This window comes from Camellia sinensis, chromosome 6 (assembly GCF_055761805.1).
Source record: "Camellia sinensis isolate YWXY chromosome 6, ASM5576180v1, whole genome shotgun sequence".
NCBI lineage: Eukaryota > Viridiplantae > Streptophyta > Magnoliopsida > Ericales > Theaceae > Camellia > Camellia sinensis.
Window position 1 is genome coordinate 195,938,139 of NC_138966.1, and position 72,089 is coordinate 196,010,227.

The following is a 72,089-nucleotide window of genomic DNA, read 5'->3' on the forward strand; positions in this document are numbered from 1 at the left end:
ATCGAGAAGGAAAGAGGATGGAAAAAGTGATTGATTGAAAAATTTAATCAACATGTGCAACATATATAATTTTATATACTTATTGTGTGTCATATGTGTCAGATATATGAGGATAAATAAATTTAAGTCAAAGCTAATAATTTTTAAAGTCTAAAGGTGAAAAATAGGCATAAATTTAAGTTGTTTTCAATATATTATTGAATTTCAAGTTATTTTATTCAAACTTGTAATGTATTTCATGTGTCTCTAAGTGTTGGGAAGTATCTGATGAGTGTAATGTTGTGTTGGACATTGACATGGCACATTACCTTCTTAGAAGTGTCCTTTGTTCTTACATGACACATTGAGATGTAACCATAGTAAGAGCAAGAATTTGAGAAATGTAGAAGACTAGTGTTATTCTCTGCAATACTATTACATAAGTTACGGCGTACAAATATTAAATAGATAGAAATAGCCATAGTTGTTTCTAATTTTGTTTGCAAGGATTCAATATGGAACAATTGAGAATGATGCCGAATCTAGTTATAAAATCAAAACAGAACATGAATGGTCATGATCTATACAATTTGTGATACCATTACAAGTTATTCCAAACTTGGTATTGGAATGTGATTTGATCCACATGTGTTTACATATTATTTCTTGTAATTATGATATTCATCGTCTGGTTTATTCAAGAAATGGGACAATTAGTTTGGATGGTGTTTTTTTTTTTTTAAATTTTTTTAGGCATTAATAGAATCTTAGTTTATGTTCAATTATTAGCTCAGTGGTTTCATATTTGCTTATTTTGATTGGGTTAGTAGTTCTTGGGGAAATGACTGCCCATTAAACTCATACGTTAATGTCATCTCTGCTTGTTCATGAATGAGTTGGGTTGATCTATTTGTTTTGCCAATAAAGGAATGTACATAATACATATAGCTTGAAATCAGAAAAAAGGGTTCTCATGATCCAAGACAAGTGAATTGACCTCTTGAGAGCCTTTAGTAATGTTGCACCTGAAACAATGCTTATAATTGTGGAGTTTTGAGGATTAAGTTTCACTCGTGTTCAACTATTTTTATATACTCAATCCTAAAACAGGGATGCTGCTCTAATTGTGTCTAAACGAGAAAAGGCTCACCGAGCAGTTAATCGAGATATTTATGGTAAAAACGTTCCAGAAAAAGAAGATATAGCAAGGGTATTGGTTCATTGTAGAGTGTTGAATATATTCCCTGTATGAGAATTTCATCTTCTCTCACTCTCTCCCTCCATCCCTCTCTTTCTCTCTTGGTGTCTCTGACGTTTTTTAGGTGATGTCACTTGAAGAATGTCAGATCCTTCTTGGAAAGCGAAAGGACAATGAAATATCAAAGACTGAATGGAGAGACAGTATAACTAGACAGGTCTATCTGTTGTTGCAACCTTATCGGAAAAAGGAAGAAGATAGCCATTTGATTGACTTGGTTTGTAAATTATTCATTTTTCCATTAGTTTCTTATTAATAGTTTCGCTGCAACCAAACTTTCATTAGGTGCTTTTGACTTCTTCTATTGCTATTTTAGAGTTTTAGGAAGGGCAGGCCTAAGGATTATTACTGTGACAGAGAAAGGGAAGCCTATGAGGTATTAGAATCTTTCATCCCCTGAGCAAGCTATTGCAAGAGTAGATTGATTGCGATTGTTATGCATGCAATATACTTTCGTTTTGATTATAAGATAGAAATATTGTATTTATTTTGAATTCTAATTTATGATCATGGGGGAATATTGTGGTTTTGTTTCATTTTCTCTTTAGTTTTGACATTTTGAAGTTCTAGATCATGATGTAATTTGATAATCACTTCTGGTAACTTATTTCTTTTCAAAAAAACATAATCAAACCAAACCTAACCAAGCCTTGTGTCACAATTATGTGGAGCAGGCCATGCAAATCCCTTTTTTTGCCATTCCCCGCCCTATCATGGTGTATATGCTCAATTAATTAAATAAATTCACATCCCTTCTTTACTTCCTAGTTTCATGTTAGTTGAGGTCATCCTCTCTCTCATACATTTTCATTTATGGTGATCTGATTAATATTCCTTATCGTTGCATTTAAAAATATTTGTTGTATATAACCAAACTATTTTAATTTGTTCTCTTTCAACTTATCTTTTATTAGTGCTTATTCTTGCTTTTCACGAATACATTATTTCTAAGTCTATCTTTTTTTGTCTTTGTCACGCCCTCAAAATAAACCCATTATATACATATACAATTGACATGCATTATTTAAAGAAAACAATTTATTAATTCATTCATCAGAGTATTATAAAATAAAAGCATTACATGTAACATCGAATAAAATGCCCTACAGGCTTACATCTTTCCAAGCCAACCCTTGGATACAAAAAGATGAGTTATAACTCAATACAAGAAAAGCCCTAGGCTTGGATGTTTACATGTACTAATAAATATAGACAATTAACTAAAGATAGTCTTCAAAATCCAAGTCCCTTCCAAGCTATGTCCTTGGAGGTAGCTTATCACCTGAACCTGAAAATGATGTTCCCATATAGTGTAACGCCTCAAAATTAACCCATTATATATCATTGACATGCATTATTTGTAACACCCTCAAAATAATAACATTAAACTAACCACATTCCTTTATTTCATTGAGTTTCATTACATAAGTATTACATGTTAACATCAAAACAAAATGCCCTACGGGCTTACAGCTTTCCAAGTTAACACTTGGTTTCAACAAAAGAGTACTACTCGTTTACACATTAAGCCCTTGGCTTGAAGTTACATGTAATACATCAAAAGTAAAACAACTACACTATGTCCGCCTCTAGCCTCCTAAGCTATGTCCTTGGAGGTGGCATGCTTCCTGTACCTGAAAATGATATTCCCATATAGGGTGAGCCACAGCCCAGTAGAAATACACTAAACCAACCATGGACAATGACTAAAACATTAGCAATTGATAGTTGGTCAACACTGATACAATCACATAAATAACATATTTATGTCAACGACTTACAAGTCCCAATTACTTTTCATTTTCCCTTTAACAACAGATAAGCATACTAGCTCTATCATCATTTCCACAGATATGTATAAAAACTATATCTCACATTCAGATAAGCATAAAAACTATATCCACATTCTCAACAGATATGTATAACAACAATATCCTCAGATAAGCATATAAGCTGTATCCACATTCTACAACAGATATGTATATCAACAATATCCACAGATAAGCATACAAGCTGTATCCACACTTCACAAAGATAAGCATATGAGCTCTATCTTCACTTCTCTAGACAAGCATATGAGCTGTGTCTACGGAGTTCATCCCCTATCTCCTCCCAATACCTATCCGGTTTAGAGGTACATCCCCTATCTTCCCCTAAACCGCGGAGTACATCCCCTATCTCCTCCTCTACACATAACGTATATAAACACATTGGTTCTATATACAATCACACAATACACACAATTAATGTATTCTATCAACCGTCAAGTTCCATGACACATTCCATTGATTAGTTTCCGTTTACCTAATCATCATGCATTGTCTACAACAATCACGACTATCCTCCACCGATAGCCCAAAGCAGTTATTTCTAAAACAGAAAATAAATGCACAAATGGATATTCAATCAACATTTCATTTCCTCATTTCTCACCAATTAATTATCCCAATTAATTAAACAATGCAATTAGGCCATTTTTCATAATTACTATTTCAACCCTTAGGTCCCATTTTCATCAATGATTCAACAATCATTCCATTCTTTTCATGCCAAACATGCATCTAGGTTTATTATGAATAAAACCCCAACTTTCGTAAAATTACACAAAAGTCCCAAACGTTCACAAATTCCCTAACCAAGCCCAACATCTCAAAATACCAAAATTTAAAGACAAAACCCATAGAGAGGAGTAGGATATCCCTACCTCAAATTCGGAGTCCCAAAGGAGAAGACGATAAAACCCAACGTGCTCCAAAACCCGAGATTTTCAGATTAAAATGAAGCCCTCGACGATCAACAACTTTTTTGTAAAGGCCAAAGGTGAGTAAATCACTCCTACTAGATCAAAACCTAGAGAGAAGGTAGAGTCTAGAGTGAGAGGCTCAACAATGGTGATTTTGGAAAAGTAAGAGAGAGAAGAGAAAGTGAAAAAGTGATTTGAAAAGTCACAATTTCGGGACTTTAACCCAGGTCTCCGCTCGAGCGTAAAACACCCCGCTCGAGCGTCCACTCACAGACTTCCGCTCGAGCGGCCAACCTCCCGCTCGAGCGCAGAATGCACTCGCCCAGCACTTTTGCAGAACCAGACCTCCGCTCGAGCTCCCAACCCTACGCTCGAGCGGCACTCAGACAACCCCGCTCGAGCGGCCAATACCACGCTCGAGCGTACAACGCTGCACAGGAAAATACTGAATGGGTGTAATCTCCGCTCGAGCGCCAACACCTCCGCTCGAGCGTACAGGCCAAAAATCTGGGCAACTAGTTTTGGTTTCTAAACTCAACCAACCTGAAACAAATCCGCCCAACACATCCTATAACTCAAATACGAAGTAAAAGGATGTAAACAAAATAATAAACAACTACCAACATCCACGGACACATGTCCGGATCACGGTATAACAAGGGTAAACCCGGGATCGCTATATTATTTAAAGAAGACAATTTATTAATTCATTCATCAGAGTATTACTAAATAAAGCATTACATGTAACATCGAATAAAATGCCCTACATGCTTACATCTTTCCAAGCCAACACTTGGATTCAAAAATATGAGTTCTAATCTCAATACAAGAAAAGCCCTAGGCTTGAATGTTTACATGTACTAATAAATAAAAACTATTAACTAAAGGTAGTCTTCTTCAATCCAGAAGCCAAACCCTCCCAAGCTAAGTCCTTGGAGGTAGTTTATCACCTGAACCTGAAAATGATGTTCCCATAAAGGGTGAGCCACAGCCCAGTAGAAATATACTAAACCACATATAAGCAATGAATAGAGCAATAGCATTCAACAGATGGTTAACCAAAATAATCAATTACTTCATTTTACAGTCTCATGACACTATTGCCAAAGATACGTTTTACTTTCCAATTTAATCAACATGGCTCAGAACCTGGCCAAACTTATAACAGTGAATCACATATATCATATTCACATCCTTCCAATATCAACAAACAAATGAGACTCAAGCTCAAATCAAACACTTCATACTTCCAGATTGATACACATTTTAGTGCTGTATCAATAAAACACTTCTATATAAATAAGCACACATAAAAGTGATGCTAATGGAGTCCATCCCCTATCTCCTCCCAAACAAAATCCGGTTTAGAGGTCCATCCCCTATCTTCCCCTAAACCGTGGAGTACATCCCCTATCTCCTCCCACACACAAAACAATGTATGCAAATGCAATGCTCAATCAATACACGTATTTTCTGTATCAATGCCATAGTCAAAATTAATGACTTAACCAATGTGACTAGTTTCAGTTATTCCTAATCCACATGCAATGTCTACAACAATCACGACTATCCTCCACCGATAGCCCAAAACAGTTATTTCTAAACTGAAAATAACTATGTCAACAATTCAATAGACAAATGATTCCAATTACCCAATTACGCTATTTAACCAATGAATTCCCCAATTCCATGAATTTAACCATCTTTTCCCAATTCCATGAATTACTTATACAAATTAATTCAATAATACAACTAGGGTTTTTCCCAAAATTTACCAAAGTATCCCCAAGATATCAAATTACCAAAGCTTAGAACAAAACCTATAAAATGGAGTAGGAAATCCCTACCTCGAAGAAAACAACACAAATGGTGAAGACAAAGATGAGTGCCCAAATACCAAAGTGCTCCAAATCGCCAAAAGTTCAGATTAAATGAAAGCCCTCGACTCCCTCTATCTTTTTAATGAAGGATCTAGGGTAGAAACACACCCTAAGTGGATCAAATCTAAGAAAGAAGGTGAGTAGGGAGAGAGAGAAGTCGGACCTAGGGTTTGGAATCAAAAGAAAATGAAAAAGACTGATCAAAACCCGCTGCTGTGTATATAAACTGGACAGGCTCGCTCGAGCGAAGACATGGTCGCTCGAGCGACAAGACACAGAAAAGCAACGCTCGAGCCAAGGAAGCCTTGCTCGAGCCAACAACCCAAAAGCTCGCTCGAGCGAAAGAAAACTCGATCGAGCGAAGAACTCAAACCCACAGGTCTGTAACCTGACACACGCTCGAGCGAAGGAACTACTGCTCGAGCGAAGAACAAACTAACTCGCTCGAGCGAAGAAAAGCTCGCTCGAGCCAAGAATGCACAGCTACAGGTCCAAATCAAACGCAACCTCTCGCTCGAGCGAACAACTCCTCGCTCGAGCGAAGAACCAAAAACCTGGACAGCAACACTTGGTTTCTAAACCCAACCAACCTGAAACAAACCTGCCCAACACATCCTATAATTCCAAATGAGAAAATAAGGGACAACAACAACAATTATACAATGACAGAATCTACGGAACCTAAGTCCGGATACAATAATCAAATGGGAAAAGACCGGGGTCGCTATAACTAGGGTGAGCCACAGCCCAGTAGAAGTATACTAAACCACATATAAGCAATGAATAAAGCAATAGCATTCAACAGGTGGTTAACCAAGGTAACCAATTACTTCATTTTACAGTCTCATGACACTATTGTCTAAGACACGTTTTACTTTCCAATTTTATCAACATGGCTCAGAACCTGGCCAAACTTACAACAGTGAATTACATATATCATATTCACATCCTTCCAATATCAACAAACAAATGAGACTCAAGCTCAAATCAAAACACTTCATACTTCCAGATTGATACACATTTTAGTGCTGTATCAATAAAACACTTCTATATAAATAAGCACACATAAAAGTGATGCTAATGGAGTCCATCCCCTATCTCCTCCCAAACAAAATCTGGTTTAGAGGTCCATCCCCTATCTTCCCCTAAACCGTGGAGTACATCCCCTATCTCCTCCCACACAAAACAATGTATGCAAATGCAATGCTCAATCAACACCCATATTTTCTGTATCAATGCAATAGACAAAATTAATGACTTAACCAATGTGATTAGTTTCAGTTATTCCTAATCCACATGCAATGTCTACAACAATCATGACTATCCTCCACCGATAGCCCAAAATAGTTATTTCTAAACTGAAAGTAACTATGTCAACAATTCAATAGACAAATGTTTCAAATTATCCAACTACGCCATTTAATCCATAAATTCCCCAATTCCATGAATTTAACCATACAAATTAATTTAATAATACAGCCAGGGTTTTTTCCAAAATTTTCCAAAGTATCCCCAACATATCAAAATACCAAAACTTAGAACAAAGCCTATAAAATGGAGTAGGAAATCCCTACCTCGAAGAAATAGCCCCAAAAGAGAAGATGGAGATGAAAGCCCAAACTCCAAAGTGCTCCAAACTACCAACAATTCAGATTAAATGGAAGCCCTCGACCCACTCTATCTTTTTAATAAAGGATCTAAGGTAGAAACTCACTCTAAGTAGATCAATCCTAAGAGAGAAGGTGTGTAGAGGGAGAGAGAACTCGTACCTAGGGTTTTGGAATCTGAAAGGGAATGAAAAACTGATCTGAAACACGTTGCTGCCTAATTAAACCTGACCGGCTCGCTCGAGCGAAGACTTGGTCGCTCGAGCGACCAGACACAGAAAAGCTACGCTCGAGCCAAGAAAACCTTGCTCGAGCCAACAACCCAAAAGCTCGCTCGAGAGAAAGAAAACTCGATCGAGCGAAGAACTCAAACCCTCAGGTCTGTAACCAGACACACGCTCGAGCGAAGGAACTATTGCTCGAGCGAAGAACAAACTAACTCGCTCGAGCGAAGAAACGCTCGCTCGAGCCAAGAATGCACAGCTACAGGTCCAAATCAGACGCAACCTCTCGCTCGAGCTACCAAACCCCGGCTCGAGCGAAGAACCAAAAATAACAGCTCGCTCGAGCGACAAACTCCTAGCTCGAGCGAAGATCCAAAATTCTGGACAGCAACACTTGGTTTCTAAACCCAACCAACCTGAAACAAACCTGCCCAACACATCCTATAAGTCCAAATGAGCAAATAAGGGACAATAACAACAATTATACAATGACAGAATCTACGGAACCTAAGTCCGGATACAATAATCAAATGGGAAAAGACCGGGGTCGCTATAGTCTTACCACACATCAATCTAAACATCCTCATCTACGTTCATTTTATGAATGTGTTGTTTCTTAATTTTGTCCCATGAAACATTGCTTGTTTTATAGATGTTTTATAAAGTTTCTTTTTAATTTGTTGGTATTCATTGATCACATAACAAGTCGGTAGCACTCTCGAACCAACGTACTTTGATTCTCTGGTTTAAATCATCTCTAACCATTCCGTCTTTATTAATAAATTGATCCTAGCTTATGAAAATGTTCACTCTTTCTTTTTGCCTGTATTTTACTTCTATCGCTATCAAAGTTGCATTCCATATATTCGGTTTTAGATGTATTAATTTCAACCTTTTGACTTGAGTGTTGCTCTCAAGATTTCTATGTAGGTTTAATTCCTTCCTTAAGTTTGATCCACTAAAAAAATATCATCTGGAACAATATACACCATGGGACATCGTTTTTAATGTGTTTAAAAATTCATCCATGATTTAGGCAAATAGGTGAAGACTCAAATTGACCCTTAATGCAATCCTATAGTGCTTTAGAATCCACTGGTTATCTGGCAGGTGATCTAATTGTAATTGTAACCCTATGTCTTTTATCGCAGTAAAATACCCTTTGACAGTGAACTTTTTATCATTTACATAAATACGTGGACTGGATTGTTGTTTAGTTGGCTAGTAAAGTTGGCCCCCCAACCTGAAATTCGTTGTCACAACATCACTTAAAATTTTGAATTTTAAATTTTTAAAAAGGTTAGTCTCTTTAGTCACATGTTACATGATTCTGAACTTCACTTGTTTATTGACAACTATATTCATTGCCTCGTAGTATTAAATAACATCATAAATAAATTATTATTATTATTTTGATAAATAACATCATAAAAAATTTTAACTTCACTTTGTTTAGGGTAATTTTGTAACAAGGCAATTCAAAATCCCATGTCAGAAATTGTTTAACTTCTTTCACACTCAAAGTCTCTTGGCTTTTGTACTTTGCTTGGTCTACTAGCTAATTCTCTCCAATAGAATACTCACTCACCTAGTTTCTTCTTCATCTTTACTTGGTATACTCTCTCTCCACTTTCTCTCTCTCTGCATTGTTTCTCCTCACCTATGTAGCATAGACACGGATATGGCATGACAAAAGCACATCGATACAGAAAATTTGTAAAACTAGTTTGGGTCACACCACAAATAATTATATCTTGATATTATATTGTCTAGGAATATATTATATAGTTATCTATAAATGTGCATAATATATGTTAAAAGTTAAATAATTATTTTATAAGAAATAATCATGTATCTAGTTCTCTTGCATGATTTTTGGACTATAGCAAACATATATATGATATATAATTACGACATTTGCCTTATCCACCTTAGCCATCTACTAATACTTTTACGTATCTTTTTCAATTTAATTTTAGGGAAGTTTTTTTATTCTTAATAATTATCAAAGTTTTAAAAGGCTTTACTAAGCCTTGCCTCGATACTCACCTCTCCTCTCCTTGAGAGGCTAAGGTAAAATAAAATGCATCAAGGCTTTGATTTTTAGGTTATACTCTCCAAAGTCTTTCACATCATAGTATGAGGCATGTGTATGTGCATAAGCATATGAGGATTACAAGCTTCAAAAGGTTGCCTTAGGCTCTTGTCAAACATAGTCTAGTAGATGGTTTAAGCATATAAAGGAAAAAAAAAAAAAAAAAAGATTCCTTTTTGCAACTGTCTTCTATAGTAGGAGTAAATGATCAATTAAGAAAAAATACAAAGTTAATGCTCAAGTGAGAAGTTCAATCACTAGAGTCAATAATGTCAATTTCAGTTTCAACGAAAGCAAGCTTCCTTCTGTGCATTGAAATGTTCAATAACTTGAGGAGAAAAGTATTTACATTCATATTTAATTTTTATTTATTTATTTACTATTTTAAAATATTTAATTTATTGACAAAATTTTTGAAATTTAAAATTCGAAATGCTTATGCCTCAACGCTTTAAGGCTTGTGCCTCGCCTTGTGAGAGGTCAAACACCTTGAGTTTCGCAATTTATTTTATATACTTTGATAATTATAATTGTTTTAAGGATATAAGACATTTATGTTAAATTTTCTGACTTTGAAAATTATATGTTAGCAAATGTCCAAAAGGTGACAAGCATGTCACAAAATGAGTGTCACACGTCCAATATTTAGGTTTGTATTTTTAATTAAGGACAGGGAGAAAGGAGTATCAGACACTTGTTTGAGAGTGTTGGTGTTTGACATGGACATGTCACCTTTTTACATGTGTCCGAGCTTCTTGGCTTCCCACTATATATTTTTTTCTTCAATTCATTAGTGGATATACAAGATTAAAGAAACACCATTGTTTTATTTTTTTTAATCATTTAAAAAAAAGTTATGAAATTTGATATATTGATATTATTTATTGGATTAGCATTCATGTGCTTAAATGTGTAGTACAACCGTAGTTGTTAAAATCGCGATCTGGATTGTACGTTCCTGCGATCCTTCATTGCTAAAACGTTCTAGATCGTTGTAGTATCGGTGTTATAATAGGATCGCAAGTAGGATTATATGGGATCGTGCAGGATCGTAGGTAGGATCGTTGATTTTGTGATTTTTCACCTTATTTTTAATATATATAATTCTAATTTGTATTGTTACCTTATTTTAATAGAAAGTAAGATTTTACGATCCTCGAGACCCTCTCACCGAACCTAACTAGGATCTCGATTTTAAAAACCTTGAGTACAGCACATTGAATAATGTTAGTTATTATTAAAAAAATTAAAATTTATTGCAAAGTCAACATGACCCATTATGTAACGCCCTCAAAATAATAACATTAAACCCATCAGATAAGACAAGCATTTACATATAAACTAACCACATTCCTTTATTTCATTGAGTTTCATTACATAAGTATTACATGTTAACATCAAAACAAAATGCCCTACGGGCTTACAGTTCTCCAAGTTAACACTTGGTTTCAACAAAAGAGTACTAACTCGTTTACACATTAAGCCCTTGGCTTGAAGTTACATGTAATACATCAAAAGTAAAACAACTACACTATGTCCGCCTCTAGCCTCCCAAGCTATGTCCTTGGAGGTGGCATGCTTCCTGCACCTGAAAATGATATTCCCATAAAGGGTGAGCCACAGCCCAGTAGAAATACACTAAACCAACCATGGACAATGACTAAAACATTAGCAATTGATAGTTGGTCAACACTGATACAATCACATAAATTACATATTTATGTCAACGACTTACAAGTCCCAATTACTTTTCATTTTCCCATTTTCAACAGATAAGCATGCTAGCTCTATCATCATTTCCACAGATATGTATAAAAACTATATCTCACATTCAGATAAGCATAAAAGCTATATCCACATTCTCAACAGATATGTATATCAACAATATCCACAGATAAGCATACAAGCTGTATCCACATTCTACAACAGATATGTATATCAACAATATCCACAGATAAGCATACAAGCTGTATCCACACTTCACAAAGATAAGCATATGAGCTCTATCTTCACTTCTCTAGACAAGCATATGAGCTGTGTCTACGGAGTTCATCCCCTATCTCCTCCCAATACCTATCCGGTTTAGAGGTACATCCCCTATCTTCCCCTAAACCGCGGAGTACATCCCCTATCTCCTCCTCTACACATAACGTATATAAACACATTGGTTCTATATACAATCACACAATACACACAATTAATGTATTCTATCAACCGTCAAGTTCCATGACACACTCCATTGATTAGTTTCCGTTTACCTAATCATCATGCATTGTCTACAACAATCTCGGCTATCCTCCACCGATAGCCCAAAGCAGTTATTTCTAAAGCAGAAAATAAATGCACAAATGGATATTCAATCAACATTTCATTTCCTCATTTCTCACCAATTAATTATCCCAATTAATTAAACAATGTAATTAGGCCATTTTCCATAATTACTATTTCAACCCTTAGGTTCCATTTTCATCAATGATTCAACAATCATTCCATTTTTCTATGCCAAACATGCAATCTAGGTTTATTATGAATAAAACCCCAACTTTTGTAAAATTACACAAAAGCCCCAAACTTTCACAAAATTACCAAACCAAGCCCAACATCTCAAAATACCAAAATTTAAAGACAAAACCCATAGAGAGGAGTAGGATATCCCTACCTTGAAGTTTTAGCCCAAAAGGAGATGAAGACTCCAAGATCAACTTGCTCCAAATCCAAACTTTTTCAGATTAAATCGAAGCTCTCAACACCCTCTACCTTTTTAACAAAGGCCCTAGGCTAGATTCACACCCTAGAGAGATCAAACCTTAGAGAGAGTGCAAGTTTAGAGAGAGAGAGTGTCGGATTAAGGGTTTGCTCAAAGAAAAGAAGTGAAAAAGTGATGTTTTAGACGCTGCTGTGCGTTGATATAAAACACGCTCGCTCGAGCGAAGGATTGGTCGCTCGAGCGACCAGACACAGAAAACTCTCGCTCGAGCCAAGAAGTTCTCGATCGAGCGAAGAAAAACCCAGACCGCTCGAGCCACGAAAATCTCGCTCGAGCCAGGAAATGCAACTCTCAGGTCCAGAACCAGACGCAACACCACTCTCGCTCGAGCGACAAACTCCTCGCTCGAGCGAAGGACCAAAAATCTGGGCAGCAACACTAGGCTCCCAAACACAACCAACCTGTAACAAACCTGCCCAACACATCCCATAACTCACTATACAAGGTACAAAGGATGCAAACATGATAATAAACAACAACCAACATCCACGGACACATGTCCGGATCACTGTACAACAAGGGTAAACCTGAGATCGCTATAACCTCCCCCCCTTAAAGAATTTCGCCCCCGAAATTAAGCACAAGTTTTCAAAAACAAGTTTTCCTTCATTTTAAACAACAATGTTACATCTGAACATTCAACAATTCGACCCATTACCGGTCATCCCATCCCTTTAACAAGAGACATATCACAATATGTAAACAACATATGTAGTATTAACATGCACCAACATTATGCACTAAGTTTCCAATGTCAACAATATATTCAACATATATAGTGTTACATCCAACTACCATATAAGGCAAGTTCCAAAACATACTCCCAATAACCAAAACATTTTCAATGTTTCACAACTTAAGACATATATAAAAGCTCTTAAGTTCAACAAAATGTAAAATTTTAAATACAAGATTACATATCAACAAACAAGTCCGGATATTTCTCTCGGACTTCCAACTCACGTTCCCAAGTGGCTTCCTCCACTCCGTGATGTTTCCACAAGACTTTCACCAAAGGAATGGTCTTGCCACGCAGGACCTGATCCCGCCTATCCAAGACCCGAACCGGTCTCTCCTCATACGAGGCATCCTCATCTACCTCTAAATCGGTCCAATCCAGCACATGTGATGGATCTGGCTCATACTTCCGAAGCATACTCACATGAAACACGTCATGCACTCTGGACAACTGCGGCGGTAAGGCTAACAGATAAGCAACCTCACCTATCTTCTCAAGGATCTCAAAAGGACCAATAAACCGAGGGGATAACTTCCCACTCTTCCCAAACCTCATCAGGCCTCGCCTAGGTGATATTTTCAGAAAGACATGATCACCTACCTCAAACGCCAAAGGCCTCCTCCTACGGTCGGCATAACTCTTTTGTCGACTCTGGGCTGTAACAAGCCTCCTACGGATAAGCTCAACTTTCTCCGTCGTCTCCCTAACCAACTCCGGACCCAACAAAGGTGCATCACCCACCTCGGCCCAACAAACTGGAGACCTACACGGTCGGCCATACAAGGCCTCAAACGGTGCCATACCGATGCTAGACTGAAAACTGTTGTTGTAGGCAAACTCTACCAATGACAAGTGCCTCTCCCACGTCCCACTGAAGTCCAGGACACAACCCCGAAGCATATCCTCGAGGATCTGAATAGTACGCTCGGACTGCCCGTCAGTCTGAGGATGATAAGCCGTACTAAAGGTCAACTTAGTGCCCAAGGCACTCTGCAAACTCTGCCACAACCTAGCAGTAAAACGAGGATCTCTATCTGAGACGATCGTCACTGGGACCCCGTGCAATCTCACTACATCCCGAATATACAAATCGGCAAGATGATCTACCGAATCTCTCACGCGCATAGGAATAAAGTGCGCCGACTTAGTCAACCGGTCTACAACCACCCAAATAGCATCACTACCCCGCTGAGTCCTCGGAAGACCTACAACGAAGTCCATAGTGACATGCTCCCACTTCCACTCGGCAATAGGCAAGGGTTGCAACAAACCCGCTGGCCTCTGATGCTCGGCCTTCACCTGCTGGCAAGTAAGGCATTTCGATACGAAAACAGCCACATCTCTCTTCATACCCCGCCACCAAAACTGGCGACCCAAATCCTGATACATCTTAGTACCTCCCGGATGCACCGCAAGGCGCGAATGGTGAAACTCTCGAAGTACTTCCTCACGGCAAGCCTCCGGTACAAACAAACGGTCTCGGTATCTCACACTCAGGTCGGGATACACCGTCAAACCCTTCTCAACTTTCCCACTGGAGATCTTCTCTCGGAGGGATTCTACCTCAAGGTCACCTCTCTGTGCCTCTAACACTCTAGTCACAAGTGTAGGCTGCGCAACAACAGAAAACAAGGCCGCAGCCTCAACAGATTCGCCCAATAGCAAATCAAACTCGCCCAGTGCTCCCAACATCTCCCATTCCCGGATGGCTATACAAGCTACATCACTAATGGTTTTCCTACTAAGGGCATCGGCCACAACATTGGCCTTTCCCGGATGATAATGCAACTCAAAATCATAATCCTCGATGAACTCCATCCATCTCCTCTGCCTCAAATTCAAGTCTCTCTGTGTAAACAGATACTTCAAACTCTTATGATCCGAGAATACCTCGAACTTCTCACCATAAAGGTAGTGCCTCCAGACTTTCAAGGCAAAGATCACAGCTGCTAACTCTAGGTCGTGTGTGGGGTAATTCTTCTCGTGTATTTTCAACTGACGTGAGCCATAAGCTACCACTTTTCCCTCTTACATCAACACACAACCCAAACCCTCTCGTGAAGCATCACAATAAACCGCATAACCCAACCCTCTCTCCGGAATAATCAATACCGGAGCGGTGGTCAATCTAACTTTCAACTCTTGGAACGACTTTTCACAAGTCTCACTCCACACAAACTTGACTCCCTTTCGAGTCAGTCTAGTCAACGGTGACGCTAACCTGGAGAAATCTTTCACAAACCGATGGTAATACCCAGCCAATCCCAGAAAACTGCGGATCTCAAACACACTCTTAGGCTGTGCCCAATCTTGCACTGCCTCAACCTTGGATGTATCAACAGACACCCCTTCCCCGGATACCACGTGGCCTAAGAATTTGACTTCCCCCAGCCAGAACTCACACTTCCCAAACTTGGCATACAGCCTATGGGCTCTAAGTAACTCAAGTACCACTCTCAAGTGTGCCTCATGCTCCTCCTCAGAAGACGAATAGATAAGGATGTCGTCCACGAAGACAACCACAAATCGGTCTAAGAACTCCCGGAAAATCCGGTTCATCAAGTCCATAAAGACTGCCGGTGCATTGGTAAGCCCGAATGGCATCACCAAAAACTCATAATGGCCATACCGCGTACGGAATGCCGTCTTAGGAATATCTTCCTCCCTGACCCTCAACTGATGGTAACCCGATCTCAAGTCTATCTTAGAGAAACAACGGGAACCCTTCAACTGGTCAAACAAATCATCTATACGGGGCATAGGATACTTATTTTTAACCGTAGCCCGATTCAACTTCCGGTAGTCTATACACAATCTCAAGGCACCATCTTTCTTTTTAACAAAGAGGGCCGGTGCTCCCCACGGTGAAACACTAGGGCGAACAAAGCCCTTATCGAGCAATTCCTGGAGCTGAACTTTCAACTCAACCAACTCTGCTGGAGCAAAACGGTAAGGTGCCATAGAAATCGGCGCCGTACCAGGCACTAAATCAATAGAGAACTCTATCTCTCGGTGAGGTGGCAAACTAACAAGATCTTCGGGAAAGACATCCGAATACTCACAAACCACCCTCGGTAACACAACCTGGGTCTCACCACACTCACCACTCTCAAAGCTAGCAAGTAGACTACTAAGCTCACTTCGCCCTCGCGAATCATACCCCGGTGGCAAAACACTACCAACCCGGTCTCCCAAGAAATGGAACCACTCCCCGCTCAAGGTACATAACGTGACCCTCTGGCGGTAGCAATCAATAACAGCCCGGTATGACGATAACCAGTCCATACCCAAAATAACATCAAAACCCTTCATGGGCATGACAACAAACGGAAAAGGAAGCCTATAATCGGCGACCTCTATATCACATCCTCTAACACCCTGTTTCAGGATTAACTCACCACCCAAAGGCGATACCACACAAATAGGAGATGCTAACTGTGCTAACTCCAATTCCAAAACCGATGCAAATGCAGCAGATACAAAAGAATGAGATGCACCCGTGTCTATCAACACACTAGCAACTGAGTTGCAAAACAGAAAGGTACCTCTCACTACTGATGGAGCCGGTACTAAATCCTGCGCGGTAACAGCATACACGCGCCCCGTAGGCCCCTGGTCTACCTGCTCACCTCTCGGAGCAAAAGACTGCTGCACAGACTGGGATGACGAAGCTCCCGGATTGGCCCTCGAGGCCTACACAGACTGAGCTGGCTGAAAACCCTACGTCTGCCTAGAACCAGACACTCCCGAAGTGGCACTCAACTGTGGGCAAAACCTCTTCATGTGCCCAGGTTGTCCACACTGATAACAAGTCAAGAGCTGCCCCCTGCCCAAACTCTGACTCTGCGGTCTAGCTGAAGAAGAAGCAGCTTTCTGACCCCCACCCTTCTGCGGGCAAACAAATACCTTGTGACCCAGCTGGCCACACTTGTAACAGGTGAAATCCCCCTGACCACCTCTCCAGGAGCCTGCACTCGGCACTGGGAAGGTCGATCTAGCAACACCACCCTGCGACTGCTGAGGGTTATAACCCTTCTGTCTCCTGCCATCACTCTGACTATCCTGGATCCTCTTGGAGCCTCTCTGGCCCTCATCCTCCTCCTGCATCATAAGCTCCATATGAGCTGCAGCGTCCACTAGGTGTCTATACTCTCGAATATAAGACCCACCAATTCTCAACTTGAGGCCCCGCCTCAACTTCCGCTCAAACTCATAGCAACGGCGTTCCTCAGACGCCACCAGTTCAGGTGCAAACCTAGACAGACTGGTAAAAGTAGCCTCAAACTCGGCCACTGACAAGCCCTGCTGATTAAGCCGGCTAAACTGATCCCTCAGCTTCTCCCTAGCTGCTGCTGATAAAAACCTCTCCTGAACAGCATTCACAAACGCCTCCCAAGTACCACCAACACGAGCTTTCTCGTACTTCCACCATTGACCCGCATCTCCCTTCAGTTGGAAGGATGCCAAGGTCACTTTCAGTGCTCCGTCCTCGATGCCAAGCATCTCAAACGTCTTCGTTGTCTGTTCGAGCCATTCATCTGCCTTAAGCGGCTCTTTAGGATCCCCGATAAACTCGTCCGGATTACACCGGAAGAACTCCCTCTTCAAGAAGGAAGGCCCTGTCTCAGCTGCCTGATTTCCAGCTCTAAGAATACCCAAAGCTCCTGCTATCTCTCTGGCCAAGGCACCCATAGCCTGCTGACCTACTGGCTCGACCACATTGGCCTGCCCAACTCCCTCCTGTACTGCCGGAATCTCACCCGGTAACGGTACTTCCTGCCTCGCAGGTCTACCACGCCTAGCACCTCTTCCTCGTCCTGACATCCTAATAAATGCAACACAGAACGTTAGCACATTCATAAATGTGCCGAAACTAAACACTCACGTCCTAATGCATGGACAACTGTAATTCACTCCACATAAGCACATAAACACATAAGCACTTACGAATTTCATTTCCGGATAATAATAGTCCCGAGGCGTTACTAGAGTTCCGGTTAGAAACAGCATTGATCAAGTGCTTTTCCAACAAGACTCCCAGAAACTCAAGGATCCAATCAATATCCTAGAAATTAAATCCCATACCCACATAGTCACATAAGCATGTTATCAAATAAACACATAGCATATGGTACTACATCTACGTCTCTATCAAGCGAGACAAACCCAGTGTGATCCAAATCACTTCCCACGTACCCAAAGTATTCGAACCCGGTACGCTCTGATACCAAGTTGTAACGCCCTCAAAATAATAACATTAAACCCATCAGATAAGACAAGCATTTACATATAAACTAACCACATTCCTTTATTTCATTGAGTTTCATTACATAAGTATTACATGTTAACATCAAAACAAAATGCCCTACGGGCTTACAGTTCTCCAAGTTAACACTTGGTTTCAACAAAAGAGTACTAACTCGTTTACACATTAAGCCCTTGGCTTGAAGTTACATGTAATACATCAAAAGTAAAACAACTACACTATGTCCGCCTCTAGCCTCCCAAGCTATGTCCTTGGAGGTGGCATGCTTCCTGCACCTGAAAATGATATTCCCATAAAGGGTGAGCCACAGCCCAGTAGAAATACACTAAACCAACCATGGACAATGACTAAAACATTAGCAATTGATAGTTGGTCAACACTGATACAATCACATAAATTACATATTTATGTCAACGACTTACAAGTCCCAATTACTTTTCATTTTCCCTTTTTCAACAGATAAGCATGCTAGCTCTATCATCATTTCCACAGATATGTATAAAAACTATATCTCACATTCAGATAAGCATAAAAGCTATATCCACATTCTCAACAGATATGTATATCAACAATATCCACAGATAAGCATACAAGCTGTATCCACATTCTACAACAGATATGTATATCAACAATATCCACAGATAAGCATACAAGCTGTATCCACACTTCACAAAGATAAGCATATGAGCTCTATCTTCACTTCTCTAGACAAGCATATGAGCTGTGTCTACGGAGTTCATCCCCTATCTCCTCCCAATACCTATCCGGTTTAGAGGTACATCCCCTATCTTCCCCTAAACCGCGGAGTACATCCCCTATCTCCTCCTCTACACATAACGTATATAAACACATTGGTTCTATATACAATCACACAATACACACAATTAATGTATTCTATCAACCGTCAAGTTCCATGACACACTCCATTGATTAGTTTCCGTTTACCTAATCATCATGCATTGTCTACAACAATCTCGGCTATCCTCCACCGATAGCCCAAAGCAGTTATTTCTAAAGCAGAAAATAAATGCACAAATGGATATTCAATCAACATTTCATTTCCTCATTTCTCACCAATTAATTATCCCAATTAATTAAACAATGTAATTAGGCCATTTTCCATAATTACTATTTCAACCCTTAGGTTCCATTTTCATCAATGATTCAACAATCATTCCATTTTTCTATGCCAAACATGCAATCTAGGTTTATTATGAATAAAACCCCAACTTTTGTAAAATTACACAAAAGCCCCAAACTTTCACAAAATTACCAAACCAAGCCCAACATCTCAAAATACCAAAATTTAAAGACAAAACCCATAGAGAGGAGTAGGATATCCCTACCTTGAAGTTTTAGCCCAAAAGGAGATGAAGACTCCAAGATCAACTTGCTCCAAATCCAAACTTTTTCAGATTAAATCGAAGCTCTCAACACCCTCTACCTTTTTAACAAAGGCCCTAGGCTAGATTCACACCCTAGGGAGATCAAACCTTAGAGAGAGTGCAAGTTTAGAGAGAGAGAGTGTCGGATTAAGGGTTTGCTCAAAGAAAAGAAGTGAAAAAGTGATGTTTTAGACGCTGCTGTGCACTGATATAAAACACGCTCGCTCGAGCGAAGGATTGGTCGCTCGAGCGACCAGACACAGAAAACTCTCGCTCGAGCCAAGAAGTTCTCGATCGAGCGAAGAAAAACCCAGACCGCTCGAGCCACGAAAATCTCGCTCGAGCCAGGAAATGCAACTCTCAGGTCCAGAACCAGACGCAACACCACTCTCGCTCGAGCGACAAACTCCTCGCTCGAGCGAAGGACCAAAAATCTGGGCAGCAACACTAGGCTCCCAAACACAACCAACCTGTAACAAACCTGCCCAACACATCCCATAACTCACTATACAAGGTACAAAGGATGCAAACATGATAATAAACAACAACCAACATCCACGGACACATGTCCGGATCACTGTACAACAAGGGTAAACCTGAGATCGCTATACATTAAAACCCCACTTTGCCCTAGCATGGCATTCAATATTGTAGGTTTTGGCCCCTCCAATGTTGAACTCATGGCTCTGCCCATGCCCTTTGATACCATTTCGTAAACTTTTGCTAAATCTATCTAGAACTTACGAAAATCACTCTTTTTTTCTGTGTTCTTCTCTATTGAATTTCTTAGTAAATATGTTGCTTCCATTGTTGATCTACAGGGCATAAATCCAAACTAATAATTTGACACTTTTATTGTAACTCTTAGGTGATGCTTATCACTCTCACAATTTCATTGTATGACTCATCAACTTAATACCTCTATAGTTATTTCAATTTTAGACATCTTTTATTTTCATATATAGGTTCTAAAATATTTTTTAATAATTTGGTTAACGAAACCACCTCCTTCCCTAACATTTTCAAGTCTCAATAGGTATATAATCTAGTCCCAATGCCTTTCTTGATTTTATATTCTTTAGTGCAAAATCCACATCAAACTCCCTTAGTTGATGATAGAACTTATATTTTTTAGTTCCATCAATGCGAACACCCTCAAATCTCGCTCCAGCTCCAGCTCTCGCTCTTGCTCTCGCTCCCGCTTGGCAATTTGGTGACTTAGGTCAGACCCATCAATAGGGAATTTTATAAATTGGTTTTCTATGTAATATACAATGTCAAAGGGACATTTTATTAATTTTATAGCGATCCCGGGTTTACCCTTGTTATACCGTGATCCGGACATGTGTCCGTGGATGTTGGTAGTTGATTATTATCTTGTTTACATCCTTTCTTCTACGTATTTGAGTTATAGGATGTGTTGGGCGGATTTGTTTCAAGTTGGTTGAGTTTAGAAACCAAAACTAGTTGCCCAGATTTTGGCCTGTACGCTCGAGCGGAGGTGTTGGCGCTCGAGCGGAGATTACACCCTTTCAGTATTTTTTCCTGTGCAGCGTTGTACGCTCGAGCGTGGGATTGGCCGCTCGAGCGGAGGCCTGGTTCTGCAAAAGTGCTGGGCGAGTGCATTCTGCGCTCGAGCGGGAGGTTGGCCGCTCGAGCGGAAGTCTGTGAGTGGCCGCTCGAGCGGAGTGTTTTACGCTCGAGCGGGAGACTGGGTTTAAGTCCCGAAATTGTGACTTTTCAAATCACTTTTTACTTTCTCTTCTCTCTCTTACTTTTTGCAAAACACCATTGTTGAGCCTCTCACTCTAGACTCTACCTTCTCTCTAGGTTTTGATCTAGTAGGAGTGATTTGTTCACCTTTGGCCTTTACAAAAAAGTTGTTGATCGTCGAGGGCTACATTTTAATCTGAAAATCACGGGTTTTGGAGCACGTTGGGTTTTGTCGTCTTCTCCTTTGGGACTCCGAATTTGAGGTAGGGATAACCTACTCCTCTCTATGGGTTTTGTCTTTAAATTTTGGTATTTTGAGATGTTGGGCTTGGTTTGGTAAATTTGTGAAAGTTTGGGGCTTTTGTGTAATTTTACAAAGGTTGGGGTTTTATTCATAATAAACCTAGATGCATGTTTGACATGAAAAAAATGGAATGATTGTTGAATCATTGATGAAAATGGGACCTAAGGGTTGAAATGGTAATTATGGGAATTGACCTAATTACATTGTTTAATTAATTGGGACAATTAATTGAGAAGAATGAAGAAATGAAATGTTGATTTAATATCCATTGTGCATTTATTTTCTATTTAGAAATAACTGCTTTGGGCTATCGGTGGAGGATAGTCGGAATTGTTGTAGACAATGCATGATGATTAAGTAAACGGAAACTAATCAATGGAATGTGTCATGGAACTTGACAGTTGATAGAATACATTAATTGTATGTATTGTGTGATTGTATATAGAACCAATGTGTTTATATACGTTATGTGTAGAGGAGGAGATAGGGGATGTACTCCGCGGTTTAGGGGAAGATAGGGGATGTACCTCTAAACCGGATAGGTATTGGGAGGAGATAGGGGATGAACTCCGTAGACAGAGCTCATATGCTTGTCTAGAGAAGTGAAGATAGAGCTCATATGCTTATCTTTGTGAAGTGTGGATACAGCTTGTATGCTTATCTGTGGATATTGTTGATATACATATCTGTTGTGAAGTGTGGATACAGCTTGTATGCTTATCTGTGGATATTGTTGATATACATATCTGTTGTAGAGTGTAGATACAGCTTGTATGCTCATCTGTGGATATTGTTGATATACATATCTGTTGAGATTGTGGATATAGCTTTTATGCTTATCTGAATGTGAGATATAGTTTTTATACTTATCTGTGGAAATGATGATAGAGCTAGCATGCTTATCTGTTGAAAAAGGGAAAATGAAAAGTAATTGGGACTTGTAAGTCGTTGACATAAATATGTAATTTATGTGATTGTATCAGTGTTGACCAACTATCAATTGCTAATGTTTAGTCATTGTCCATGGTTGGTTTAGTGTATTTCTACTGGGCTGTGGCTCACCCTATATGGGAATATCATTTTCAGGTACAGGAAGCATGCCACCTCCAAGGACATAGCTGGGAGGCTAGTGGCGGGCATAGTTTTGTCGTTTTACTTTTGATGTATTATATGTAATTTCAAGCCAAGGGCTTAATGTGTAACGAGTTAGAACTCTTTGTTGTAACCAAGTGTTAACTTGGAAAGCTGTAAGCCCGTAGGGCATTTTGTTATGAGGTTAACATGTAATACTTATGTCTTGGAATTCTAATGAACGAAAGGAATGAGGTTAGTTTATATGTAAATGCGTGTCTTATCTGATGGGTTTAATGTTATTATTTTGAGGGCGTTACAACTTGGTATCAGAGCGTACCGGGTTCGAATACTTTGGGTACGTGGGAAGTGATTAGGATCACAATGGGTTTGTCTCGCTTGATAGAGACGTAGATGTAGTACCATATGCTATGTGTTTATTTGATAACATGCTTATGTGACTATGTGGGTATGGGATTTAATTTCTAGGATGTTGATTGGATCCTTGAGTTTCTGGGAGTCTTGTTGGAAAAGCACTTGATCAATGCTGTTTCTAACCGGAACTCTAGTAACGTCTCGGGACTATCATTATCCGGAAATGAAATTCGTAAGTGCTTATGTGTTTATGTGCTTATATGGAGTGAATTACAGTTGTCCATGCATTAGGACGTGAGTGTTCAGTTTCGGCACACCTATGAATGTGCTAACGTTCTGTGATACCTTTATTAGGATGTCAGGACGAGGAAGAGGTGCTAGGCGTGGTAGACCTGCAAGGCAGGAAGCGCCGTTACCGGGTGAGATTCCGGCAGTGCAGGAGGGAGTTGGGCAGGCCAATGTGGCCGAGCCAGTGGGTCAGCAGGCTATGGGTGCCTTGGCCAGAGAGATAGCAGGAGCTTTGGGTATTCTTAGAGCTGGGAATCAGGCAGCTGAGGCAGGACCTTCCTTCTTGAAGAGGGAGTTCTTCCGGTGTAATCCGGACGAGTTTATCGGGGATCCTAAAGAGCCGCTTAAGGCAGATGAATGGCTCGAACAGACAACGAAGACGTTTGAGATGCTTGGCATCGAGGACGGAGCACTGAAAGTGACCTTGGCATCCTTTCAACTGAAGGGAGATGCGGGTCAATGGTGGAAGTACGAGAAAGCTCGTGTTGGTGGTACTTGGGAGGCGTTTGTGAATGCTTTTCAGGAAAGGTTTTTATCTGCAGTAGCAAGGGAGAAGCTGAGAGATCAGTTTAGCCGGCTTAATCAGCAGGGCTTGTCAGTGGCCGAGTTTGAGGCTACTTTTACCAGTCTGTCTAGGTTTGCACCTGAACTGGTGGCGTCTGAGGAACGCCGTTGCTATGAGTTTGAGCGGAAGTTGAGGCGGGGCCTCAAGTTGAGAGTTGGTGGGTCTTATATTCGAGAGTATAGACACCTAGTGGATGCTGCAGCTCATATGGAGCTTATGATGCAGGAGGAGGATGAGGGTCAGAGAGGCTCCAAGAGGAGCCAGGATAGTCAGAGTGATGGCAGGAGGCAGAGGGGTTCTAACCCTCAGCAGTCGCAGGGTGGTGTTGTTAGATCGACCTTCCCAGTGCCGAGTGCAGGCTCCGGGAGAGGTAGTCAGGGGGAATTCACTTGTTACAAGTGTGGCCAGTTGGGTCACAAGGTTTCGGTTTGCCCGCAGAAGGGCGGGGGTCAGAGAGCTGCTTCTTCTTCAGCTAGATCGCCGAGTCAGAGTTTGGGCAGGGGGCAGCTCTTGACTTGTTATCAGTGTGGACAACCTGGGCACATGAAGAGGTTTTGCCCACAGTTGAGTGCCACTTCGGGAGCGTCTGGTTCTAGGCAGACGCAGGGTTTTCAGCCAGCTCAGTCTGTGCAGGCCTCGAGGGCCAATCCGGGAGCTTCGTCATCCCAGTCTGTGCAGCAGTCTTTTGCTCCGAGAGGTGAGCAGGTAGACCAGGGGCCTACGGGGCGCGTGTATGCTGTTACCGCGCAGGATTTAGTACCGGCTCCATCAGTAGTGAGAGGTACTTTTCTGTTTTGCAACTCAGTTGCTAATGTGTTGATAGACACGGGTGCATCTCATTCTTTTGTATCTGCTGCATTTGCATCTGTTTTGGAATTGGAGTTAGCACAGTTAGCATCTCCTATTTGTGTGGTATCGCCTTTGGGTGGTGAGTTGATTCTGAAACAGGGTGTTAGAGGATGTGATATAGAGGTCGCCGACTATAGGCTTCCTTTTCCGTTTGTTGTCATGCCCATGAAGGGTTTTGATGTTATTTTGGGTATGGACTGGTTATCGTCATACCGGGCTGTTATTGATTGCTACCGCCAGAGGGTTACATTAAGTACCTTGAGCGGGGAGTGGTTCCATTTCTTGGGAGACCGGGTTGGTAGTGTTTTGCCACCGGGGTATGATTCGCGAGGGCGAAGTGAGCTTAGTAGTCTACTTGCTATCTTTGAGAGTGGTGAGAGTGGTGAGACCCAGCATGTATTGCCGAGGGTGGTTTGTGAGTATTCGGATGTTTTTCCCGAAGATCTTGTTAGTTTGCCACCTCACCGAGAGATAGAGTTCTCTATTGATTTAGTGCCTGGTACGGCGCCGATTTCTATGGCACCTTACCGTTTTGCTCCAGCAGAGTTGGTTGAGTTGAAAGTTCAGCTCCAGGAATTGCTCGATAAGGGCTTTGTTCGCCCTAGTGTTTCACCGTGGGGAGCACCGGCCCTCTTTGTTAAAAAGAAAGATGGTGCCTTGAGATTGTGTATAGACTACCGGAAGTTGAATCGGGCTACGGTTAAAAATAAGTACCCTATGCCCCGTATAGATGATTTGTTTGACCAGTTGAAGGGTTCCCGTTGTTTCTCTAAGATAGACTTGAGATCGGGTTACCATCAGTTGAGGGTCAGGGAGGAAGACATTCCTAAGACGGCATTCCGTACGCGGTATGGCCATTATGAGTTTCTGGTGATGCCATTCGGGCTTACCAATGCACCGGCAGTCTTTATGGACTTGATGAACCGGATTTTCCGGGAGTTCTTAGACCGATTTGTGGTTGTCTTCGTGGACGACATCCTTATCTATTCGTCTTCTGAGGAGGAGCACGAGGCACACTTGAGAGTGGTGCTTGAGTTACTTAGAGCCCATAGGCTGTATGCCAAGTTTGGGAAGTGTGAGTTCTGGCTGAGGGAAGTCAAATTCTTAGGCCACGTGGTATCCGGGGAAGGGGTGTCTGTTGATACATCCAAGGTTGATGCAGTGCAAGATTGGGCACAGCCTAAGAGTGTGTTTGAGATCCGCAGTTTTCTGGGATTAGCTGGGTATTACCGTCGGTTTGTGAAAGATTTCTCCAGGTTAGCGTCACCGTTGACTAGACTGACTCGGAAGGGAATCAAGTTTGTGTGGAGTGAGACTTGTGAAAAGTCGTTCCAAGAGTTGAAAGTTAGATTGACCACCGCTCCGGTATTGATTATTCCGGAGAGAGGGTTGGGTTATGCGGTTTATTGTGATGCCTCACGAGAGGGTTTGGGTTGTGTGTTGATGCAAGAGGGGAAAGTGGTAGCTTATGGCTCACGTCAGTTGAAAATACACGAGAAGAATTACCCCACACACGACCTAGAGTTAGCAGCAGTGATTTTTGCCTTGAAAATCTGGAGGCACTACCTTTATGGTGAGAGGTTCGAGGTATTCTCGGATCACAAAAGTTTGAAGTATCTGTTTACACAGAGAGACTTGAATCTGAGGCAGAGAAGATGGATGGAGTTCATCGAAGACTATGATTTTGAGTTACATTATCATCCGGGAAAGGCCAATGTTGTGGCCGATGCCCTTAGTAGGAAAACCATTAGTGATGTAGCTTGTATAGCCATCCGGGAATGGGTGATGTTGGGAGCACTTGGCGAGTTTGATTTGCTACTGGGCGAATCTGTTGAGGCTGCGGCCTTGTTTTCTGTTGTTGCGCAGCCTACACTTGTGACTAGAGTGTTAGAGGCACAGAGAGGTGACCTTGAGGTAGAATCCCTCCGAGAGAAGATCTCCAGTGGGAAAGTTGAGAGGGGTTTGACGGTGTATCCCGACCTGAGTGTGAGATACCGAGACCGTTTGTTTGTACCGGAGTCTTGCCGAGAGGAAGTACTCCGAGAATTTCACCATTCGCGCCTTGCGGTGCATCCTGGAGGTACTAAGATGTATCAGGATTTGGGTCGCCAGTTTTGGTGGCGGGGTATGAAAAGAGATGTGGCTGTTTTCGTATCGAAGTGCCTTACTTGCCAGCAAGTGAAGGCCGAGCATCAGAGGCCAGCGGGTTTGTTGCAACCCTTGCCTATTGCCGAGTGGAAGTGGGAGCATGTCACTATGGACTTCGTTGTAGGTCTTCCGAGGACTCAGCGGGGTAGTGATGCTATTTGGGTGGTTGTAGACCGGTTGACTAAGTCGGCGCACTTTATTTCTATGCGCGTGAGAGATTCGGTAGATCATCTTGCCGATTTGTATATTCGGGATGTAGTGAGATTGCACGGGGTCCCAGTGACGATCGTCTCAGATAGAGATCCTCGTTTTACTGCTAGGTTGTGGCAGAGTTTGCAGAGTGCACTGGGCACTGAGCTGACCTTTAGTACGGCTTATCATCCTCAGACTGACGGGCAGTCCGAGCGTACTATTCAGATCCTCGAGGATATGCTTCGGGGTTGTGTCCTGGACTTCAGCGGGACGTGGGAGAGGCACTTGCCATTGGTAGAGTTTGCCTACAACAACAGTTTTCAGTCTAGCATCGGTATGGCACCGTTTGAGGCCTTGTATGGCCGACCGTGTAGGTCTCCAGTTTGTTGGGCCGAGGTGGGTGATGCACCTTTGTTGGGTCCGGAGTTGGTTAGGGAGACGACGGAGAAAGTTGAGCTTATCCGTAGGAGGCTTGTTACAGCCCAGAGTCGACAAAAGAGTTATGCCGACCGTAGGAGGAGGCCTTTGGCGTTTGAGGTAGGTGATCATGTCTTTCTGAAGATATCACCTAGACGAGGCCTGATGAGGTTTGGGAAGAGTGGGAAGTTATCCCCTCGGTTTATAGGTCCTTTTGAGATCCTTGAGAGGATAGGTGAGGTTGCTTATCGGTTAGCCTTACCGCCGCAGTTGTCCGGAGTGCATGACGTGTTTCATGTGAGTATGCTTCGGAAGTATGAGCCAGATCCATCACATGTGCTGGATTGGACCGATTTAGAGGTAGATGAGGATGCCTCGTATGAGGAGAGACCGGTTCGGGTCTTGGATAGGCGGGATCAGGTCCTGCGTGGCAAGACCATTCCTTTGGTGAAAGTCTTGTGGAAACATCACGGAGTGGAGGAAGCCACTTGGGAACGTGAGTTAGAAGTCCGAGAGAAATATCCGGACTTGTTTGTTGATATGTAATCTTATGTTTAAATTTTACATTTTGTTGAACTTAAGAGCTTGGATATATGTCTTAAGTTGTGAAACACTGAAAATGTTTTGGTTATTGGAAGTATGTTTTGGAACTTGCCTCATATGGAAGTTGAAAGTGACATTATATGTGTTAAATATATTGTTGAAATTGGAAGGATAGTGCCTAATGTTGATGCATGTTGAAAATACATATGTTGTTTACATATTGTGATATGTCTCTTGTTAAAGGGATGGGATGACCGGTAATGGGTCGAATTGTTGAATGTTAAAATGTAACATTGTTCAAAATGGAGGAAAACTTGTTTTTGAAAAACTTGTGTTTAATTTCGGGGGCGAAATTCTTTAAGGGGGGGAGGTTATAGCGATCCCGGGTTTACCCTTGTTATACCGTGATCCGGACATGTGTCCGTGGATGTTGGTAGTTGATTATTATCTTGTTTACATCCTTTCTTCTACGTATTTGAGTTATAGGATGTGTTGGGCGGATTTGTTTCAAGTTGGTTGAGTTTAGAAACCAAAACTAGTTGCCCAGATTTTGGCCTGTACGCTCGAGCGGAGGTGTTGGCGCTCGAGCGGAGATTACACCCTTTCAGTATTTTTTCCTGTGCAGCGTTGTACGCTCGAGCGTGGGATTGGCCGCTCGAGCGGAGGCCTGGTTCTGCAAAAGTGCTGGGCGAGTGCATTCTGCGCTCGAGCGGGAGGTTGGCCGCTCGAGCGGAAGTCTGTGAGTGGCCGCTCGAGCGGAGTGTTTTACGCTCGAGCGGGAGACTGGGTTTAAGTCCCGAAATTGTGACTTTTCAAATCACTTTTTACTTTCTCTTCTCTCTCTTACTTTTTGCAAAACACCATTGTTGAGCCTCTCACTCTAGACTCTACCTTCTCTCTAGGTTTTGATCTAGTAGGAGTGATTTGTTCACCTTTGGCCTTTACAAAAAAGTTGTTGATCGTCGAGGGCTACATTTTAATCTGAAAATCACGGGTTTTGGAGCACGTTGGGTTTTGTCGTCTTCTCCTTTGGGACTCCGAATTTGAGGTAGGGATAACCTACTCCTCTCTATGGGTTTTGTCTTTAAATTTTGGTATTTTGAGATGTTGGGCTTGGTTTGGTAAATTTGTGAAAGTTTGGGGCTTTTGTGTAATTTTACAAAGGTTGGGGTTTTATTCATAATAAACCTAGATGCATGTTTGACATGAAAAAAATGGAATGATTGTTGAATCATTGATGAAAATGGGACCTAAGGGTTGAAATGGTAATTATGGGAATTGACCTAATTACATTGTTTAATTAATTGGGACAATTAATTGAGAAGAATGAAGAAATGAAATGTTGATTTAATATCCATTGTGCATTTATTTTCTGTTTAGAAATAACTGCTTTGGGCTATCGGTGGAGGATAGTCGGAATTGTTGTAGACAATGCATGATGATTAAGTAAACGGAAACTAATCAATGGAATGTGTCATGGAACTTGACAGTTGATAGAATACATTAATTGTATGTATTGTGTGATTGTATATAGAACCAATGTGTTTATATACGTTATGTGTAGAGGAGGAGATAGGGGATGTACTCCGCGGTTTAGGGGAAGATAGGGGATGTACCTCTAAACCGGATAGGTATTGGGAGGAGATAGGGGATGAACTCCGTAGACAGAGCTCATATGCTTGTCTAGAGAAGTGAAGATAGAGCTCATATGCTTATCTTTGTGAAGTGTGGATACAGCTTGTATGCTTATCTGTGGATATTGTTGATATACATATCTGTTGTGAAGTGTGGATACAGCTTGTATGCTTATCTGTGGATATTGTTGATATACATATCTGTTGTAGAGTGTAGATACAGCTTGTATGCTCATCTGTGGATATTGTTGATATACATATCTGTTGAGATTGTGGATATAGCTTTTATGCTTATCTGAATGTGAGATATAGTTTTTATACTTATCTGTGGAAATGATGATAGAGCTAGCATGCTTATCTGTTGAAAAAGGGAAAATGAAAAGTAATTGGGACTTGTAAGTCGTTGACATAAATATGTAATTTATGTGATTGTATCAGTGTTGACCAACTATCAATTGCTAATGTTTAGTCATTGTCCATGGTTGGTTTAGTGTATTTCTACTGGGCTGTGGCTCACCCTATATGGGAATATCATTTTCAGGTACAGGAAGCATGCCACCTCCAAGGACATAGCTGGGAGGCTAGTGGCGGGCATAGTTTTGTCGTTTTACTTTTGATGTATTATATGTAATTTCAAGCCAAGGGCTTAATGTGTAACGAGTTAGAACTCTTTGTTGTAACCAAGTGTTAACTTGGAAAGCTGTAAGCCCGTAGGGCATTTTGTTATGAGGTTAACATGTAATACTTATGTCTTGGAATTCTAATGAACGAAAGGAATGAGGTTAGTTTATATGTAAATGCGTGTCTTATCTGATGGGTTTAATGTTATTATTTTGAGGGCGTTACAAATTTTTTTTGGCAATTATACAACAATGCATACATATAATAATAGCGTTTGATACAAACATTTTTTTTTGGCTGTAAGGCAGCTTGTTTTCTGTGCATTAGCTCTTCAGTCTCTGAATTTATCAATTCTTTTTTTAGGCATTCCCGTCCTCAGCAATGGAAGGAGGAGATTCCAATTGGCTATTCATGATTGCAAAGGCTGTTGCAGCATTAACCTTACAAGCGATGGCTTATGCTGGTTTCTGTACTTTGGAAAAACTACTCCCAGAGAGTGCTTACAATATCGTTCGCGAAAGTTATTTTAATGGTGTTGTCAGATTTGTGTTGAGTGTTTTTGATATGGTAAATCCTTCATTCATGTACGCGTGGTCAATTCTTTGTGCTTATTGATTTTAGTAGTTGTATCAGAGTTCTGCATCAATATTCTGTGTTTTAATCTTTACTGCAGCCTCATCTTTATGTTGAACAGCTTATGTATTTGATAGTGATTCGTTACACTGTGTGGATATGGATGAGCTTGTTTATGAATGAGTACTGATATGAGTTTAGTCTTTAGAGTTGAGAAGGCATTCTTGACTTAATGTGTGTTGATTCAAATAATGAAGTGTCTCTAAGATTAATGGAGAGATCAATCAACTATTGAAACATAGTTTATTTAGAAAAAAAATCTGTTCAACCTAAGAGAATTACACATCTTTTAATGGGTAGATAGTGTTAAATGGTGGCAGTGATATTAAGATTAGGCATGTGTGAGTTGGTTGCTGCCAAAAGCTAGGTTGATATCCATATCATATCAACGTAGAAAAAGTATGGCATGAGGTTGTCTTTTGTGATATGGTATAAAATGCTACGGACCATGAAAGTTTATCCTAAAAATGAAGTGGATGGTGTAGATTTAAAATTAGTGGGATGTGGGCCACACTTCCAATGATTCTGGTCGATAGGTGTACTATTCTGGATAGTTTTTCTGGGCATGTAGCATTGTTGTTTGGTGATGGGTTCGATGATGTGGCATCTCAGACGGTTGAGCAATATCAATGGTTTGACTCGGTGCTGGTAATGGTGGGAATGAGGTTGAGAGGAAGAGGAGTGGCTCCAATGGTGGTGGGTTGTTTGAGGGTGTGTTTCGATTTGTCATCATGGTGGGGAGGAGATGAATGGGAATGGTGATTTTAGAAAACAATGGGCTGTATAGGTTGACGACGGAGGGGTGATTTGGTGTGACAAGCCCCAGTATTCTTGGCTAATCAATTTTGCGTATTGTATGTAGATTATTTTTTGTCAAATTTTATTGGACAAGGGTAAGAACATTATATTGAAAATTAATGTGGCCTAAATTAATGTTGCCCCATCCATTGCTTGAAGACTAAAAAGAAAGTCCATGCCCTAAAATATAATGGGCTGAGTTGGGTAACTCATCTTCAACTGCCTGAATTGCATTGCTTTACTCACTAGTATGTGATTATTCTCTTTTACATGCATTACTTATGTATTTTGGTGGATAATTTTTCCATTGCTTTACTCACTAGTATGTGATTATTCTCTTTTACATGCGTTACTTATGTATTTTGTCATCATATACGTATCTTCTAATATATTTTTATTAACCTAATTTTTGTACCTGCAGTTGTGTTTCTCCTAATTTGTTTCACTTTGCACAAGCATTTATGAGGTGAATTGTTAACATGCTTCAATTGTCCTCATTTTCATTTTTTTTGGCTTATTCCAGGAAGATTTTGAGAGAATATATGAACTAAGTATCATCGAGGATGAGTATTCAACATACTATTCAAACCTATGCCATGTAAGGATTTGTATATATAGATAACTTTCGCTTTTAAGATATTGATACGACATGAAGCCTTTTTTTTTTTTTTTGGTTTTGTTTTTGTTGTTCACCTGTTCTTTTCTTTCACTGTTAAATTCCTTTTTCCATGTGCAGGCAAACTGCGATCCTTATGTAGCTGTTGCAGAGGGAAAGGTGAAAGTTGAAAAATTTTCCACACTAAGGGAACATGATATTTGTGACATAATACAGGCAAGATTCATTATCATAGGCTGGCTGTGGTCTTAATACTAGTTATTTTGTGTGTTTCTCATGTGACTAAATTGTCTTTATGTAGCAATGTCAGGGTTGTGCTGAAAACAAAGGCTTTGAGGTAATTTTTATTGTAACTTTGTTTTCTAGGTTATGAAACAATTGCAATCTCGAATGATCTTCTTGATAATTCATTTTGGTTTTGTTTGTTGATTGTATGTTAAGAAATTAGTCACTTGCTTTCAATTTTCTTACTGGGCGTTTGGATGGCCTTTAGATACTAACAAATTGGGAATTTGGGGTCAGCTAGAAAGGAAGGGTTGGCTTCACAACTGTCACTGAAACTAGACAACGTGCTTAGGCAGACACTTTTTAGCGTAATTGTACCTATGCTCTCCCTTCCAATTGTAGGGGAAAATATACTAGGTAATAGTTATGTTGTTTCTAATTGCAGAACATAACTATTGCCTAGTATATTTTCGCCCCTGCTATTGAAAGGGGGAGCATAGGTAGAATTAAAGAGGTAGATGCTGTATAGGTTAGTGTAGGGTTGGATAATGCTTTGAGAAGAGAGAGAAATGAGCTGAAATCAAGGATGGGGGTGGTCACTTTTAGGGAACAAATTTCTTGGGCTCAAAAGGCAAAACTAAAATGGCTCAAAGATGGAGATCTTAATTCCAAGTTCTTTCACAGGGTTGTGGATGGAAAAAGGAAAAGGAAGTTCATAAAAAGTTTAGTGGTGGGCAAGGGGTGATGGTCGATAAAGAGGATCACATTATCAGTGAGATTTTCAGGTTTTATTCAAACCTTTATTCAGATTGGAGGGGGAGGGGGGTTAGTACAACCTAAGATTGAAGGTCTTGAATGGTCGCCAATTGATGAGGTAAAGACAAGGTGGTTGGAAAGGCCTTTTGAGAAATGGAAATTAAAGAGGCAGTTTTTGTATGTGAAAGAGGCAGAGTCCCGGGGCTAGATGGTTTTTCCATGGCAATTTTTGGTGGAGAGATTTAGTGAGAGTTTTGCAGAATTTCAAGAAAAGGGGATAGTTAATTTTTGTACAATTGCGTCATTCATATGTTTGATCCATCAAAAAGAGAATTCAATGAAAATCAATGATTTTAGACTCTGTTATCAGAATCTTACGATTCACGATTCGATTCACGATTCGGTTCGCAATTTTTGCAAAATCAATACAAATCTATTGGTGAATTTATTTTGGAAGTGAATCTCTAGTGAATCGCACGATTCACGATTCGATTCACTTTTTACGATTCATGCAACTTTTGAAATTATTGTGTCCGACATATTTTCGACTCTTTTTTTCTCCATCTTTTTAGTGAAAATTACACAATACAACTTTTAATAGCGTTTAATACCAAAATAACCAGCATATATACATGATTTATTATTATTTTAGCGATCATAGAGTTTTCAATAGGATCCAATCAGACCCAATATATTTTTAACCTTTCTTCTCATTTTTTTTTCTTTTAAAAAATCATAATATATCTTATAAAGATGTTTAAGATTAAAGTTACACTATAAATTATCTATTACTATTTTATTAAATTGAATATTACATGTGTGCGGTTAGTTATACTTTTTAAAATGTTTTAGACTTTAAAATAAAAGATTCTAAATAATTCTTTCTTATTATTTGCTCATTGTTACTTAGAAAAGTATATATGCTTATTGTCCAAATATCAACATTGCTGTTAATTATTGTTACTTTGAAAATTGATAATTTGTCTATTTGGTTACTATCTTTATTAAGAATGGCTGATAAGAAATATTTAAAAAAGAAAAAAGGCAAGATGTTGATATTACATTTTTATTAAGAATGGTTGATAAGAAATATCTAAAAAGGAAAAATGTAATATGGTGATCTTACATAGGAACTTTTGTTAACTTCTTACCTATTAAACTACGCGATTATTATTCAAAATAACATTTTCATTGATTTAAGTCTAAATATTTTATATTCAAAAGATATATTTAACATCTAAATGTGTAGATATATATTTTTAAGTAATTTAGAAAAAGTGACTGAATCTTTACGATTCACGATTCGATTCGATTCGCGATTCAAGGAGACTTTGTTAAGGGGTGTCAGATTTTGGATGGTGCCTTGGCAGCAAATGAAGTGGTGGAGAAGTACCAAAGTATGAGGAAAGGAGGGTATCATTTTCAAAGCTGATTTTAAGAACGCATATGATCATGTGAATTGGCATTTTTTTGGATTTTGTAATGCATAGAAAGGGTTTTGGAGAGAGGTGGAGAAAATGGATTTGGGGGTGCCTGTCAACTTGTAACATATCAATTATTGTTAATGGGGAACTTGGGAATTCTTTTAGGGCTAGTAGAGGTTTAAGGCAAGGTGATCCTTTATTTCCTTTCCTCTTTATTTTGGTGGTAGATATGTTGGTTGATGGCGCTAGAGAATTATGTTTAGTGGAGGGGTTTGGGAGAGATAGAGTTTGTCTCATCTTCAGTATGCGGATGACACCATATTTTTTTCATCAGGGGAGGAGAGCAAGGTGGGTTGCTTTTGATCTCTTTTAAGAGTTTTTGAGGTCGTTTCATTTCGAGTCTTAAGGTCAATTTGAACAAGAGCAACGTAGTGGGTATTAATTTGCAACAAAGTCAAGTTTAGAGGTTGGCAGACATTCTAGGGTGTTCCATTGAGAACCTTTACGGGGTAATCCCAGGAATGAGACATTTTGGCTTCCGGTTGTTGAAAAGATATGTAAGAGATTGGAGGGTTGGAAGAGAGCTTTGCTTTCGAAAGGTTGGAGGTACACATCGATTCATTTCATTTTGAGTGGTGAATATTTGCTTTCTGTCTCTTTTCAAGATTCCGGTCAGGATTGCAAAAACAATGGAAAACTTGTTGAAGGATTTCTTGTGGGAAGGAAAGGATGAACGTAAGAAGGTGCACTTGGTTAATTAGGAGACTGTTTCATTGTCTAAGGAAAAAAGGGGTCTAGCAATTTGGCAACACTGCAGCGAGGAATATTGCCGTTCTTGGTAAGTGGTTATGGAGATTTCCATTGGAGAGTGATTCATTATGGCATTCTATTATTAAAAGCAAGTATGGGGTTCAAGATGATAGTAGATGTTCTCGAGTGGTCACTAGGGGTAATTGCCGATCCCATTGAAAATCAATCTCTCATGTTTTCCCCCTTTTTTCTAGGTTTCTTTCTTTGAGGGTGGGAAATAGCAAAAAAATTCATTTATGGGAGGATATTTGGACTCGAAACGCTTCTATTGACACGTACTTCCTTCGTCTTTATCGATAGCAAACTCTTTATCATTCTTCCATCGCTTCTTTGGCAAGCTCTAATTTGGCTTTGATTGCTTGGAACTTTAGTTTCTCAAGAAATCTTACTGAAAGGGAGGTTGGCGATTTAGCTTCTTTGTTGTTTCTTATTGGCCATTTGTCTTTGGACCGGAACACGAGTGATAAACAGGTGTGACTCTTTCATTCTTCAAGTGTCTTTTCTTGCAAATCTTTTTTGTTAAGATGAACCCAACTGTTTCATTCTTTCCTTTTCACTAAAGAATCTGGAAGTTTTTTGCACCTCTGAAAGTTAAGTGTTTTATGTGGTCTTTGGTTCCTGTAAGTATTTTGACGAATGATGTTTTTCAAAAAAGGAGCCCTAATCACTATCTTTGTCCTCAATGGTGTATCATGTGTAAGGGTAATGGGGATATTTTAAATCATCTATTTTTACACTGTCCAGTGGCAAGGTGGATGTAGCAGCACTTCTTTTCTGTGTGACCTAGCACGGGTGGCTCCCGAAGCAAGCAAATCCATGCTCTTAATTGATTTTTGAGTTTTGGGCACCAATAAAAAGGCAAAGGTGTTGGGGCTTTGCACGCTGTATTGGCAATTTTTTGGGTTATCTAGCTGGAAAGAAATGTGAGAATCTTTGAAGATAAAAGTGTTGATGTAACCTCTTTGTGGGAAATGGTTAGTTTGGCATCTTTTTCGGCTTCAGTGGTTCCCCTGTTTAAAGGGATTCCGCTTTTCTTGATCATCTCTAGTGATTGGAAATCAGTGTTTTCTTTCACGGATTTCTGGTTTGGAAATCAGTGTTTTGAGGTCCTTCTTGTAAACCTCTTTATTTTTTCTCTTTTTAATAAAAGTTCATTTTGTTGCTAATAAAAAAGAAAAAGAATATGTTGTTGGAGATGGATTTAGAATCGCTGCTGTCCACACAGTTTAGAATCTCTATAATTTATCTTCTCAATATGTGAAGTCATTAAGAAAAGGGATTAATAGGGGATGCCACCTGCATTCAATTTTTCCAATTCATGGGCCAGCCAAAAGTGGCTTTTTGGGTAAATTTATTTTCTCAGTTTTTCTTCTATTTATAATGGTCATGAATATTGTTAAGCAGATGAGTTTTTCTCTCGTCTTTTGAAATATGTGCATATTCCCAAAGACAATTTTTACTATATTCTTGAATTTGAGATTTAAGGCTTTGCCTCTATGTTCTTGAGTCATATCCAGAGGGCATGGATATATTTCGGCAAAGTGGAAGAGTTCATGTAACACAAGCTACGACTTGATGTTGGATCATGTTCAAGGTTTTCATTAAAGCACCTGTAACTCGTGCTTTTAAAAAGGCTCTTACAAACTTAGTTTGAGAATGGAAAGCTGTTGTCAAATGCCGTGTCTTTCCCCTGGACACCTTTATCATTCATGGAAGTATTCTGAACAATTAAAAATTAAAAAATTTCCTTTGTTTTCATTGTTGTATACAAACAGTGTACGGAAATTCCAAAATATTTTTTTGGTGTTTACTAAAAAGCGGGCTGTTTTTAGAAAATTTTATTGAAAACTGTGGTTGTGTTGTTGTTTACGAGGTCCACCAAACCTGGATTTAATACACGAAGGCAATTTTAGATACCAATAAAATCAATCCTTTTAGTTGGAGCCGCGTCAGTAGCAGTGGTTTTATTAAAATGGGACTAGATTGGTTGATTCGACCAATTCACCCATTGATGGATTTAGGTTTTTGTCTGGATAAACAATCAACCCATTGACAACTGGTAAGAACTATGGTTGAATTGGCTACCTGTTTGAACTGGTAGCTGGGTCAAGAAAACCGGCTGAGGCAATCCAATGATCCTAACACATGGCCCTACCAGCTGCCAAGCGAAACTTCGTAAAAGTCAACATTTAGGGTGGCTCAAACACACAACCCCATGGATAGTGGTCTCACTTTTAACCACTATACCACAATGTACCTTTGTTGATATTAGGAAAACTAATATTATCTAATATTATTTATTGCATTTGCTTTCAAACACCATGTACAATTGATTTTTTATTATATTTTTTAACTTCTTATTTTTATAAATAATCAATATAAAATATAAATGTATAGGCAATTATATTCAATAAACATATTCATGTAAATATATATGTATCTTAAAGTGTAAAAATTAATTTAAATGAATCTGTCTTAGTACCTTTATATTTTAGTTAAGTATAATTTTTCATATTTGTATGACAATTATTATTATGACTTCATGGCTTGATTTTAGTTGAATCAGTGATCCTTGACTAGATCCAAATTCTAGTTTGGCCATTTCTGTGTTTAAGAACATTGGTCAATAGAATCAAATAATTGTAATGCATTTTCATGTTCGTGAAGATCTTTTGATAAAATGATGTCGCACGTAATTTTTTTGCCCTTTAATGGCTTCTTGGACTTTTGAATTTTCTATCAGAACAGTATCACTTTCCTCGTACCTGCAAACTCCTTGATCAATAATTTCTACTTGATTGTCACAATCCATTTGAGGAATTTCTGAAGTATCCCATAAAGGGGAGCTCAACAATGTAGTTGAATGGACAACTAGAAGAGGTAATGCTTACCTCCCGAGTTCTATCATTCATTTTTCAAACAAATAAAATTTGTCGTTTGCATAATTTGAGCGTGGTGTGACTCTACATAGTTGTATCATTTGTATAGCGATCCCGGGTTTACCCTTGTTGTACAGTGATCCGGACATGTGTCCGTGGATGTTGGATGTTGTTTATTATCTTGTTTGCATCCTTTTTACTTTGTATATTGAGTATGGGATGTGTTGGGCAGGTTTGTTACAGGTTGGTTGTGTTTGGGAGCCTAGTGTTGCTGCCCAGATTTTTGGTCCTTCGCTCGAGCGAGGAGTCTGTCGCTCGAGCGAGAGTAGTGTTGCCCCGGTTCTGGACCTGAGAGTTGTAGTTTCTGGCTCGAGCGAGATTTTCGTGGCTCGAGCGGTCTGGGTTTTTCTTCGCTCGATCGAGAACTTCTTGGCTCGAGCGAGAGTTTTCTGTGTCTGGTCGCTCGAGCGACCAATCCTTCGCTCGAGCGAGCGTGTTTTATATCAGCGGACAGCAGCGTCTAAAACATCACTTTTTCAGTCCTTTTCTTTGATTAAACCCTAAATCCGACACCCTCTCTCTCTAAACTTGCACTCTCTCTAAGATTTGATCTCCCTAGGGTGTGAATCTAGCCTAAGGCCTTTGTTAAAAAGATAGAGGGCGTTGAGAGCTTCGATTTAATCTGAAAAAGTTTGGATTTGGAGCAAGTTGATCTTGGAGTCTTCATCTCCTTTTGGGCTAAAACTTCGAGGTAGGGATATCCTACTCCTCTCTATGGGTTTTGTCTTTAAATTTTGGTATTTTGAGATGTTGGGCTTGGTTTGGTAATTTTGTGAAAGTTTGGGGCTTTTGTGTAATTTTACAAAAGTTGGGGTTTTATTCATAATAAACCTAGATGCATGTTTGGCATAGAAAAATGGAATGATTGTTGAATCATTGGTGAAAATGGAACCTAAGGGTTGAAATAGTAATTATGGAAAATGGCCTAATTACATTGTATAATTAATTGGTGAGAAATGAGTAAATGAAATGTTGATTGAATATCCATTTGTGCATTTATTTTCTGTTTTAGAAATAACTGCTTTGGGCTATCGGTGGAGGATAGTCGAGATTGTTGTAGACAATGCATGATGATTAGGTAAACGGAAACTAATCAATGGAATGTGTCATGGAACTTGACGGTTGATAGAATACATTAATTGTGTGTATTGTGTGGTTGTATATAGAACCAATGTGTTTATATACGTTATGTGTAGAGGAGGAGATAGGGGATGTACTCCGCGGTTTAGGGGAAGATAGGGGATGTACCTCTAAACCGGATAGGTATTGGGAGGAGATAGGGGATGAACTCCGTAGACAGAGCTCATATGCTTATCTAGAGAAGTGAAGATAGAGCTCATATGCTTATCTTGGTGAAGTGTGGATACAGCTTGTATGCTTATCTGTGGATATTGTTGATATACATATCTGTTGAGAATGTGGATATAGCTTTTATGCTTATCTGAATGTGAGATATAGTTTTTATACATATCTGTGGAAATGATGATAGAGCTAGCATGCTTATCTGTTGAAAAAGGGAAAATGAAAAGTAATTGGGACTTGTAAGTCGTTGACATAAATATATAATTTATGTGATTGTATCAGTGTTGACCAACTATCAATTGCTAATGTTTTAGTCATTGTCCATGGTTGGTTTAGTGCATTTCTACTGGGCTGTGGCTCACCCTATATGGGAATATCATTTTCAGGTGCAGGAAGCATGCCACCTCCAAGGACATAGCTGGGAGGCTAGTGGCGGGCATAGTTTTGCCGTTTTACTTTTGATGTATTACATGTAATTTCAAGCCAAGGGCTTAATGTGTAAACGAGTTAGAACTCTTTGTTGTAACCAAGTGTTAACTTGGAAAGCTGTAAGCCCGTAGGGCATTTTGTTATGAGGTTAACATGTAATACTTATGTCTTGGAATTCTAATGAATGAAAGGAATGCGGTTAGTTTATATGTAAATGCATGTCTTATCTGATGGGTTTAATGTTATTATTTTGAGGGCGTTACAACTTGGTATCAGAGCGTACCGGGTTCGAATACTTTGGGTACGTGGGAAGTGATTAGTATCACAATGGGTTTGTCTCGCTTGGTAGAGACTTAGATGTAGTGTTATATGCTATGTGCTTAAGTGATAACATGCTTATGTGACTATGTGGGTATGGGATTTAATTTCTAGGATGTTGATTGGATCCTTGAGTTTCTGGGAGTCTTGTTGGAAAGGCACTTGATCAATGCTATTTCTAACCGGAACTCTAGTAACGCCTTGGGACTATCATTATCCGGAAATGAAATTCGTAAGTGCTTATGTGTTTATGTGCTTATGTGGAGTGAATTACACTTGTCCATGCATTAGGACGTGAGTGTTTAGTTTCGGCACACCTATGAATGTGCTAACGTTCTGTGTTACCTTTATTAGGATGTCAGGACGAGGAAGAGGTGCTAGGCGTGGTAGACCTGTGAGGCAGGAAGTACCGTTACAGGGTGAGATTCCGGCAGTGCAGGAGGGAGTTGGGCAGGCCAATGTGGCCGAGCCAGTGGGTCAGCAGGCTATGGGTGCCTTGGCCAGAGAGATAGCGGGAGCTTTGGGTATTCTTAGAGCTGGGAATCAGGCAGCTGAGACAGGGCCTTCCTTCTTGAAGAGGGAGTTCTTTCGGTGTAATCCGGACGAGTTTATCGGGGATCCTAAAGAGCCGCTTAAGGCAGATGAATGGCTCGAACAGACAACGAAGACGTTTGAGATGCTTGGCATCGAGGACGGAGCACTGAAAGTGACCTTGGCATCCTTCCAACTGAAAGGAGATGCGGGTCAATGGTGGAAGTACGAGAAAGCTCGTGTTGGTGGTACTTGGGAGGCGTTTGTGAATGCTTTTCAGGAGAGGTTTTTATCAGCAGCAGCTAGGGAGAAGCTGAGGGATCAGTTTAGCCGGCTTAATCAGCAGGGCTTGTCAGTGGCCGAGTTTGAGGCTACTTTTACCAGTCTGTCTAGGTTTGCACCTGAACTGGTGGCGTCTGAGGAACGCCGTTGCTATGAGTTTGAGCGAAAGTTGAGGCGGGGCCTCAAGTTGAGAGTTGGTGGGTCTTATATTCGAGAGTATAGACACCTAGTGGATGCTGCAGCTCATATGGAGCTTATGATGCAGGAGGAGGATGAGGGTCAGAGAGGCTCCAAAAGGAGCCAGGATAGTCAGAGTGATGGCAGGAGGCAGAGGGGTTATAACCCTCAGCAGTCTCAGGGTGCAGTCTCTAGATCGACCTTTCCAGTGCCGAGTGGAGGCTCGGGGAGAGACAGTCAGGGGGAATTCACTTGTTACAAGTGTGGCCAGCTGGGTCACAAGGTTTCGGTTTGCCCGCAGAAGGGTGGGGGTCAGAAAGCTGCTTCTTCTTCAGCTAGACCGCCGAGTCAGAGTTTGGGCAGGGGGCAGCCCTTGACTTGTTATCAGTGTGGACAGCCTGGGCACCTGAAGAGGTTTTGCCCACAGTTGAGTGCCACTTCGGGAGCGTCTGGTTCTAGGCAGATGCAGGGTTTTCAGCCAGCTCAGTCTGTGCAGGCCTCGAGGGCCAATCCGGGAGCTTCGTCATCCCAGTCTGTGCAGCAATCTTTTGCTCCGAGAGGTGAGCAGGTAGACCAGGGGCCTACGGGGCGCGTGTATGCTGTTACCGCCCAGGACTTAGTACCGGCTCCATCAGTAGTGAGAGGTACTTTTCTGTTTTGCAACTCGGTTGCTAATGTGTTGATAGACACGGGTGCATCTCATTCTTTTGTATCTGCTGCATTTGCATCTGTTTTGGAATTGGAGTTAGCACAGTTAGCATCTCCTATTTGTGTGGTATCGCCTTTGGGTGGTGAGTTGATCCTGAAACAGGGTGTTAGAGGATGTGATATAGAGGTCGCCGATTATAGGCTTCCTTTTCCGTTTGTTGTCATGCCCATGAAGGGTTTTGATGTTATTTTGGGTATGGACTGGTTATCGTCATACCGGGCTGTTATTGATTGCTACCGCCAGAGGGTCACGTTATGTACCTTGAGCGGGGAGTGGTTCCATTTCTTGGGAGACCGGGTTGGTAGTGTTTTGCCACCGGGGTATGATTCGCGAGGGCGAAGTGAGCTTAGTAGTCTACTTGCTAGCTTTGAGAGTGGTGAGCGTGGTGAGACCCAGCATGTATTACCGAGGGTGGTTTGTGAGTATTCGGATGTCTTTCCCGAAGATCTTGTTAGTTTGCCACCTCACCGAGAGATAGAGTTCTCTATTGATTTAGTGCCTGGTACGGCGCCGATTTCTATGGCACCTTACCGTTTTGCTCCAGCAGAGTTGGTTGAGTTGAAAGTTCAGCTCCAGGAATTGCTCGATAAGGGCTTTGTTCGCCCTAGTGTTTCACCGTGGGGAGCACCGGCCCTCTTTGTTAAAAAGAAAGATGGTGCCTTGAGATTGTGTATAGACTACCGGAAGTTGAATCGGGCTACGGTTAAGAATAAGTATCCTATGCCCCGTATAGATGATTTGTTTGACCAGTTGAAGGGTTCCCGTTGTTTCTCTAAGATAGACTTGAGATCGGGTTACCATCAGTTGAGGGTCAGGGAGGAAGATATTCCTAAGACGGCATTCCGTACGCGGTATGGCCATTACGAGTTTCTGGTGATGCCATTCGGGCTTACCAATGCACCGGCAGTCTTTATGGACTTGATGAACCGGATTTTCCGGGAGTTCTTAGACCGATTTGTGGTCGTCTTCGTGGACGACATTCTTATCTATTCGCCTTCTGAGGAGGAGCACGAGGCACACTTGAGAGTAGTGCTTGAGTTGCTTAGAGCTCATAGGCTGTATGCCAAGTTCGGGAAGTGTGAATTCTGGCTGAGGGAAGTCAAATTCTTAGGCCACGTGGTATCCGGGGAAGGGGTGTCTGTTGATACGTCCAAGGTTAAGGCAGTGCAAGGTTGGGCACAGCCTAAGAGTGTGTTTGAGATCCGCAGTTTTCTGGGATTAGCTGGGTATTATCGTCGGTTTGTGAAAGATTTCTCCAGGTTAGCGTCACCGTTGACTAGACTGACTCGGAAGGGAGTCAAGTTTGTGTGGAGTGAGACTTGTGAAAAGTCGTTCCAAGAGTTGAAAGTTAGATTGACCACCGCTCCGGTATTGATTATTCCGGAGAGAGGGTTGGGTTATGCGGTTTATTGTGATGCTTCACGAGAGGGTTTGGGTTGTGTGTTGATGCAAGAGGGGAAAGTGGTAGCTTACGGCTCACGTCAGTTGAAAATACACGAGAAGAATTACCCCACACATGACCTAGAGTTAGCAGCTGTGATCTTTGCCTTGAAAATCTGGAGGCACTACCTTTATGGTGAGAGGTTCGAGGTATTCTCGGATCATAAGAGTTTGAAGTATCTGTTTACACAGAGAGACTTGAATCTGAGGCAGAGGAGATGGATGGAGTTCATCGAGGATTATGATTTTGAGTTACATTACCATCCGGGAAAGGCCAATGTTGTGGCCGATGCCCTTAGTAGGAAAACCATTAGTGATGTAGCTTGTATAGCCATCCGGGAATGGGAGATGTTGGGAGCACTTGGCGAGTTTGATTTGCTACTGGGCGAATCTGTTGAGGCTGCGGCCTTGTTTTCTGTTGTTGCGCAGCCTACACTTGTGATTAGAGTGTTAGAGGCACAGAGAGGTGACCTTGAGGTAGAATCCCTCCGAGAGAAGATCTCCAGTGGGAAAGTTGAGAAGGGTTTGACGGTATATCCCGACCTGAGTGTGAGATACCGAGACCGTTTGTTTGTACCGGAGTCTTGCCGAGAGGAAGTACTCCGAGAGTTTCACCATTCGCGCCTTGCGGTGCATCCGGGAGGTACTAAGATGTATCAGGATTTGGGTCGCCAGTTTTGGTGGCGGGGTATAAAGAGAGATGTGGCTGTTTTCGTATCGAAGTGCCTTACTTGCCAGCAAGTGAAGACCGAGCATCAGAGGCCAGCGGGTTTGTTGCAACCCTTGCCTATAGCCGAGTGGAAGTGGGAACATGTCACTATGGACTTCGTTGTAGGTCTTCCGAGGACTCAGCGGGGTAGTGATGCTATTTGGGTGGTTGTAGACCGGTTGACTAAGTCGGCGCACTTTATTCCTATGCGCGTGAGAGATTCAGTAGATCATCTTGCCGACTTGTATATTCGAGACGTAGTGAGATTGCACGGGGTCCCAGTGACGATCGTCTCAGATAGAGATCCTCGTTTTACTGCTAGGTTGTGGCAGAGTTTGCAGAGTGCCTTGGGCACTAAGTTGACCTTTAGTACGGCTTATCATCCTCAGACTGACGGGCAGTCCGAGCGTACTATTCAGATCCTCGAGGATATGCTTCGGGGTTGTGTCCTGGACTTCAGTGGGACGTGGGAGAGGCACTTGCCATTGGTAGAGTTTGCCTACAACAACAGTTTTCAGTCTAGCATCGGTATGGCACCGTTTGAGGCCTTGTATGGCCGACCGTGTAGGTCTCCAGTTTGTTGGGCCGAGGTGGGTGATGCACCTTTGTTGGGTCCGGAGTTGGTTAGGGAGACGACGGAGAAAGTTGAGCTTATCCGTAGGAGGCTTGTTACAGCCCAGAGTCGGCAGAAATCTTATGCTGACCGTAGGAGGAGGCCTTTGGCGTTTGAGGTAGGTGATCATGTCTTTCTGAAGATATCACCTAGGCGAGGCTTGATGAGGTTTGGGAAGAGTGGAAAGTTATCCCCTCGGTTTATTGGTCCTTTTGAGATCCTTGAGAGGATAGGTGAGGTTGCTTATCGGTTAGCCTTACCGCCGCAGTTGTCCGGAGTACATGACGTGTTTCATGTGAGTATGCTTCGGAAGTATGAGCCAGATCCATCACATGTGCTGGATTGGACTGATTTAGAGGTAGATGAGGATGCCTCGTATGAGGAGAGACCGGTTCGGGTCTTGGATAGGCGGGATCAGGTCCTGCGTGGCAAGACCATTCCTTTGGTGAAAGTCTTGTGGAAACATCACGGAGTGGAAGAAGCCACTTGGGAACGTGAGTTGGAAGTCCGAGAGAAATATCCGGACTTGTTTGTTGATATGTAATCTTGTATTTAAATTTTACATTTTGTTGAACTTAAGAGCTTTTATATATGTCTTAAGTTGTGAAACATTGAAAATGTTTTAGTTATTGGAAGTATGTTTTGGAACTTGCCTCATATGGAAGTTGAATGTAACATTATAGGTGTTAAGTATATTGTTGACATTGGAAAGTTAGTGCATAATGTTGATGCATGTTGATAATACATATGTTGTTTACATATTGTGATATGTCTCTTGTTAAAGGGATGGGATGACCGGTAATGGGTCGAATTGTTGAATGTTAAATTGTAACATTGTTTAAAATGGAGGAAAACCTGTTTTTGAAAACTTGTGCTTAATTTCGGGGGCGAAATTCTTTAAGGGGAGGAGGTTATAGCGATCCCGGGTTTACCCTTGTTGTACAGTGATCCGGACATGTGTCCGTGGATGTTGGATGTTGTTTATTATCTTGTTTGCATCCTTTTTACTTTGTATATTGAGTATGGGATGTGTTGGGCAGGTTTGTTACAGGTTGGTTGTGTTTGGGAGCCTAGTGTTGCTGCCCAGATTTTTGGTCCTTCGCTCGAGCGAGGAGTCTGTCGCTCGAGCGAGAGTAGTGTTGCCCCGGTTCTGGACCTGAGAGTTGTAGTTTCTGGCTCGAGCGAGATTTTCGTGGCTCGAGCGGTCTGGGTTTTTCTTCGCTCGATCGAGAACTTCTTGGCTCGAGCGAGAGTTTTCTGTGTCTGGTCGCTCGAGCGACCAATCCTTCGCTCGAGCGAGCGTGTTTTATATCAGCGGACAGCAGCGTCTAAAACATCACTTTTTCAGTCCTTTTCTTTGATTAAACCCTAAATCCGACACCCTCTCTCTCTAAACTTGCACTCTCTCTAAGATTTGATCTCCCTAGGGTGTGAATCTAGCCTAAGGCCTTTGTTAAAAAGATAGAGGGCGTTGAGAGCTTCGATTTAATCTGAAAAAGTTTGGATTTGGAGCAAGTTGATCTTGGAGTCTTCATCTCCTTTTGGGCTAAAACTTCGAGGTAGGGATATCCTACTCCTCTCTATGGGTTTTGTCTTTAAATTTTGGTATTTTGAGATGTTGGGCTTGGTTTGGTAATTTTGTGAAAGTTTTGGGCTTTTGTGTAATTTTACAAAAGTTGGGGTTTTATTCATAATAAACCTAGATGCATGTTTGGCATAGAAAAATGGAATGATTGTTGAATCATTGGTGAAAATGGAACCTAAGGGTTGAAATAGTAATTATGGGAAATGGCCTAATTACATTGTATAATTAATTGGTGAGAAATGAGTAAATGAAATGTTGATTGAATATCCATTTGTGCATTTATTTTCTGTTTTAGAAATAACTGCTTTGGGCTATCGGTGGAGGATAGTCGAGATTGTTGTAGACAATGCATGATGATTAGGTAAACGGAAACTAATCAATGGAATGTGTCATGGAACTTGACGGTTGATAGAATACATTAATTGTGTGTATTGTGTGGTTGTATATAGAACCAATGTGTTTATATACGTTATGTGTAGAGGAGGAGATAGGGGATGTACTCCGCGGTTTAGGGGAAGATAGGGGATGTACCTCTAAACCGGATAGGTATTGGGAGGAGATAGGGGATGAACTCCGTAGACAGAGCTCATATGCTTATCTAGAGAAGTGAAGATAGAGCTCATATGCTTATCTTGGTGAAGTGTGGATACAGCTTGTATGCTTATCTGTGGATATTGTTGATATACATATCTGTTGAGAATGTGGATATAGCTTTTATGCTTATCTGAATGTGAGATATAGTTTTTATACATATCTGTGGAAATGATGATAGAGCTAGCATGCTTATCTGTTGAAAAAGGGAAAATGAAAAGTAATTGGGACTTGTAAGTCGTTGACATAAATATATAATTTATGTGATTGTATCAGTGTTGACCAACTATCAATTGCTAATGTTTTAGTCATTGTCCATGGTTGGTTTAGTGCATTTCTACTGGGCTGTGGCTCACCCTATATGGGAATATCATTTTCAGGTGCAGGAAGCATGCCACCTCCAAGGACATAGCTGGGAGGCTAGTGGCGGGCATAGTTTTGTCGTTTTACTTTTGATGTATTACATGTAATTTCAAGCCAAGGGCTTAATGTGTAAACGAGTTAGAACTCTTTGTTGTAACCAAGTGTTAACTTGGAAAGCTGTAAGCCCGTAGGGCATTTTGTTATGAGGTTAACATGTAATACTTATGTCTTGGAATTCTAATGAATGAAAGGAATGCGGTTAGTTTATTTGTAAATGCATGTCTTATCTGATGGGTTTAATGTTATTATTTTGAGGGCGTTACAATTTGAGAGCCTTTTATATGTCATAAATTTCAGAATTGTTTGGCTTCTAGCTCATGCGTGATAACAATGTGTGTTTTCCCGATCGCATGTGTGTTCTAGCTCGTGGTGTGGGTTGTATTTGTTAGCATCGTCTTGATTTTCCTTTTCTAATAAAGCTATTCTTATAAAAATAAATAAATGTATTCTAATGCCCTAAAAATTTTGGGTCAGTTGGGAATTATTTTCACCCTTTGTAGACGGAGATGTTTTGGCAGCAATGTCATTGTCGTAAAGACTCTATTGCTACTCTTACTATTGGCTAGTGTCCATATGATTGCCCATATAACTTTATTTATTTTTTTCTTTCCTTCCTTATTTATTTATTTTTAGATAGAGTTTTGTTATGAGGAAGTTTAATTTTGTCTTCATACCTTTTGTTGTAGGTTTATCCGTGGGCCTTTTCTTTTGACCCTGATAAGGTATTTCCTTTCTTCAGTTTGTGTCATAATATTGATCCAAATATTATGGTTACTACTATTTTGCACTGTTCTGTGAACTCATTCACCAATGATGGTTTACTGAATCATGCTGAGCTGATTTATAATTTTTATGGATGTAGTGGAATGATATTAGCCAGTCGGACATAATAAGTGCAATGAGGGAGGTATTGAACTATGTGCCTTTAAAGGTAAGAGCTACTTCATGGCGTTTTCTTTTAAAATCATTTTCCTCAACTTAGTTCTTCATACTAAATGTAACAGCTAAATTATCGCTCAAGTTTTGTTCTCTAAAATCATGGTTTGCTGGCCTAATCTGATGTGCTGCTGGTGCTTGTCTAATCTGATCATTTATGCTAACATGGGTTGCAGCTTCAACATGATGTGTGTCGTGTTCTTAACACTGATCATTTGTTAAAAGATCATTCATGTACATCCCACATTTTGTTTGCAAGAATGTTCACAATTTAGTCATTGAAGGCTTCAATTTGAAGCAATTTTTTCAGTCACACTCTAGTTTTTTCATTTAAATCTTATTTTTTAATCCTATATTATTTCCTTTTTTCTGTTTCATTTTCGTTTTTTTTTTCCCTTCATGATCAATTCTTGAAATATAAATGATCAATTTCAGTCAAAGGTCTGATATGTTATCCATGCATATATATTTTATATTGGACTATGTTTTTCTTTCTGAATAGGTGAGGTTATTTTGTTTTATCGTCATCGTCATTGCTATTTTTGTGTTGGAAACCAGGAAGACTGTAAAATGCAGCTTACCTGTAACGCCCTCAAAATAAACCCATAATAACCATAACATTAACATGCATTTATAAAAGAAAATGAATCATTTGAGTTATTCATCAGAGTATTCTTATTGAAAGACATCACATGTAACATCCTGCAACATCAAAATAAATGCTCTAAGGGCTTACATCTTTCCAAGCTAACACTTGGACACAAAAAGGATGAGTACTAACTCATTTACAAGTTAAGCCCTAGGCTTGAATGTTTACATGAAATCTCAAAATAACAAAATAAAACATATAACTAAAGACAAGTCTTCAAAATTCCAAACATCAAATCCTTCCAGGCTAAGTCCGTGGAGGTAGCTTATCACCTGAACCTGAAAATGATGTTCCCATAAAGGGTGAGCCACAGCCCAGTAGAAAAATACTAAACCAAATATAAGCATTGAATAAAGCTATAGCATTCAATAGATGGTTAACCAAGATAATCAATTTTATCATTAAACAGTCTCATGACACTAATGTCTAAGACACATTTCACTTTCCATTATTATCAACATGGCTCAGAACCTGGCCAAACTTACAACAGTGAATTGTATATCATATTCACATTACTTCCAATATCAACAAAACAAACGAGACTCATGCTCATATCAAAACACTTCATACTTCCCATTTGATACACATTTTAGTGCTGTATCAATAATCATGTAAAAACACTTCAATATAATAAGCACACATAAAAATGGTGCTAATGGAGTCCATCCCCTATCTCCTCCCAAACAAAAATCCGGTTTAGAGGTCCATCCCCTATCTTCCCCTAAACCGTGGAGTACATCCCCTATTTCCTCCCAAACAATATGCAAATGCAATGCTCAATCAATACACGTATTTTCTGTATCAATGCAATAGTCAAAATTAATGACTTAACCAATGTGATTAGTTTCAGTTATTCCTAATCCACATGCAATGTCTACAACAATCACGACTATTCTCCACCGATAGCCCAAAACAGTTATTTCTAGACTGGAAAATAAATATATCAACAATTCAATAGGTGAGTGATTTAAATCATCCAACTACACCATTTAATCAAAGAATTCATCAATTTCATGAATTTAACCAAATTCCCCAATTCCCTTAAATTAATTTTACAAATTAATTAATTAATACAACTAGGGTTTTTCCCAAAATTATCTAAGTAACCCCAACATCTTGAAATACCAAAACTTAGAACAAAGCTTATAAAATAGAGTAGGAAATCCCTACCTTGAAGATCACAACTGAAATAGAGAAGATGGAGATGGTGACCCAAAATCCAAAGTGCCCCGAATCCTCTCTTTTTCAGATTAAAAGAAAGATCTCGCGAAGCTCTACCTTTCTTCCAAAAGAACTAGGGTAGAAGACCACAAGGAATAGATCAAATCTTGGAGAGAAGGTAAGAGTAGAGAGAGAAACTCTCAAATGGCGGTTTTTAAAGGTTAAGAAAGAAAAGGTAGGTCAAAAAGTGATCCAAAAAGTGAAATCACGGACTGATATAATCGACTCTACGCTCGAGCGTAGAAAGCCCCGCTCGAGCGTAAGACACAGAATCATGCTCGAGCGTGAAGAAAGCCGCTCGAGCGTCGATTGCACCCTTTCAGAAGTTTTGCAGGCGCTGCACCCGCTCGAGCGTCAAACTCCCCGCTCGAGCGGAGGAGCAAAACAAGGGATCACGCTCGAGCGTAAAAACTACCGCTCGAGCGGAATAACTGCAGAGCAAAATACTGGGAGATGGAAAATCCCGCTCGAGCGTCAAAAATCCCGCTCGAGCGGAGAAGCAACAACGAAGGGACCGCTCGAGCGTTAAAACTTCCGCTCGAGCGTGAAGGCCAAAATCTGGGCATCACCTATTGGCATCAAAATTCAACCAACCTGTACCAGACCCGTCCAACACAACCTATACTTCAAATACAAAGAGATTAAAGGACAACAACAACCAATAAATAATGACAGGATCTACGGAGCCTAAGTCCGGATACAATAATCTAAAGAGAAAAGACCGGGGTCGCTATATTACCTTGGAGTTGTCTCGTCTGAAATGTTATCATATTCTTGATAATTTGACTTTGGAGGCTGTGAAGGACGTCAAGATTCAAGAGTTACATAGATTTGTTGATGACGTATCATCTGATGAGTCAAAAGCTGAGGATGCAGCAGCCATGCTCTATGATTTTGCTAATTGCATAGTCGACGGGCTCCATGTCCTGTCTGGATTGAAAGGAGACGCGGTATTGCCATCTCTTTCTCTGCTCCCCTTTTCCTCTTAATTTATCGAGTGATGAAGTGGCCTTTCTTTATTTCCTAAGAAGCACAAACATTTATAAGAAGGTGTCCGTATCGGGCATGTGTCCTAATGTGTCTATTATTTTTGGTAAATTACACTAACCTCCCCTGAGGTTTAGGGAAAATACATTGAGCCCACAAGGTTGGCCTAATTACATTGGGCTTCTTTTAGGTTTTAATTCACTTAACACTTAGCCCCATTTTTATCAATAATTGGTTTATTGTATGAATAGAAAACCATGTTGTTGTATCTTTTAGACTTTTACATTGAAATGTATATTTTACCATAGTTATTCCTATTTGTTCACACCATGTACATAGTTCCAGTCCTTTTAGCCTTTCTAAAACCGAACTTGTGGGGTTTATTGTATTTTTTTAAACATCAGGGGTGGTTAGTGTAATTTACCCTATTGTTTGTTAAGGTTTTTTAGAACTTAACAAGATTAACACCCTTGGGACACATGTATCATCACCTAGACAAACATGAAACACATTTTAAGTTGAAAGAAACTAACTTAGGATCATTTATCAAAAAAAAAAAGAACAAAAACCGAGGGCCAAATGATAATATAAATGTAATGTGGACGTGTACCTATTCTTTCTTCCCTGGACTTTTTAGGTTTAGGATTTCTAAATCCTGAAGTTTCTAATTTATTTTGTAGTAAATCTTTCTAAATTAGATATTTGGGACTTTTTTTTGTTCTCACTTATTTCTTAGGAATAATCACACTGGCCTCCCTCAAGATTTCAGAAAACTACATCAAGCCAAGCAATTTGACATAATTAGATTAACCTCCCTAAGTTTTGTATTTTCATAGAACTTACATCCATGCTGTACATCCATGCTGTTAGGTTAATGTTAGGATAGTAAAGTGTCTAGGTTAGGGTTCTAAGTCAAGTCTATAAGGTGATTTTTTCATTTCATATTGGAGATAAATTTGTCTATATTTTGTTACCTCTGCTTGGAGGCTAAGGTAATTATGGTAAATTATGGGACTTATCATATTTTTCTTAAAGGTTGAGGGAGGTCAATTTAACTTGCCTAGTTTTTTAAAATATTGAATTGAATGTAAAAAATGGTTTCTTATTATTTTGATATAATAAAATATAAATGTATTTGTAAATTGAAAATGAATAAATTTATATTATTTCTATATATGTAACAATATATTGTTTGGTGAAAATTGCCCACCCCTGATCTTTCATGAAAATACACGAACACCCCTAAACATTAAAAAATATCACAAACACCCCCACAGTTTGAAGGTGTATCAACAAGACCCTAAAACCTTACGGACATTACTAACAATAAGTATTTTTGCTGATCTCGGCCAAAATGATGTCTAATATATTATATCCCCATATTACCCTTCCTATATTTATAATAAATCATAAGCACCTCCTGACATTTGATTATAGACATTGTCACCCCTTGACATTTGTCAAAATTTGGGTTTACTTAATTTTTTGAAGACAAATCGTTAATTAATTATGATAAACAATAACAAAGAAATGTCAAAATTATCCTATCTTTTCACTACGCACCACCCATATACACATATATAGTCATAGGCATTGTCCAATGAGAACAGGATCAACAAATACAAATTCCTATCATAACTAAAATTCCTAAATAAAACTATTCTCTCATTAACTATTCTTCAATTTAGACTTCAACCAATTTGTTGTTTCACATGTTTTCCTAAGTTCATTTTCCCTATCAGTATACACATATTTGGGATGATTCAACGTGTGGTTCATATATATTTTTATGTACTTTTGTTTATCATTTTTCTTGCTTTTCCATTTCTCCTGTTCCAATAGATGTAGTTTTTATTTATTTATTTTTATAATATAGTCAAATCATGCGTCCTGGGGTTTTCTGTCAGTGGTTCATTAGATCCCTTTGCTCATTGCATTATATGGTCAAGTAGTTGTGAAATGTCTGAATATGCATGAAGCATGTGTACATGCATTGGTATGATACGGTATGGGTAAACCAAACTTAATTTTTATGATATTAAAGAATCTGGAAATTAAAGCTTAATTTTAAAATTATGCCAAGCATAAAAAATCCATTAAAACTCATTACTTCTGTATAAAAGTAAAAGGTTAATTACAGTTTTGGTCCCCAAAGTAGGAGTCTTGTGTCATTTTGGCCCCCATTGTTTAAATTTTGTTAGTTTAGCTTCCGATGTATAAAACTGTTTCAATTTGCTCCCAATGTTCAAGTTGTATCAATCTGGTCTACAATGTATAAAAAGTGTTTCAATTTATTCTCCCTATCTAACGCTGTTAATGGATGCAATTTAAACATTTGGGGACTAAATTGAAACATTCTTTATACATTGGGGACTAGATTGACTCAAATTAAACGTTGAAGACGGAAATTGAAACATTTTTATACATTGGGGACCAAATTGACATTATTTGAGCATTGCGGATCAAAATGACACAAGGCTTATCCTTTGGGGACTAAAAGTGTAATCAACCCAAAAGTAAATACTATTCTAGTTGAGGTATGACTTGGATATATGCTTCGTATCTCTGATTGAGGCAAAAATTAAGAAAAAAAATCCAATAAAACTAACTTCACTTAAAAGTAAAGGGTTAATTACATTTCTAGTCCCCAAAGCAGGAGTCATTTTGGTCCCCAATGTTTAAATTGTATCAATTTAGTCCCTTATGTATAGAAGTGTTTCAATTTGGTCCCAATGTTTAAGTTGTGTCAATCTGGTTTATCATGTATAAAAAGTGTCTCAATTTAGTCTCCCAATCTAGCTTTATTAGTAGATGTAATTTAAACATTTGGGAACTAATTGAAAGACTTTTTAGGCCAAATTACACTAATAGTCCTTGCATTTTGGTCTTTGTATCATTTTGGTTCTTATAATTCCAATTGACTCGATTTTGACCTTGCATTTATAACTGTCTCAATTTAGTCAATTGAATACAACTGTTACCATTTTTTAATGGAAAATACACACATAAGTGGAATGTATTATGATTTTAGGGTCAAAATTATAAGTTTGCTTAACTCAATATGTTAACCTCAACAAATTCAGTGATTAATTTTTCGTCAAAAACACTAGCGACATTATCAATAGGACTAAATTGACACATAATCTAAAATTAAGGGTCAAAATTGATGAAAGTGTAGGGACCAAAATGATACAAGGGGTAAAATATAGAGGCTCGTAATGTAATTTGCCTTACATTTTATACATTGGAGACCATATTGGCACTAATTAAACATTGCGGATCAAAATGACACAAGGCTCATGCTTTGAGGACTAAAAATGTAATCAACCCAAAAGTAAATACTATTCTAGTTAGGGCTGCAAACGAACCGAGCTGTTCACGAGCTCGGCTCGGCTCGGCTCAGCTTGACTCGACTTGACTCGACTCGTTAAGGGCTTGGCTTAGCTCTATTTGTTACATTAATAAATGAGCTTGAGCTTGACTTTTAGGCTCGTTTCGAGCTTGAGATCGAATAAGCTTGGCTCGTTTATTTATATTTAAATTTAAATTATAAGAGAAATATATTATTTATATATTAAATTGTATAAAATATGTATAAATAATAGCAGTAATACATTATTTATATTTAAAATTATATAAATAATATTTGTATTTAAATTTTTTATTAAATAATATATAAATATATTATTTATATATTTAAATAATGTAATTTTTAATAATAAAAAAGTTAATTATTGGGCTTCGAGCTGAACTCGAACTCAACTAATATTAATAAGCCGAGCCGAGCTCGAGCTGGATAATCGAGCTCGATAAACAAACAAGCCGAACTCGAGCCCAGCAAAGCTCGGTTCGTCTCCATTCGTTTGCTACCCTATTTGAGTTGAGCTATGACTTGGGTATATGCTAGGTTCCTTCGAGTATGACAAAAATTAAGAAAAAAATTTGAGTACGTGTTTTGTGTACTTGGTACACATAGAAGTACTAGTGATAGAAGGCCAAAACATTGTCGTGCATTATCTTTGCTATCTTTTGGACCATTTGGTTGGAAAGAAATGATAGAATTTTTAATGCAAAGGAATCAGAGGTTGATGCTTTGTGGGATAGGGTGAGGCATCTTGCATTAGTTTGGGCCAGTGTGTCTCCTCCTTTCAAGGACATATCTCTCTTTTTGATTACTAGGGATTGGGCTACTGTTTGTTATACCTAGTGGTGGTTTGTTTCATGTTTTAGTTAGTGCTTCTTTGGCTTTTAGTGCTGAGTTATTGTCTTTGTACGAGGATTTCTTGTCCTCCCCTTGTTTTCACTTTTTATTTTAATAAAATTGTTTTGTTATTGTTTAAAAAAAACATAGAAGTACTAGTGCCCAAAACATACTAGTATGACTTGTTTTTCGATGTGCCATGCTTCATAGGGTTCAATCAAGGCCCTGATAACTCTTTCAAATGCTAACAACATATCAATGCTTTTATAGCGATCCCGGGTTTACCCTTGTTGTACAGTGATCCGGACATGTGTCCGTGGATGTTGGTTGTTGTTTATTATCATGTTTGCATCCTTTGTACCTTGTATAGTGAGTTATGGGATGTGTTGGGCAGGTTTGTTACAGGTTGGTTGTGTTTGGGAGCCTAGTGTTGCTGCCCAGATTTTTGGTCCTTCGCTCGAGCGAGGAGTTTGTCGCTCGAGCGAGAGTAGTGTTGCCCCGGTTCTGGACCTGAGAGTTGTAGTTTCTGGCTCGAGCGAGCTTTTCGTGGCTCGAGCGGCCTGGGTTTTTCTTCGCTCGATCGAGAACTTCTTGGCTCGAGCGAGATTTTTCTGTGTCTGGTCGCTTGAGCGACCAATCCTTCGCTCGAGCGAGCGTGTTTTATATCAGCGGACAGCAGCGTCTAAAACATCACTTTTTCACTTCTTTTCTTTGAGCAAACCCTTAATCCGGCACTCTCTCTCTCTAAACTTGCACTCTCTCTAAGGTTTGATCTCCCTAAGGTGTAAATCTAGCCTAGGGCCTTTGTTAAAAAGATAGAGGGCGTTGAGAGCTTCGATTTAATCTGAAAAAGTTTGGATTTGGAGCAAGTTGATCTTGGAGTCTTCATCTCCTTTTGGGCTAAAACTTCGAGGTAGGGATATCCTACTCCTCTCTATGGGTTTTGTCTTTAAATTTTGGTATTTTGAGATGTTGGGCTTGATTTGGTAATTTTGTGAAAGTTTGGGGCTTTTGTGTAATTTTACAAAAGTTGGGGTTTTATTCATAATAAACCTAGATGCATGTTTGGCATAGAAAAATGGAATGATTGTTGAATCATTGATGAATATGGGACCTAAGGGTTGAAATGGTAATTATGGAAAATGGCCTAATTACATTGCTTAATTAATTGGGATAATTAATTGGTGAGAAATGAGGAAATGAAATGTTGATTGAATATCCATTTGTGCATTTATTTTCTGTTTTAGAAATAACTGCTTTGGGCTATCGGTGGAGGATAGTCGAGATTGTTGTAGACAATGCATGATGATTAGGTAAACGGAAACTAATCAATGGAATGTGTCATGGAACTTGACGGTTGATAGAATACATTAATTGTGTGTATTGTGTGATTGTATATAGAACCAATGTGTTTATATACGTTATGTGTAGAGGAGGAGATAGGGGATGTACTCCGCGGTTTAGGGGAAGATAGGGGATGTACCTCTAAACCGGATAGGTATTGGGAGGAGATAGGGGATGAACTCCGTAGACAGAGCTCATATGCTTGTCTAGAGAAGTGAAGATAGAGCTCATATGCTTATCTTTGTGAAGTGAAGTGTGGATACAGCTTGTATGCTTATCTGTGGATATTGTTGATATACATATCTGTTGTGAAGTGTGGATACAGCTTGTATGCTTATCTGTGGATATTGATGATATACATATCTGTTGAGAATGTGGATATAGCTTTTATGCTTATCTGAATGTGAGATATAGTTTTTATACATATCTGTGGAAATGATGATAGAGCTAGTATGCTTATCTGTTGTAAAAGGGAAAATGAAAAGTAATTGGGACTTGTAAGTCGTTGACATAAATATGTAATTTATGTGAATGTATCAGTGTTGACCAACTATCAATTGCTAATGTTTTAGTCATTGTCCATGGTTGGTTTAGTGTATTTCTACTGGGCTATGGCTCACCCTATATGGGAATATCATTTTCAGGTACAGGAAGCATGCCACCTCCAAGGACATAGCTGGGAGGCTAGTGGCGGGCATAGTTTTGTCGTTTTACTTTTGATGTATTACATGTAATTTCAAGCCAAGGGCTTAATGTGTAAACGAGTTAGAACTCTTCGTTGTAACCAAGTGTTAACTTGGAAAGCTGTAAGCCCGTAGGGCATTTTGTTATGAGGTTAACATGTAATACTTATGTTTTGGAATTCTAATGAATGAAAGGAATGCGGTTAGTTTAAATGTAAATGCATGTCTTATCTGATGGGTTTATTGTTATTATTTTGAGGGCGTTACAACTTGGTATCAGAGCGTACCGGGTTCGAATACTTTGGGTACGTGGGAAGTGATTAGGATCACAATGGGTTTGTCTCGCTTGATAGAGACTTAAATGTGGTATCATATGCTATGGGCTTAAGTGATAACATGCTTATGTGATTATGTGGGTATGGGATTTAATTTCTGGGATGTTGATTGGATCCTTGAGTTTCTGGGAGTCTTGTTGGAAAAGCACTTGATCAATGCTGTTTCTAACCGGAACTCTAGTAACGCCTTGGGACTATCATTATCCGGAAATGAAATTCGTAAGTGCTTATGTGTTTATGTGCTTATGTGGAGTGAATTACAGTTGTCCATGCATTAGGACGTGAGTGTTTAGTTTCGGCACACCTATGAATGTGCTAACGTTCTGTGTTACCTTTATTAGGATGTCAGGACGAGGAAGAGGTGCTAGGCGTGGTAGACCTGCGAGGCAGGAAGTACCGTTACAGGGTGAGATTCCGGCAGTGCAGGAGGGAGTTGGGCAGGCCAATGTGGCCGAGCCAGTGGGTCAGCAGGCTATGGGTGCCTTGGCCAGAGAGATAGCGGGAGCTTTGGGTATTCTTAGAGCTGGGAATCAGGCAGCTGAGACAGGGCCTTCCTTCTTGAAGAGGGAGTTCTTTCGGTGTAATCCGGACGAGTTTATCAGGGATCCTAAAGAGCCGCTTAAGGCAGATGAATGGCTCGAACAGACAACGAAGACGTTTGAGATGCTTGGCATCGAGGACGGAGCACTGGAAGTGACCTTGGCATCCTTTCAACTGAAGGGAGATGCGGGTCAATGGTGGAAGTACGAGAAAGCTCGTGTTGGTGGTACTTGGGAGGCGTTTATAAATGCTTTTCAGGAGAGGTTTTTGTCCGCAGCAGCTAGGGAGAAGCTGAGGGATCAATTTAGCCGGCTTAATCAGCAGGGCTTGTCAGTGGCCGAGTTTGAGGCTACTTTTACCAGTCTGTCTAGGTTTGCACCTGAACTGGTGGCGTCTGAGGAACGCCGTTGCTATGAGTTTGAGCGGAAATTGAGGCGGGGCCTTAAGTTGAGAATTGGTGGGTCTTATATTCGAGAGTATAGACACCTAGTGGACGCTGCAGCTCATATGGAGCTTATGATGCAGGAGGAGGATGAGGGTCAGAGAGGCTCCAAGAGGAGCCAGGATAGTCAGAGTGATGGCAGGAGACAGAAGGGTAATAACCCTCAGCAGTCTCAGGGTGCAGTCTCTAGATCGACCTTTCCAGTGCCGAGTGTAGGCTCGGGGAGAGGCAGTCAGGGGGAATTCACTTGTTACAAGTGTGGCCAGCTGGGTCACAAGGTTTCTGTTTGCCCGCAGAAGGGTGGGAGTCAGAAAACTGCTTCTTCTTCAGCTAGACCGCCGAGTCAGAGTTTGGGCAGGGGGCAGCTCTTGACTTGTTATCAGTGTGGACAACCTGGGCACATGAAGAGGTTTTGCCCACAGTTGAGTGCCACTTCGGGAGCGTCTGGTTCTAGGCAGACGCAGGGTTTTCAGCCAGCTCAGTCTGTGCAGGCCTCGAGGGCCAATCCGGGAGTTTCGTCATCCCAGTCTATGCAGCAGTCTTTTGCTCCGAGAGGCGAGCAGGTAGACCAGGGGCCTACGGGGCGCGTGTATGCTGTTACCGCGCAGGATTTAGTACCGGCTCCATCAGTAGTGAGAGGTACTTTTCTGTTTTGCAACTCAGTTGCTATTGTGTTGATAGACACGGGTGCATCTCATTCTTTTGTATCTGCTGCATTTGCATCTGTTTTGGAATTGGAGTTAGCACAGTTAGCATCTCCTATTTGTGTGGTATCGCCTTTGGGTGGTGAGTTGATCCTGAAACAGGGTGTTAGAGGATGTGATATAGAGGTCGCCGATTATAGGCTTCCTTTTCCGTTTGTTGTCATGCCCATGAAGGGTTTTGATGTTATTTTGGGTATGGACTGGTTATCGTCATACCGGGCTGTTATTGATTGCTACCGCCAGAGGGTCACGTTATGTACCTTGAGCGGGGAGTGGTTCCATTTCTTGGGAGATCGGGTTGGTAGTGTTTTGCCACCGGGGTATGACTCGCGAGGGCGAAGTGAGCTTAGTAGTCTACTTGCCAGCTTTGAGAGTGGTGAGAGTGGTGAGACCCAGGTTGTGTTACCGAGGGTGGTTTGTGAGTATTCAGATGTTTTTCCCGAAGATCTTGTTAGTTTGCCACCTCACCGAGAGATAGAGTTCTCTATTGATTTAGTGCCTGGTATGGCGCCGATTTCTATGGCACCTTACCGTTTTGCTCCAGCAGAGTTGGTTGAGTTGAAAGTTCAGCTCCAGGAATTGCTCGATAAGGGCTTTGTTCGCCCTAGTGTTTCACCGTGGGGAGCACCGGCCCTCTTTGTTAAAAAGAAAGATGGTGCCTTGAGATTGTGTATAGACTACAGGAAGTTGAATCGGGCTACGGTTAAGAATAAGTACCCTATGCCCCGTATAGATGATTTGTTTGACCAGTTGAAGGGTTCCCGTTGTTTCTCTAAGATAGACTTGAGATCGGGTTACCATCAGTTGAGGGTCAGGGAGGAAGATATTCCTAAGACGGCATTCCGTACGCGGTACGGCCATTATGAGTTTTTGGTGATGCCATTCGGACTTACCAATGCACCGGCAGTCTTTATGGATTTGATGAACCGGATCTTCCGGGAATTCTTGGATCGGTTTGTAGTCGTTTTTGTGGACGATATCCTTATCTATTCGTCTTCTGAGGAGGAGCACGAGGCACACTTGAGAGTGGTGCTTGAGTTACTTAGAGTCCATAGGCTGTATGCCAAGTTTGGGAAGTGTGAGTTCTGGCTGGGGGAAGTCAAATTTTTAGGTCACGTGGTATCCGGGGAAGGGGTGTCTGTTGATACATCCAAGGTTGAGGCAGTGCAAGATTGGGCACAGCCTAAGAGTGTGTTTGAGATCCGCAGTTTTCTGGGATTAGCTGGGTATTACCGTCGGTTTGTGAAAGATTTCTCCAGGTTAGCGTCACCGTTGACTAGACTGACTCGGAAGGGAGTCAAGTTTGTGTGGAGTGAGACTTGTGAAAAGTCGTTCCAAGAGCTGAAAATTAGATTGACCACCGCTCCGGTGTTGATTATTCCGGAGAGAGGGTTGGGTTATGCGGTTTATTGTGATGCCTCACGAGAGGGTTTGGGTTGTGTGTTGATGCAGGAGGGGAAAGTGGTAGCTTATGGCTCACGTCAGTTGAAAATACACGAGAAGAATTACCCCACACACGACCTAGAGTTAGCAGCTGTGATCTTTGCTTTGAAAATCTGGAGGCACTACCTTTATGGTGAGAGGTTCGAGGTATTCTCAGATCATAAGAGTTTGAAGTATCTGTTTACACAGAGAGACTTGAATTTGAGGCAGAGGAGATGGATGGAGTTCATCGAGGATTATGATTTTGAGTTGCATTATCATCCGGGAAAGGCCAATGTTGTGGCCGATGCCCTCAGTAGGAAAACCATTAGTGATGTAGCTTGTATAGCCATCCGGGAATGGGTGATGTTGGGAGCACTTGGCGAGTTTGATTTGCTACTGGGCGAATCTGTTGAGGCTGCGGCCTTGTTTTCTGTTGTTGCGCAGCCTACACTTGTGACTAGAGTGTTAGAGGCACAAAGGGGTGACCTTGAGGTAGAATCCCTCCGAGAGAAGATCTCCAGTGGGAAAGTTGAGAAGGGTTTGACGGTGTATCCCGACCTGAGTGTGAGATACCGAAACCGTTTGTTTGTACCGGAGTCTTGCCGAGAGGAGGTACTCCGAGAGTTTCACCATTCGCGCCTTGCGGTGCATCCGGGAGGTACTAAGATGTATCAGGATTTGGGTCGCCAGTTTTGGTGGCAGGGTATGAAGAGAGATGTGGCTGTCTTCGTATCGAAATGCCTTACTTGCCAGCAAGTGAAGGCCGAGCATCAGAGGCCAGCGGGTTTGTTGCAACCCTTGCCTATTGCCGAGTGGAAGTGGGAGCATGTCACTATGGACTTCGTTGTAGGTCTTCCGAGGACTCAGCGGGGTAGTGATGCTATTTGGGTGGTTGTAGACCGGTTGACTAAGTCGGCGCACTTTATTCCTATGCGCGTGAGAGATTCGGTAGATCATCTTGCCGACTTGTATATTCGGGACGTAGTGAGATTGCACGGGGTCCCAGTGACGATCGTCTCAGATAGAGATCCTCGTTTTACTGCTAGGTTGTGGCAGAGTTTGCAGAGTGCCTTGGGCACTAAGTTGACCTTTAGTACGGCCTATCATCCTCAGACTGACGGGCAGTCCGAGCGTACTATTCAGATCCTCGAGGATATGCTTCGGGGTTGTGTCCTGGACTTCAGTGGGACGTGGGAGAGGCACTTGCCATTGGTAGAGTTTGCCTACAACAACAGTTTTCAGTCTAGCATCGGTATGGCACCGTTTGAGGCCTTGTATGGCCGACCGTGTAGGTCTCCAGTTTGTTGGGCCGAGGTGGGTGATGTACCTTTGTTGGGTCCGGAGTTGGTTAGGGAGACGACGGAGAAAGTTGAGCTTATCCGTAGAAGGCTTGTTACAGCCCAGAGTCGACAAAAGAGTTATGCCGACCGTAGGAGGAGGCCTTTGGCGTTTGAGGTAGGTGATCATGTCTTTCTGAAGATATCACCTAGACGAGGCCTGATGAGGTTTGGGAAGAGTGGGAAGTTATCCCCTCGGTTTATTGGTCCTTTTGAGATCCTTGAGAGGATTGGTGAGGTTGCTTATCGATTAGCCTTACCACCGCAGTTGTCCGGAGTGCATGACGTGTTTCATGTGAGTATGCTTCGGAAGTATGAGCCAGATCCATCACATGTGCTGGATTGGACCGATTTAGAGGTAGATGAGGATGCCTCGTATGAGGAGAGACCGGTTCGGGTCTTGGATAGGCGGGATCAGGTCCTGCGTGGCAAGACCATTCCTTTGGTGAAAGTCTTGTGGAAACATCACGGAGTGAAGGAAGCCACTTGGGAACGTGAGTTGGAAGTCCGAGAGAAATATCCGGACTTGTTTGTTGATATGTAATCTTGTATTTAAATTTTACTTTTTGTTGAACTTAAGAGCTTTTATATATGTCTTAAGTTGTGAAACATTGAAAATGTTTTGATTATTGGAAGTATGTTTGGAACTTGCCTCATATGGAAGTTGAATGTGACACTATATGTGTTGAATATATTGTTGAAATTGGAAAGATAGTGCATAATGTTAATGCATGTTGAAAATACATATGTTGTTTACATATTGTGATATGTCTCTTGTCAAAGGGTAATGGGTCGAATTGTTGAATGTTAAATTGTAACATTGTTTAAAATGGAGGAAAACCTGTTTTTGAAAACTTGTGCTTAATTTCGGGGGCGAAATTCTTTAAGGGGGGGAGGTTATAGCGATCCCGGGTTTACCCTTGTTGTACAGTGATCCGGACATGTGTCCGTGGATGTTGGTTGTTGTTTATTATCATGTTTGCATCCTTTGTACCTTGTATAGTGAGTTATGGGATGTGTTGGGCAGGTTTGTTACAGGTTGGTTGTGTTTGGGAGCCTAGTGTTGCTGCCCAGATTTTTGGTCCTTCGCTCGAGCGAGGAGTTTGTCGCTCGAGCGAGAGTAGTGTTGCCCCGGTTCTGGACCTGAAAGTTGTAGTTTCTGGCTCGAGCGAGCTTTTCGTGGCTCGAGCGGTCTGGGTTTTTCTTCGCTCGATCGAGAACTTCTTGGCTCGAGCGAGATTTTTCTGTGTCTGGTCGCTCGAGCGACCAATCCTTCGCTCGAGCGAGCGTGTTTTATATCAGCGGACAGCAGCGTCTAAAACATCACTTTTTCACTTCTTTTCTTTGAGCAAACCCTTAATCCGGCACTCTCTCTCTCTAAACTTGCACTCTCTCTAAGGTTTGATCTCCCTAAGGTGTAAATCTAGCCTAGGGCCTTTGTTAAAAAGATAGAGGGCGTTGAGAGCTTCGATTTAATCTGAAAAAGTTTGGATTTGGAGCAAGTTGATCTTGGAGTCTTCATCTCCTTTTGGGCTAAAACTTCGAGGTAGGGATATCCTACTCCTCTCTATGGGTTTTGTCTTTAAATTTTGGTATTTTGAGATGTTGGGCTTGATTTGGTAATTTTGTGAAAGTTTGGGGCTTTTGTGTAATTTTACAAAAGTTGGGGTTTTATTCATAATAAACCTAGATGCATGTTTGGCATAGAAAAATGGAATGATTGTTGAATCATTGATGAATATGGGACCTAAGGGTTGAAATGGTAATTATGGAAAATGGCCTAATTACATTGCTTAATTAATTGGGATAATTAATTGGTGAGAAATGAGGAAATGAAATGTTGATTGAATATCCATTTGTGCATTTATTTTCTGTTTTAGAAATAACTGCTTTGGGCTATCGGTGGAGGATAGTCGAGATTGTTGTAGACAATGCATGATGATTAGGTAAACGGAAACTAATCAATGGAATGTGTCATGGAACTTGACGGTTGATAGAATACATTAATTGTGTGTATTGTGTGATTGTATATAGAACCAATGTGTTTATATACGTTATGTGTAGAGGAGGAGATAGGGGATGTACTCCGCGGTTTAGGGGAAGATAGGGGATGTACCTCTAAACCGGATAGGTATTGGGAGGAGATAGGGGATGAACTCCATAGACAGAGCTCATATGCTTGTCTAGAGAAGTGAAGATAGAGCTCATATGCTTATCTTTGTGAAGTGAAGTGTGGATACAGCTTGTATGCTTATCTGTGGATATTGTTGATATACATATCTGTTGTGAAGTGTGGATACAGCTTGTATGCTTATCTGTGGATATTGATGATATACATATCTGTTGAGAATGTGGATATAGCTTTTATGCTTATCTGAATGTGAGATATAGTTTTTATACATATCTGTGGAAATGATGATAGAGCTAGTATGCTTATCTGTTGTAAAAGGGAAAATGAAAAGTAATTGGGACTTGTAAGTCGTTGACATAAATATGTAATTTATGTGAATGTATCAGTGTTGACCAACTATCAATTGCTAATGTTTTAGTCATTGTCCATGGTTGGTTTAGTGTATTTCTACTGGGCTGTGGCTCACCCTATATGGGAATATCATTTTCAGGTACAGGAAGCATGCCACCTCCAAGGACATAGCTGGGAGGCTAGTGGCGGGCATAGTTTTGTCGTTTTACTTTTGATGTATTACATGTAATTTCAAGCCAAGGGCTTAATGTGTAAACGAGTTAGAACTCTTCGTTGTAACCAAGTGTTAACTTGGAAAGCTGTAAGCCCGTAGGGCATTTTGTTACGAGGTTAACATGTAATACTTATGTTTTGGAATTCTAATGAATGAAAGGAATGCGGTTAGTTTAAATGTAAATGCATGTCTTATCTGATGGGTTTATTGTTATTATTTTGAGGGCGTTACAGCTTTTGTTTTCCTTTTTACAGTTGATCTATTTTCAGGAAGCTATCATATTTCCTATATCACATGGTAGCTTCGGACCTTGTACAGACGAGCTTCGTGGAGTGATTAACATTGCTGATAATGAGAGAAGAATGCAATGTCAACGTTTCATCAGCATACAACACATTTTGTTTGGCCTCTCTTTTTCAAGAGTTGGTGACAGTGTGAGGATGCTCAACGACAGGTCAAGATGTTCGGGTGGATTACATTCAAAACTGTCTATGTTTAGCATTTACAAGTTATCACGCATAGCAGCCGACAGAGTTGGTAAAATCTCTTATCTTTGTAATGACCTCAATATTCCATTGAATATTATGTATCTTTTAAAATATGTGAATGTCATGAATCTTGTAGAATATCCTCTCCTTTATTCTAAATGGCTGTATAATTATACGTTCTATAAATTTTCGAGGCATAAAATGAAATAAATTAACATGATCAGTTGCAAACGTAATTGAGTCATAATTATGTTTGAATTGGGTTGGAGAAACTTGATCAAGTCTGGTGGCAGGAAGAAGTAGGTTTATGCACATATTCATGTGTTATTTTAAACTTGAGCAAATTTTGCAGGTGATAAGGTGGTTATGTGAGAACCCGAATATAAAAATTAAGTAAATAATTAAATTATAATTTTACAAATCTCAAATATTTTATTATGAATCTTTAAGTGCAAATTAAATATTATTGGAGGATCTTTTAATTAATTTTAAACCTAAAATAAATTTATGGTGAAAGTCATTGATTAAGAAGCAAGATTTATTATTAAAAAAAAAATAGAGAAGAGGGTGTGACTTGAACTCTAGACCACAAAATTAATAAGTTAGACTCTTACCATTTGAATTGCATGTAACTTATATATGTATTTTGTATATTTATCTATCTATTTGACCTAAGTGTGCCCACAACTAGTATAAAATAAAATAAACACAAACCCTAACTCTTGTTATAATTGTTTTCCACAACACTAACAGCCCTAGCAGCCGTGGGTTTATGAAGAAAAGAGAGGGGTTTTTCAATCATCAAGATTATTGTTGTAGCCAAGAAGGAGAGCTTTGGGTGTGTTGTGCTGTGTTGCTTCCTAGGTTTTCTTCTCTTCTTTCCTTGTTCTTTATCCTAATAATGTTGTTATTTAATTCATTGATGGAGGATTGTAGGTGTATGTATTTTGTGTATATATATATATGCTGTTAAGAAATCTGAGGAGTAAAATTGATGTATAAAGAATGAGTGTAATTCTTAGTTCAAAAAAAAAATTCTGCACATAATCGCTAACTTTAAAAATCAAGAAACCATATCAAACGGATGAATTTTAATCTGAAATTTTTACAGTAGATCAATTACACATTTAATTGCATATCTGAATTTTTTCATAATTTTTGGGAGTCGAAATCCATATAAATTGAGGTATTCAAATCTGTCCAGGAAACCAGTCCGAAACAGTAAATTCGGGATTGTTGTTCTCTTTGGGTATAAATCCAAAAATTATCAAATTAGTGTCATTAGAACCGGTTATGAGTCTAGTTTCGTACGTTTTTGGCCTTGCATTGATTGCTCGTGTATATTAATAGAACCGTTAATTTCTTTAAAGTGCTGCAGAAAACAACCTGTTTGGATATAATAAATTGTAGAAAATTATTTTGATAAGCAAATCAAGTGAAACCAATTGGGTTTGAAACTTAGGATATATTAGATCATATCTGGAGGTTATTGGAATTTTTCGAACAACGTGGAGTGGGTTTTGTAATTTTCAAAGTTAGCGAATAGATTGGGAAAAACTTGTTTAAAACACTGTTTCATCTCCAAGTCATTTTTAGTTAAGTTTCGATCGGAATCTATGTCTTGGGTGATTTTAGACCTTGAAGAATATGAACTTAGGTAATATTTAAGAGTAACGGTGAGTTGGGTTGAGCCGTGTTAGTGCGCTTTAGTTTGGGGTTACTTAGTTCGCATTCTTTAGTATTTTTAAATTAGTAGTGACGTGTAGTTTTCATATTGGTTCAGGACTAGTTGGACTTTCATACTCTATTCGAGGATTATATTATTTCGTTTCCAGGTGAGTAGTTTCATGCTACGTATTTTTATAAATGTTTCCCTACCCTAAATTGTTGGAAAATCAAATTGTTGTTTCAAGACTAAACTGCTTTGATAAATTATTATATTATCAATTGAATCAAATTATTTCTGAAACATGTGTGAACTTGGCATACTGTAAACTATTTGTTTTGGTCTCATGTTTATAATGATGAACCACCATGTTTTGCAAAACTGATGTGTATTGATTATTGGGACCATGTGTGTATTTAGTCCAGGGAAATTATTCCACTGTGTGTGGTGACTCTGGCCACTAGGGAACAGATCCGGGTTGGGCCGTGATGACTCTAGTGCTCAACGATTGTAAGGAACAGACCTTTAAAAACAACTAGGTGACCTTCAATCGGATCGTCTTTGAGAAAAGGCCCAGGTGCCACCCTGAGGATGACTCTTAGTTCGGTATTGGATCCAACGGGGCTTATAGCCTGAGAAATGTGTGGCAGATTATTTGTTTTTATTGGTACCCAGAAAATTATTGGTGTTCATGTTATAATCTGTTTTAAGTGGAAAATGTCGTTTATCATGTTCTTGCGAGACATGAGTATTTTAAGTGTTGATTTGTGGAACCTTCTTTTTGAAACAGATTGTATTTACCAAACTGTATGCCAATCTAGTTTCTGTGATATATAACTTATTTTGGAATTGAACCCTGTTTTCAAAACTGTATTTACTATCCATGTTGCTACTCACTGAGCTATCAGCTGACTTAGTTTTTATCACTTCCAGGTGTTAGAAGGACTTAGAGTGGACTCATGGCGTAGCGGGGACTCAATTGCATGGACCTCTAGGGCATTCCTTTAGTTTAGAGTGTTATGTCAAGTTTGTGCATATTTATATTTATTCTTATCGAAGTTCATTTAGGATTATTTTTGATATGTGGGTTGTTTATATCCCATAAGTTTGGATGGTTTTTGATTACGGTTGATTTTGCCGTTTATAATTGTGACATGTCTGGATTGAGTTTTGGTGATTTATTATTGGACTATTGTTCAGTTGTTCAATGTGATTGGATTCGTGTTTAGGCTTACGTGTGCATTGGGCTAAGTCCCTGTGGGCCACGGCCGGTCATGCCCGGATTTGGGGTGTGACAATTGTGGTATCAGAGCTATAGATTTATCAAGTTACATACCTTGCATTTCATCATTTAGACGAGGTCCGAGTCCCTATAGTACTTAGTAGTGTTTGGTTAAGTTAGTTTTATTTAAACTTGTGTTGAATCGTTCTTGATTTCGTTTTGATGGTTAATAGTTGACACCTAGATATTTACACGGATTGTCTATTCTTTAAGAGCCTTTGATGTTTGTATTATTGTGTGTGATCCATTTGGAGAAATAGTAATATTGGGAGATGTCTATAGATCTTGTCAGATAAAGATGGATGGTAGGATTTTTCTAGTGGATTTGATTTCTTTAGAGATGAAGGATTTTGATGTGATTTTGGAGATGGATTCATTGACGAAGCATCATGCTTCTATTGATTGTTTTAGAATGGGAGTAGTTTTTGCTATGCTGGGACAACTTGAGTTTTTCTTCTAGGGGGATAGGAAAGGGTCTTCTATCTATTTTACTTCTTCCTTTTAGGTTAATCGAATGTTGAGAAAAAGGTGTCATGGTTATTTAACTTGTGTGGTGAGTATCAAACTACCAAAATAGAAGTTAGAGGAGTTGCCTGTAGTGAGTGATTGTGTTGATGTTTTTCCAAAGGATCTACTTGGACTTCCTCTAGATCGTGAGGTAGAATTTTCCATTAACTTGGTCCCTGACACAGCACTTATTTCTAAAGCGCCCTATAGAATGGCATCGTTAGAGTTAAGGGAGTTACAAACTTAGTTATAGAAGTTGTTAGAGAAATGTTTTATTAAGCCTAGTGTTTCACCTTGGGGAGCACCTGTGTTGTTTGTGAAGAAGAATGATAGGTCTATGAGGTTGTGTATTGATTGTTGAGAACCGAACAAAGTCACAGTGAAGAATAAGTGTCCTTGCCATGTATTGATGACCTATTTGACCAATTGTAGGGAGTTCAAGTATTCTCTAAGATTGACTTGAGGTTAGGCTATCACTAGTTGAAAGTAAGGGATGAGGATTTTCCTAAGACTGCTTTTAGAACCCGTTATGGGCATTATGAGTTTTTGGCGATGCCTTTTGGTCTCACAAATGTACCGCCGCATTCATGGATTTAATGAATAGAGTATTTAAGACCCAACTGCATAAATTTGTGGTAGTGATTATTGATGACATCCTAATTTATTCGAGGAGTAAGGAGGAACATGAGCAGCATTTGAGGGTAGTACTGCAGATCCTTAGGGAGAAGAGACTGTATGCAAAATTTAAGAAGTGTGAATTTTGGTTGAGCATTGTATCATTTTTGGGTCATGTGGTAAGTAAAGATGGGGTATTTGTGGATAGCACAAAGGTGGTAGAAAATCGTTGATTGGCCACGACCTACTTCTGTGATAGAGGTACGTAGCTTTCTAGGGTTTGCTGGATATTACAAACAGTTTGTGGAAGGATTCTTTTGTATTGCTTGCTACTTACCAATCCCACTAGGAAAGGGGTAAAGTTTGAGTGGAATGATGATTGTGAGTGTAACTTCAAAGAGCTTAAACAGAGGTTAACATCAACTCCAATCCTTGCCTTATCTATTGATGGTGGTGGTTTTGTGATTTATAGTGATGTTTCATGATAGGGTTTAGGATGTGTGCTCATACAGCATAGGAAGGTGATTGCTTATGCGTCATGAAAGTTGAAAGTACATGAGAGAAATTATCCTACGCACGACTTGGAGTTAGCAATAGTGATTTTCGCTCTTAAGATCTGGCGACATTATTTGTATGGAGAGTCATGTGAGATTTACATTGATCATAAGAGTTTGAAGTATATTTTCACACAGAAGGAATTAAATTTGAGGCAAAAATATATATATATATATATATATATGGCATGAGTTGTTAAAAGATTACGATGTGAATATTTTGTATCATCCAGGAAAGGCAAATGTGGTGGTAGATGCCTTGAGTAGGAAAGTAGTAGTCGAAGATGTAGTTGCTTTGTCTATTGAGAGTTGTTTGGTGAAAGACATGAGATGTTTGAGGCTTGAGGTTGTTACGCCTGGTGATAGGGCTTATTGTAGTCAATTGAAAGTTCAGCTAACCTTGAGAGAACGGATTCGTATAGCACCGGAGATTGACCCCCAGTGTGAGCGTATTAAAGGAGAGATGGCAGAGGGTAAGCATATAGACTTTGTGGTTAGTGATGATGGGTTGCTTAGATTCCGTGGCTGAATTTGTGTTCCTGCTGGTGGTGATTTGAGGAAGGAGATTATGGTAGAGGCACATAGTTCTAGTTATAGTTATAGCATTCATCTTGGAAGTACTAAGATGTATCGGGATCTTTATGAACACTTTTGGTGGAATGGTATGAAAGGAGATATTGCAAAATTTGTGGCTCAGTATTTGGTGTGTGAACAGGTTAAAGTAGAACATTAGAAACCTGCGGAGAAACTACAACCCTTAACTATACTAGAGTGGAAATGGGATCATGTTACCATGAACTTCGTGTGCAGATTACCTCGTACTAGTAGTAATCACGATGCAGTTTGGGTAGATGTTGATAGATTAACCAAGTCAGCACATTTTATTGCAGTTCGGATGAACTATTCTCTAGCTCGATTTGCACAGTTTTATGTGAAGGAGATTGTTAGATTGCATGGTGCACCTGTGTCAATAGTGTCAGATCGGGACCCTCGTTTTGTGTCTAAGTTTTGGGGTGCGTTACAGTCAGTTATGGGTACTTGGTTAAATTTTAGTTCAGCTTATCACCCTTAGACGGATGGGGTATTGGAGAGGACTATTCAAATCCTTGAGGATATGTTGAGGGCTTATGCTTTGGAGTGGAGAGGTAATTGGGATGATTATTTGTCGCTCATGGAGTTTGCGTATAATAATAGTTATCATTCTAGTTTGGGAGTAACGCCTTATGAGGCTTTGTATGTGAGGAAGTGTAGGTCTCATTTGTGCTGGTATGAGGTTGGTAAGAGGTGAATGTTGGGACTTGATTTGGTGGAGGATGCTACACAGAAAATTATCACCATTAGAGAGAGATTATTGACTGCTCAGAGTAAACAATCATCGTAGGAGAGATTTAGAGTTTCATGTGGGGGATGTGGTATTCTTGAAAGTATCACCATGGAAAGGAGTCATCAGGTTTGGAAAGGAAGGAAAGTTGAGTTCTAGATACATTGGATTTGAGGTATTAGA

At 40.1% G+C, this 72,089-nt stretch overlaps 1 protein-coding gene across 1 annotated transcript; it reads left to right on the plus strand.

The window, feature by feature from the left end:
- The first annotated feature begins 32,650 nt into the window (after positions 1-32,650).
- LOC145793966 (uncharacterized) lies at positions 32,651-49,518 on the plus strand. Its single transcript, XM_082876886.1, has 5 exons — positions 32,651-32,926; positions 33,012-33,047; positions 48,660-48,695; positions 48,836-48,904; positions 49,468-49,518. Exons 1-5 carry the CDS (start codon positions 32,744-32,746, stop codon positions 49,516-49,518), a joined length of 375 nt encoding a protein of 124 aa, XP_082733012.1. The 5' UTR covers positions 32,651-32,743.
- The last annotated feature ends 22,571 nt before the right edge of the window (positions 49,519-72,089 follow it).

What these genes read in the sequence shown, in the direction of transcription:
- LOC145793966 (XM_082876886.1), top strand. Translation starts at nt 32,744, where the DNA reads ATGAAGCCTTTTTTTTTTTTTTTGGTTTTGTTTTTGTTGTTCACCTGT. An exon ending in CTGAAAACAAAGGCTTTGAG is followed by an intron (nt 33,048 to 48,659) that starts GTAATTTTTATT and finishes CTTTTGTTGTAG; the next exon opens with GTTTATCCGTGGGCCTTTTC. An exon ending in TGAACTATGTGCCTTTAAAG is followed by an intron (nt 48,905 to 49,467) that starts GTAAGAGCTACT and finishes GTTGGAAACCAG; the next exon opens with GAAGACTGTAAAATGCAGCT.